This window comes from Pseudophryne corroboree, chromosome 3 (genome assembly GCF_028390025.1).
Source record: "Pseudophryne corroboree isolate aPseCor3 chromosome 3, aPseCor3.hap2, whole genome shotgun sequence".
NCBI classification, from domain to species: domain Eukaryota; kingdom Metazoa; phylum Chordata; class Amphibia; order Anura; family Myobatrachidae; genus Pseudophryne; species Pseudophryne corroboree.
In genome coordinates, this window is record NC_086446.1 from 684,738,270 (window position 1) to 684,810,358 (window position 72,089).

Consider the following 72,089-nt stretch of genomic DNA (forward strand, 5'->3'; position numbering starts at 1 on the left):
GCCGCTTACACATAATGAACCCAGTAGTAGCACAGCTTACAAATAACACCCCAGTACTAGCGCAGCTTACACGTAACGCCCCCAGTAGTAGCACAGCTTACACGTAACGCCCCCAGTAGTAGCACAGCTTACACGTAACGCCCCCAGTAGTAGCACAGCTTACACGTAACGCCCCCAGTAATAGCTCAGCTTACACGTAACGCCCTCAGTAGTAGCGCAGCTTACACGTAACGCCCCCAGTAGTAGCACAGCTTACACGTAACGCCCCCAGTAGTAGCACAGCTTACACATAACGCCCCCAGTAGTACCGCAGCTTACACATAACGCCCCCAGTAGTAGCGCAGCTTACACATAACGCCCCCAGTAGTAGCGCAGCTTACACGTAACACCCTCAGTAGTAGCGCAGCTTACACATAACGCCCCCAGTAGTAGCGCAGCTTAAATGTAATGCCTAAGTAGTAGTGCCGCTTACACATAACACCCACAGAAGTGCAGTTTATTTACATTCCTGCCCCCCCCCCCCCGCACACATACATAAATACACACACACACACACACACACACACACACACATACATATATACATGCATGTATAAATACATACATACATACACACACACACACACAGACTTTCTTTTTCATCCACTAGGGGTCACTGGAGTACTCTTGGGATATGGACGGTTTCCGTAGGAACAAGGCACTGAATATTAAAATTTAGAACTCTCCTCCCCTCCATATCCCAGAGTACCTCAGTGTTTTTTCTGTGCTTCTCGTAGCAACAGGCTTGTGTGGAGCTTAACCACACTACTTTGAATATTTTTATTTTTAATTTTTTTTTTCTACTTTTACATTTTTTGCTCACAGCACATCCCTTCCCAGTTTCTGTAAAAACTTGGGTCCGGGATAGTGCCGCTGCACGGAGCAGCGCATGGCGTGTCGGTCCTCACAAAGAGCACCCTCACAGCCACACGCAGCTCATTCCCTGACTGCTACAGCTGGACGGAGCTTACAGATAGAAGCCCCGTCACAGCCTTCGCTTCTGGAGTCAGGTATGCTGGGGGTACGGGGCGGTCAGCGCACGCTGCCGCCCCGCTGTGTGGGGACACTGTTCACTGACGCCACTCTCACTGCGCCCGCACCCGCCTCTCCTGACAGGCCGCCCCGGCAACCGCTTCGAGCAGCGCCGCCTCCACCGCCGAGTCCCGCCGGCCGCCGCTCACACCCGCCGGCCGCCGCTGTAGGACCGCGCTCCATTACAGCGCTCCCCAGCTCCCTGCACCCTGATTGCGCTGGGAGTGAGATACCCGCGCCCCGGTAATTCCCGCTCAGACAGCGGGCCACGGGGGAGGGAGCAGAAGGGGGGGGGGAGATGACATTAGCGGAGGGCTACATAAGGGGGGTGACATTGATGAAATAGGCTGTTAAGCCTATATTACAGGGTTGGCTGCACTTGTTACATATAACCTGCATTGTGAGGCATGGTGGCCATTTTAATCTTGCTTCCTGTCTTCCAGTTTGTGATTCCAGAACGTTCCTGTACTACATCTCTACTCCACCGGAGGCGCAGGGTTGTTGGTGGGAATTTGGGATCAGTTTCATATAGTACTGGCCACGTGCACTACACTTTGCCAGATATATATATATATATATAGAGAGACACCTTAGTACTATTTACTGAGTCGTGCAGGTTGTCTGTCTTTGTATGCCGTATTGTCTGTCTGCATAATGAGTTAGGTACCGGCAAAACCAAAAAAGCACTGCCATGTCTGTGACAGTGTGTTACCGGATGGTTCTACCACATGTGCAGTATGTTTTGTGGATTCAGCTACGAATACAATCTCTGCTCCGCTGTCTAAGCCGGTTTCATCCCCGGACCCTCCATGGGCTATGCTAGCAGATGTCATGGCTGGATTGCAATCAGAATTGGCCGCCACTCGACAGGAGCGGGAAGCGGCAAGATTTGAGTCTAGGGTGAGACCGCTAGGACTACCGGAGGGGTCTCAGCCTTGCCAACAGTCTAAGTCCATTTTGGGTAGTAGGGATAAATTTACTTTGTCTTATGATTTACCAGTTTCTGCTATGTTACAGTCTGATGATTCTATGCCAGACCTCACTGCGCAAGATGACGGTGAGGAGGGCGAAGTAGACCAGCAGTCCGATAGTGAAGATTTTGACAGCCCAGGCATTGATAATCTCATCAGAGCGGTGCGTCAGTCTCTGAGGTTTACAGAATCTGAGGAGCCTCTGACAAATGATGAAGTCGTCTTTGCTAACGACAGAGGACTCCGATGTGTTTTCCGGTTTCGGAATCTCTTAATAAGATGTTCCTGGAAACATGAAAGAATCTGGATAAACGGTTTTCTATACCTCGCAGATTTAAGTCTAGTTACCCGTTTCCGGAGTCTGTGACAGCTACATGGGAGAATCCGCCATTGGTGGATTCGTCTGTGTCTAAACTTACAAAGAAATTAACCATACCAGTACCAACGGCTACTACGCTTAAAGACCCTTCAGACCGTAAAATTGAAGCTATGCTAAAATCCATGTATATAGCAGCAGGAGTGTTGCTTAGACCTGGGTTGGTTGGCATTTGGGTAACTAAGGCGCTCATGGTATGGATAACAGAACTCAAGTCTGCCCTACATGACGATCACCTTATACTTCTCGCTGATCAAATCTGGGAAGCTGCTGATTATCTATGTACAGCTTCTACTGACGTCTGTCAGCTCACTTCTCGCCTTTCATCGTCGCTAGTTGCAGCACGACGAGCACTCTGGCTGCACTCTTGGCAAGCGGAGGCGGAGGTCAAAAGAGGTATAGAGGCGTTACCTTACGGTGGCGAGAAGTTGTTTGGTCCTGAATTGGACAAATGGATTGCTGAGGCCACGGGTGGTAAGTCTGGTTTCTTACCATTGCCTCCAACGGCGCCTAGGTGAAAATACTCGGGCCCGGCGTTCAAATCATTTTGGCCTCAGCCCTTTCGAGGCCGTGGTAGGGGACCAGCCACGGCCGGTAGACGAGGTCGAGGGCGTGGTTTCCAACAAACCAACGCCAGTCGTCAAGACGCTAAGGTCACCGACAAGCCAGTGGCATGACGAACTCCCAGCCCATCTTGGATCTCCAGTTGTGGGAGCATGCCTTCAGACGTTCCATTTGGCGTGGTTCCAGACGTCCACAGATGGGTGGATCCGCAATTTAGTGCTCAAAGGTTACAAAATAGAGTTCGACTGTCTCCCGCCACTGCGGTTTTTCAAGACAGGACTGCCATTCAGTCTCTGCTGGAGTCAGCAGTTTTGATTCCGGTCCCTGTACACCAACAGGGGCAGGGTTATTATTCCAGTCTGTTTGTGGTACCAAAGCCGGATGGCTCGGTCAGGCCAATATTGAACTTAAAGGGCCTCAATCAGTACGTCACTTACTACAGATTCATGATGGAATCTCTGCAGTCGGTAATTGCAGGTTTAGAGCTACAGGAATTCATGATTGCGCTGGATCTCAAAGATGCGTATTTACACATTCCGATTTGGCCACCTCATCAGAGGTTCTTGCGGTTTGCAATCCGGCAGAACCATTACCAGTTTCAGGCTCTACCGTTTGGCCTCTCGTCAGCGCCTCGGGTATTCACCAAAGTGATGTCTGTGGTGATAGCTCATCTCAGATCCCTGGGAGTGATAATAGTTCCGTACTTGGACGATCTGCTCATCAAAGCTCCGTCTCAACAGATGCTCCTCCAACATGCGTTGCTAACGTACGATGTCCTAGTTCAGCACGGTTGGATTGTCAACTTCAAGAAATCACATCTGATTCCGTCTCAACGACTGCAATTCATAGGTATGATTCTCGATAAGGTAAATCAAAGAATTTACCTACCAGAACAGAAAGTACAGATCATTCGTCATCTGGTTCGATTGGTGCTCAAGCCACGCACAGTCTCGGTACATTTGTGCATTCGCCTCTTAGGCACAATGGTGGCTGCTTTCGAAGCGCTTCAGTTCGGGAGACTTCACTCACGTCCTTTTCAACTGGATGTGCTCGCACAGTGGTCGGGCTCGCATCTGCAGATTCACCACAGAGTGAGGTTGTCGCCACGGGCCAGGGTATCTCTACTCTGGTGGCTCAATGTACACAATCTGACTGCAGGGAAACGGTTCGGCGCCTGGAATTGGATAATTCTAACGACGGACGCGAGTCTCAGAGGTTGGGGAGCTGTAGTTCAAAATTGTCAGCTCCAGGGTCTCTGGGCGGCTCACGAAAGATTGCTGTCTATAAATGTCCTGGAACTCCGGGCAATTTACACTGCGCTACGACATTCAGTGCACATTCTTCGGTCTCAGCCTGCCCAGGGGCAGTCGGACAATGCGACGGCGGTCGCATACATCAACAAACAAGGAGGAACGAGAAGCCGCATGGCAATGCGAGAAGTAGCTCGAATCCTCAATTGGGCCGAGCGTCACCAAGTGATGTTGTCGGCAGTGTTCATTCCGGGAGTGGACAACTGGGAGGCGGATTATCTCAGCCGTCGGGATTTTCATCCAGGAGAATGGGCATTACATCCAGAAGTGTTTCACATGTTGGCCCAGAGGTGGGGTTACCCTCAAGTGGACCTGATGGCATCTCGCCACAATCACCAAACGCCCCAGTATGTGTCCAGAACGCGAGATCCAAAGGCAGTGGCGGTGGATGCTCTCACCGTCGCGTGGCCGTACAGCCTCGTGTACCTGTTTCCACCGTTTCCGCTGCTCCCTCTGTTGCTAAAACGGATCAAAAGAGAGTCCGTCACAGTCATACTAGTGGCGCCTCATTGGCCTCGGAGAGCTTGGTTCTCGGATCTCCGAGAACTACTCGCAGACGAGCCTTGGCCGCTCCCACTTCGTCCAGACCTGTTACAACAGGGTCCGTTCCTTTACCCCGATTTAGCGCGGCTGCGTTTGACGGGGTGGCTGTTGAGACCGCCCTCTTAAGGAGAGAGGGAATTCCAGAATCGGTTATACCAACCATGTTACGTGCTAGGAAGCCAGTTACGGCAGCTCATTATTACAGAATTTGGCGTGCCTATATAGGTTGGTGTGAGGATCGGAAGTTTCCGACATCATCTTTCAAGTTATCCCGTCTTTTGTTATTTCTACAGACGGGGTTAGATGGAGGACTGCGTTTATCTACACTAAAGGTGCAGGTATCTGCTTTGTCAATTTACTTTCAAAGACGATTGGCTCTATTGCCGTCTGTACACACTTTTCTGCAAGGAGTCCTCAGAGTACAGCCTCCGTTCATTTCACCTACAGCGCCATGGGACTTGAATCTGGTTTTAGATTTCTTACAGTCTTCATATTTTGAACCCTTACACCAAGTGGATATTAAGTTTCTCACTTGGAAAACAATTTTCCTACTAGCCTTGGCTTCGGCAAGGCGTGTTTCCGATTTGGGTGCCTTGTCATGCAATCCACCGTATTTGGTGTTTCATGATGACATAGCGGAACTTCGGACGAATCCCGCTTTCCTACCAAAGGTAGTGTAATCCTTTCACATCAATCAACCAATAGTAGTTCCTGTGTTGACAGGAAATTCTGGAACCTTGGATGTGGTACGCGCATTACGCGTTTATGTGTTCCGAACGTCTACAGTTCGTAAGACGGATACGTTGTTTGTTCTGTATGATGCTGCCAAGATGGGTTGGCCAGCTTCTAAGCAGACCTTATCCAGATGGATTAAACTGACCATACGTCAGGCTTACCTTCATGCTAGGTTACAGCCGCCTACATCAGTAACAGCTCATTCCACACGTTCTGTGGGGACTTCATGGGCAGCTGGTCGTGGGGCTTCTACGACGCAGCTTTGCCATGCGGCTACCTGGTCATCAGTGCACACGTTTGTGCGCTTTTACAAGTTTGATACGTTTGCGGCATCAGCATCTAGCTTTGGCCGCCTAGTGTTACAGGTGCCAAACTGCTCTCCCGCCCACGGGGGAAGCTTTGGTACGTCCCAAGAGTACTCCAGTGACCCCTAGTGGATGAAAAAGAAAATAGGATTTTGGTACTTACCAGGTAAATCCTTTTCTTTGAATCCATAGGGGGCACTGGACGCCCACCCAGAGCAGTTTTACCTAGTTTGCGGTAAGTTCAGGGAATCGTATGGTAACACATTCTCACCGACTGGTTCAAGTTTCAAGTTCTATCGGTTATTGTGCCAACTGTTTAGTTGTCAGTCACGTTATGTGTCAACTTTATTGTTGTCCGTTCTGTTATATGTAATTCTCCATTGTCAACCTCTCTATCGCTCCTGTTCGGCTCAGTAAAAAACACTGAGGTACTCTAGGATATGGAGGGGAGGAGAGTTCTAAATTTTAATATTCAGTGCCTTGTTCCTACGGAAACCGTCCATATCCCAAGAGTACTCCAGTGCCCCCTATGGATTCAAAGAAAAGGATTTACCTGGTAAGTACCAAAATACTATTTTCTCACTCACTCTTCCTTCACTTATCACAGTCTGGATGGCAGGATCAGGAGCAGCATGTCCTCCTCTGTGGCACTGCAGTCTGCTGGTCTCATGTTGCACCGCCCCCGTCCATGTAGCTCCACCCCCTTTTTGTCCGATCAGTCACTGCCACTGTCACAGAAGTGGAAGGGGAGGCTTTAAGCTCCCAGCGGCGCTGCCTGTCATACAGGGACCGGCACAGCAGCCGGCAGCAGCAGCAGGGAGACAGGTGCAGCAGTGGGGATGCATCCCTTTGCTGAGCAGGTAGTGCCGGGCCTGATACAAGTTTTCATGTCGACAAAAAATACCACACTCCTAAAATAGTATTATTTTTATAAACCTGTATGAGTTGATATCGGATTCTTGGACTTCAGTGCCTTTATTTTGGTTTAATTATGCATTTGACTTATATAGAGTTATATTACACAGCTGCCTTGTTGATCCACAGAGCATCTTTGTGTTGACGAAGGTCCTCTATGGATGGAAACAGCTGCTGCTGGGCTCCTTTCCATTCCGATTCAAGATTTTGCTACCACTTAAACTGATTGCTGACTACTTCAAGCATTCGGCTATCTTGCACCATTGCAAACTACACTGAAGTTTAATATGTGTGTGCTGCAATTTTTGTTCTTTTCTTCCCCTTAACCCATTCTTTCACTGGGTACAATTATCTACAAGGAGAAGGGGCACCTAATACTGTAATTCAACTGCTTTCTTTAAAAAGTATAATCAATAGGTTAAAACATGCATACCAGAATTAAAATAATTGAAAGCATCTAAACAATAGACCACAGGTGCTTGCTGTAATGCCATGTCCCAATATGTTTTGTCATCAAGTAATTCAAGCATTAGCTTCAGTCATTCAGAGTTTAAATAGAAGTAGGTAGTAAAGTAGCCAATCAGAGGCGATTATATTTTATTTATATGGTTCATAAAGCAATACAGAAAACATTACAATGATACAACCATTACAATACAGCAGTGTTTCCTAACTTCAGCCCTCAGGGAAACCTAACAGTGCATGTTTTCCAGTTCTCCTCACAGAATTACTAGCAGCTAAGGTTGGAGTTCAGAAAGATTGCCTCTTGGGCCACACAATAGGAATGTTAAGTAAAAAAAATCAACCAAATTGTCTAACATGATCTCAGCAAGGAGAACGGTATATAAGTGAATGGAATTCCTGACATTTGGACACTGTGGGCAGTGGTACAACTGTCCGCATACTGTATCAGTGGCGTCACTATGGTTGGTGTCACAAAGTGCAAATTGTGACCCTATGATTTTTTATATCTATTTGTAAATGATTAGACTTATCCACTTGTGTAAGTTTAATTTTTTTATTTTTTTTTACCAATGTATGGTTTTTAGCTAATGTGAATCTATGCTGTCGTTGTGTACTCCTCAGTTCCTATGACTCCAGTCCTGCTGAAGTATGGTCACCACCTTCACCTGTACAACTTCATTATTCACCATTTTTGTGACACTAAAGCTGCATACACACAGGGACTGATTCAGACCTGATCGGTGCTGTGCGTTTTCGCACAGCAGCGATCAGATCTGAACTGCGCATATGATGGCACCGCAGTGCGCCGGCCGCTGGGTCGGAGGGGTGGGCCGGCGGCATTTGGCCGCCGTTTAGGTGGCGCGGTCCGGGCAATGCAGGCGTGCCTGGACCGTTGGGGGTGTGGGCCGTGGCAGCTGCGTGACGTCACACGTAGCTGATGCGACCCGGGCAGCAACAAGTAGCTCCCTGCCAGCACAGGAGCTGCATTGGTGGGGAGATACTCCTGAAGTACAAAAGCATTGCTGCTGTGCGATGCTCTTTTGTACTTCTGCGGGGGAGGGTAGGGGGGACTAGCTCTGTGCTGGGTGTCCCCCTGCATGTTAGGGAAGCTGATCGTAGTTGTGCTAAATTTAACACATCTACGAAACAAAACTGGGTAATAACAGGACCTTGCTCGCCTGCTTACAATACAATCTATAGGGAAATAGGCATGGATACACAAGGATAGGTGCTATCTATTGCATAGTTGTCCACCAGATTGCAAAGGTTCTCGGTGGGCTGAATATTATGGCCACACAGCAATGATGAACTGAGGTCAGGAAAAAGGGAAAGTAAAGGAAGAGAAGATATGTGAGGATATGTGTGGACTGTACCATGGGAATATAATTAGATAGGAAAGCTTATGTAGGTCACAGTATGTGAGTGGTTCTGGGGTTTGATAAGCTTGCCTGAATATGTGAGTATTTAGGGAATGCTTGAAGGTTTGGAGACTAGAGGACAGTCTTATTGTGCGTCAGAAGACCGGCGCCAGAATCCCGACACCACTCAGAATCCTGATGCCGGAATCCCAACAGTCCGCATCCCAAACGTAAGTATGCCGGGGAGGGTTAGGATAATGCTGCTGGGGGTAAGGTTAGGGTTAGGCTGCGGGAAAGCAGGGGACGTTTAGGGTTAGGCTGTGGGTAGGTACAGTAAGAGGCAGAGTTATCCTTCTTACCAAAATGTGTCCACATTCTGAGAGTCAGGACGCCGCTGTAGGTATTCTAACCGCAAGCATCCTGGCTGCCTGTATCCGTACAGCGGGATCCGTTCAATTTGCCAGCTGTCGGGATCCCTGTGGTCAAGATGCCGACACCGGAATCCCGACAGCTGGCAATGCCGCCAGGGAGCTTTCCAAACAAGTCAGGGACAAAGTTGTTGAGAAGTACAAGTCAGAGTTGGGTTATAAAAAAATATCCAAATCTTTGATGATCCACCGGAGCACCATCACATCCATCATCTTCAGATGGAAAGAACATGGTACCACAATGACCCGCAGCATACTGCTAAAGCAACACTCGAGTGGTTTAAGGGGAAACATTTAAATGTGTTGGAATGGCCTAGTCAAATTGAGAATCTGTGGTCAGACTTGAAGATTGCTGTTCACAAGCAGAAACCATTCAACATGAAGGAGCTGGAGCAGTTTTGCCTTGAGGAATGGGCAAAAATCCCAGTGGCAAGATGTGGCAAGCTCATAGAGACTTATCCAAAGCGACTTGCAGCTGTAATTGACGCAAAAGGTGGCTCTACAAAGTACTGACTTTAAGGGAGTTATGCACGCTGAAGTTTTCTGTTATTTTGTTCTATTTGTTGTTTGCTTCACAATAAAAAAAAAAAAAATCTTCAAAGTTGTAGCCATGTTCTGTGAATGAAATGATGCAAACCTTCAAACAATCCATTTTAATTCCAGGTTGTGAGGCAACAAAACATGAAAAATGCAAAGGGAGGTGAATACTTTAGCAAGGCACTGTAGCTACAGTAGATTTGTTATGAAGAAAGATCATTTTGTATCTGCATTTCTGAGTTCTAAACAGACAATTTCAGGCAGAAGTCCTACAGTATTACGAGTATAGATGCTGTCCTGTAAATTTTAGTACTAAAATAATGATTTTCAATAAAGGAACATACTTTTTGATTGGCATTACGAATTTAAGCAGGATGGCTAAAGCATACCTCCAAACTTTTCTTTCTTGGAAGGAGGGACACACGCGCTGCGAAGCGGGTGTGGCCTAAGAAAAGGGGCGTGACTTCACGGGAGGACCCACGATCGCGAGCCACGCTCCTTTTTCGTCACTGAGGGGGCATGCCCAGCGCTCTGTGAGCCGCTGGCATGCCCCCTCTCCCTCTGACTCCAGTGAATAGACGCTGTACGCATGCGCACAGCGCCTATTCACCGCTGCTCTGGTAAGCAGGGCAGCGAGAGACAGAGCCTCCCAACTGTCCCCCCCCCCCACCGCGGGACAGTGTGGCCCGCGGGTGGGACAGTCCCCAAAAAACGGGACTGTCCCGCGAAAATCGGGACAGTTGAGAGGTATGCTAAAGGAATCCTTTCCAGGCAGTGGCATTAGTAAAGAGCATGGATGTTATAATGGTGGAAACTGCAGTTTCCATAGGAACAGCATAACAATTCACTCTCTCCTATTAGGAAAGCATATTAAAGAATAGGTAACATTTCCTGCTCTTTAAATGCTTCTCATCTTATGTAGCTTTTGGCACAAATGGTATTATTTAACTAAAGTTGGCATCATAAACTGGGATCTGTTCTATTCTAAAAATAAAAAAAGAATTAAAATTGTTTTAAAAAAAAAAACTATTTTCATTAACACAGCAATGCCTTTGTGTTTCATACATTTGTGCCGTCTCCACTTTCCAATTATTAAACTCTCTGTGACATGTAGAAGTAATGAATTATTTAATAAGGTGTGACCTGACAATTGGCTTTCGCAAAGTAAAAAAACCATCAACAAAACTTATTTACCCAACAGAAAAGTGTGAATCACGTGGGATATATGATTTACTGAGCAGTTACTGGAACCAAACCGTCAAGATTTTTTAAAAAGCTTAACCACTTAACTAATGATTTTTCTCTTCAAAACCGTTCATAACTATGGGCTCAAATCAATTCAGCGTGAATTGAATAACGCCGGGAAGGAGCCACTTTAGATGGACACAGCACAGCCAATATACAGCAGAGGACAGCGCAGCACACAGCAACATGCCCCATATATACAGTAGTACACTGACTATACACACAGTTTAGGAATTTACAGCAGAGTACAGCGCAGCACACAGCAGCGTGCCCCTCATATACACTGACTATACACACAGCTCAGTAATTTACAGCAGAGTATAGAGCAACACACAGCAGCGTGCCCCTTATATACACTGACTATAGACACAGCTTAGCAATTTACATCAGAGTGCAGCTCAATACATAGCAGCGTGCCTGAGCAGAGTGAAATGGCGATGATCCCCGGCCACAGTGCCCTTATATTGAATCCAAAACCTGCAAGAATCTGATGCTGGGAGGATGACATTTTGCCTCGATGTGGAATACAACACTGTTAATAACCCTGAGCCGCGGCTTGGGCAGACTTGCATCCTGGAAGTTCGGAGCGGTTACGATTTCAGGTAATCTGAACCGCTCATCTGTAGTAAATACTGACTGCTTGTGCATGTAGCCCACAAATAGTAGACGGCTCTATTTTCACACTGCAATTTAGATTTCAGTTTAAACACACCACAGCATGTTTCACATTTCTCTGCACATTACACCTGCCTCATCTGCAGTGCAGCATGGTTCTGCCCAGTTCCTTGATTTTTTGCTTAACTTATGGACATGAATCAGACCCATAATCTCAATACAAATTATATCTTAGACATTAAAGAGGTTAATATGAAACTAATATCACTTTAGGAATAATTTCAATAAACATAATTTTTCTCCCACTTAGCCGCCATCACCATCAGGGCAAACGTTCACCAGCGTTATCCTTAGTGCAAAAATACATCTGGAAACACAGGCTTCCAGAATATTCTTCATATCCCCCGATTACACTAACACGCCCCTGATCCAGGGCTGTTTCTAGCCAATTTGGCTTTCAGTACAAACAGTAAAACAAATGCAAACCCCCCCCCCCCACCACCCCATAGACATTCTAAAATGCCCCAATAGAGGGGACGTGGCCTCACTAAAATGGGCATGAACTTGCAGGAAAAAAAACTACCTTACACCTAAGTTTTTGATCCTGCATCCCAGACCTCGGCCACCACAGGAAAGAAAAAATTCCACCATATTATGCCCCACACAATATTGCCCCCTGCGCCATATTAAGCCATACACAGTAATGCCCTTTGCACCATGTTAAGCCATACATACTAATGCCCCTTGCACCATGTTAAGCCATACACAGGAATGTCCCTTGCACCATATTATGCCCCACACAGTAATACCCCCTGCACCATATTAAGCCACACACCATAATGCCACTTGAACATTATGCAAACACACCATAATGCCCCTAAAACATTACGCCACACACCATAATGCCCTTATAACATTAAGTGCCTCTTACACCTTCCTATGCTCCACGCAAATAGTGCCCCTTATACCATATTATTTATGTCCCCACACAATAGTGCCCCTGACATCATGTTATGTCCACACAGTAATGCCCCTTATAAATTATGCCCCTACCTGCTCATTGTTAGGGGATTATGCAGCATGCCAGCCCAGCATCTTGTTTTTGCGCCCCCTACGCAACTAGTCAGGGATCCTAGCACTTCTGGGGAGCTCTGTTCACACCTGCATTCCTCTCCTTGTAAATATCCCTTCCAAAATGGCCACTGCCTACTCTAGCATCCTTCACAACTGTCTTCTCTAAGGCAGCGGACATTTTGGGAGGGACACTTTCACAGTATTACATGCGGTTGGATTGCATAGAATACTGCACACAATGGCCGCGGGCCGGCGCCCAGTGCGATTACATGGCTGGTCCGCTCCACGAAACGGTCCTGCTCTGATCATTGCCTGAGTGAGAATGTACAGCTGAAATGCATACTACACTACACCACCTGTGCTTGTGTACGCCTGGTTCTTTGAATAAAAACAACTGTATAAAGTCTAGATAATAAGTACAGATGGAACGTATGTAAATTAGAGACAGTTGTCAACTATTTTATATATCTGCATTATACCACCAGTAACATCACTGAGAAACTTTATGACCAATGGGGGTAATTCCAAGTTGATTGCAGCAGGAAATTTTTTAGCAGTTGGGCAAAACCATGTGCACTGCAGGGGGGCAGATATAACATTTGCAGAGAGAGTTAGATTTGGGTGGGTTATTTTGTTTCTGTGCAGGGTAAATAAATACTGGCTGCTATATTTTTACCCTGCAATTTAGATTGCAGATTGAACTCACCACACCCAAATCTATCTCTCTCTGCACATGTTATATCTGCCCCCCTGCAGTGCACATGGTTTTGCCCAACAGCTAACAAATTTGCTGCTGCAATCAACTCTGAATTACCCCCCCCCCCCCCCACCTCGTTATCCTGCTTCCAGAGAGAGTTCCCTCTTTGAAAAAAGATACTTTAATTTATTGATAACTTGCAAACACCAGACCAAGGAAGTCATAATTATGTAAATACTAGTATGAGTAGGTGAAAAGGGTTGACAGGAAGGGCGAAAAACACCCCAGCATGGCAATTATGGGGGGGGGGGGGGGGGGGGGGCAAGAGGGTATCTGCCCCCCTGCAGTGCACATGGTTTTGCCCAACTGCTAACAAAGATCCTGCTGCTATCAACTTGGAATTACCCCCAATGTTTCTAAGGCATGGACAATAGTCACAAGATACAGTCCTGCAGAATTCTAATAATGCATTTTCAGGCCTATAAAATGTGTGCCCCTGCCCACACCTGTGTACCTGACATCAATATTAATACAGGTTGAGTATCCCTTATCCAAAATGCTTGGGACCAGAGGTATTTTGGATATCGGATTTTTCTGTTTTTTGGAATAATTGCATACCATAATGAGATATCATGGTGATGGGACCTAAATCTAAGCACAGAATGCATTTATGTTTCATATACACCTTATACACACAGCCTGAAGGTAATTTTAGACAATATTTTTTATAACATTGTACATTAAACAAAGTGTGTGTACATTCACACAATTCATTTATGTTTCATATACACCTTATACACACAGCCTGAAGGTCATTTAATACAATATTTTTAATAACTTTGTGTATTAAACAAAGTTTGTGTACATTGAGGCATCAGAAAACAAAGGTTTCACTATCTCACTCTCACTCAAAAAATTCCTTATTTCGGAATATTCCGTATTTCGGAATATTTGTATATGGGATACTCAACCTGTAACAGTCTTCAAGATCTCTCTCTTTTATTGGTGCTATTTGTCAAAGCTAGGAGAGAGATAAAATTGTGAGAGATAAAGTACTAACCAATAAATTTCTAATTTACATGTTACAAGCTATGAAAAATGACAGGAGCGGATTGGTTGGTACTTTGGGCGGTATTCAATTCTTTTCACCCCCTTCCACATCCGTTCTGCTTCTGCTGACGGGCGTGGGATAATCATTTCAGCTTGCTATCCCCTGGATAGCGAGGGCTCCCAACCATTTGCACAGCTAATCCTGATTACTATGGGCGCGATATGTGCAATAACGGGGATCACTTTAGAAAGAAGATTGGGCGTGATCTATCATTTGAATACCGCCCTAAATCTCTTACAATTGTATCTCTTCTCTCTTGACACGCTTTTTTATAAATACCCCCCCACAGACTTTCTGGTCCAAGTGTAATATTCTCCAGTTTGTTGTTCCAAGTGTAGCTACATGGAAATACTCATTATATTTAAAACGCCAATTAATTTTAAGGCAAAAACAACCTGGATTTGCCTTTAAACTAATTGTTGATTTAAATTTAGAAGCTATTATATATGTTAAATTTGGACCTCCGACTGCATGCTGAAATAAAAAGATAAGGAATAGTGATGAATGTAAAAATGTCACTCCTGTCTGACTTAGGAATTACTTATTAATATCTATAGATTCTGTTCTATTTACTCCTCATTTAAATTAACTAATTCTTGTGTCTGTTGGAGACACATTCATTACACCGCTATTTAAATTATAACTGACAAATGATGGCAAAATTGCAATATTCTGGATTTGTGGTCTCCCACCAGCACCAATGCCAATAGTGTAATGGTTAGCATTACTGCCTCACAGCACTAGGTCATGGGTTCAGTTCCCACCATGGCCCTAACTGTGTGATGTATATTCTGGGCTTGCATGGGTTTAATCCAGGTACTCCAATTTTCATCCACAATCCAAAAATATACTGGTACTGTAGGTCAATTGGTTCCCCACGAAAAAATTAACCGTAGTGTGTGTATGTACATGTTTATGGGGAAGACTAGATGGACCAAGTGGTTCTTATCTGCCGTCAAATTTTATGTTTCTATATCAAATAGCAATGCAATCATGGAGACCTAGGAGAAAGTTCCACATAATTTCTGTAAGAATCTGAGATAACACAGGCGGGGATATGAGTAATGGAATTTATAGACTATTCTGTCCTAATCTTGAAAGTGTTTTGCTATTAAAAGAACACCCTTATACTCCGGCCTTAGCTACTATTGAAAGCTCTTTGTATTTAGTGATTATACAAAAACCAAAAAATAAGAATTCCGTAATAATTGCTAGCAAACACACCTATTTGTTATATCACTTACTAATTTCATTTTTGGTGATGGTAACCCTAATTTAAAAAGGAGAAATGATACTGGTGTGCAATGAAATATAGAATAGAGGTTGTAATTGTAGCTATAAGAAGTAACATTAGAATTAAAGATTTAATTGGAATTTTGTTTTTTTTAGGCTTAGGTGCAGTAATTGAAGAAAGTATGTAATAAGATAACGTCTATGTGTCATGCTTTCAGGAGATATGGAAACTATTTTACATTATAAGTACAAAAGGATTCCGCACAAGGAAGAATTCCAGAAGAATTCTTTAAGTGGTGAATAATATTACCACATTTAATAAACATAAGGGATATTCTCAAAATTTGAGGTCAGTGGAAAAAGGAGATATAGCTCCAACACTAAAACAGTACACATTAAATTATATTCTTCTATTATTTCTGTAGAGGATATTCTCCAAAGTTAGTGGAGGAGAAACGTAGTGTAAAATAACCTTAAATGTAGGGATAAATAATTTTGGCTTATGCTATTGTGTTTTATGCTATTTTTCTTTTCCTCCACTTTTAAGAATATCCTGTACTGGAAAAACGTTCTACTTTCAGAACATTTTTCTTTGCCTCCCACTAGAATGTCTCCCATAGACTTAGTTTTATGGTAAATGTAGTAATGACACACGTCAATATATATGTGTTGTGGATCTCATTTAATAACATTGGCCCTCATTCCGAGTTGTTCGCTCGGTAAAAATCTTCGCATCGCAGCGATTTTCCGCTTAATGCGCATGCGCAATGTTCGCACTGCGACTGCGCCAAGTAAATTTGCTATGCAGTTAGGAATTTTACTCACGGCTTTTTCATCGTTCTGGCGATCGTAATGTGATTGACAGGAAATGGGTGTTACTGGGCGGAAACAGGCCGTTTTATGGGCGTGTGGGAAAAAACGCTACCGTTTCCGGAAAAAACGCAGGAGTGGCCGGAGAAACGGAGGAGTATCTGGGCGAACGCTGGGTGTGTTTGTGACGTCAAACCAGGAACGACAAGCACTGAACTGATCGCAGATGCCGAGTAAGTCTGAAGCTACTCAGAAACTGCTACGAGGTGTGTAATCGCAATATTGCGAATACATCGTTCGCAATTTTAAGATGCTAAGATTCACTCCCAGTAGGCGGCGGCTTAGCGTGAGCAAATCTGCTAAAATCCGCTTGCGAACGAACAACTCGGAATGACCCCCATTGTTCAAAGTCATATCAGCAGAACAGGCTTTATACCAAACCTAAATAACATCACAAAGGCTGTATATGATGTTATCTAGTCAATTGACCAGCCTACTGAGGTAATACAATTCAAACTGCCTGCTTTCAACATTGCTATTTCTCTCTCTCATATCTACGTTAAAATAAGCTTACCTCTGAAATGTCATATAAGCAGATACAACTGAGAACTGACAGATATATACCAAGCAGTGACTTTCAAACCAAAGCTAAATGACATCACAAAAGTTGTATATGATGTTGTCCAGCCTACAGAGATGAAAAATCTCATCCTGTCTGTATTTCACCAATGATAATGTATGCATGTATCTACGGTATCTATCTATCTATCTATCTATCTATCTATCTATCTATCATTATTTATATATAACAATGAAATTAAAATAACTTAACCTTATATGTGACATGTCATAAAGTCAACAACCGCAGATATAGTTGACAGCCTTATACCAATGCTGAGTGACATCACAAAGGCTGTTTATGATGTAAGGCAATATAAGCCTGCTGCGGTGATAAACTACAAAATACCTCCATTCCACCACTAATATCTGTCCATCTATTTATAAATCTATTAATCTTTCATTCACAATTTCGACATTTGGAATGTCAACATAGACATTGTGTCAACAGTGAAAATGTTCACATTCACTTAATGTCAGTATAGTCATTATGTTGATATTGTGAATGTCAGCAGGGACTTGGTTGACACTACAGATTTAGGGTTAGGCTACAGATAGGTTTAGGCTGCGGTTAGGGTATGGTTAGATTATAATAGTAGAAAAATGTTATGTCGACATGCTCGCTGCTGACATTATGATCATGTCAACAGTGTGCATGTGGACATGTCATATGTCAACATAACATTCATGTCGATATTCCAAAAACCATCATTCAGACCATGTTGACATTTTGTACCAAACTCCCCATTTTCCATACTAATGAACTAAAACAAAGCTACAAATGGAAGCTGTGACCATCTATGGTCTTCAGGCCTGTTTAAAGCTGGGTACATACCTAGCAGACTTGATGGTGGACCTGCTGTTGAGCTGACAAGGTGTCTGATTCTGGTAAGCATATACACTTATCAATTGGCCACTTAACACGTCTGTCCTGACAAATGAATTTGCCCGTCCAGCTGTGACGTCAGTCCCTGCAGCCAGTGTATGGGCGGTTGACTATGCTGCAGGGCCAACGCAATACATATCGGGTGTACACACCCGCCAACTTGCTACCGATATATCGCCTATGTGTACCCAGCTTTATTTACTTACATTGTGTCTCTTAAGTATAAATATTTTGCAGTGACAAAGCTACCCAGATACTGTTTAGTGGAAGAGGAGCAGAGGTATGATTGGGGGGGGGCAATGTCAATACCAGGATCCCAACACAGCTGTAATGCTACTTAGAGCATTTTAACCATCTGGGTGTTAGAGCTTTAGACATGCTGATAAGCAATGGACTTGCATTGCTCGGTATGGAGAATACTATTGGGTTCTACAGTTTGGAGAGAGTCAGAAAGATCTTTTCAATGAAGGAACAGAGGCGGCCCTAACCAATATGATGCCCTAGGCAAGATTTTGGCTGGTGCCCCCTAGCACCACCGCTAGTTCCGCCTCTGACCCCGCACCCCTTTCCCAGCACCATCAACCCCCACCCACCCCCCACAGCAGTCATTTTTTTGTTTTCCTACCCCCTGTAATTTAAATAAGAACAGTGTCCACATTCGGCACACAGCCCAATAAGGTATGTGTTTTTGCTGGCAAGGGGCATGGCCACACAATAGTACCCCCAATTCAAATTATGCCTTACAGTAGTGCAACTTTATTCACAAGTTATCATATGATAGTGTCCCTTATTCACATTACATCACACAGTAGTAACAATTTACCTTATATACGTTACTTCTCACAGTAGTGCCCCTCATTCACATAACATCATACTGAATTGCTCCTTATTCACATTACACCACACCATATTGCTCTTTATTCACAGCAGTGCCCTTTCTATACGTTACGCCACACAGTAGAGCACCTTATACACATAATGCCACACACTGGTAATGCATTTATACACATAATACCACACAGTAATGCCCCTTACACATATGACACACATTATAAATGTCCTTATAAACATAGTGCACCTTACACATTATGCCAACCCTTATTAATGCCCTTATACACATAATTTCCCTTACACATAAGCCGCACATTGTTAATGCCCTTATATACATAATGACACACATAATGTCCCTTACACATATGCCGCACATTATTAGTGCCCTTATACACATAATGACACTTATAGTGCCCCTTACACATATGTTACACATTATTAATGCCCTTATACAAATAATGACACATATAGTTCCTGGCATGAGTCTACTGGCAGCTCTGCTAACGTCGGCTGCCTATTTTTTATGAAAATGCATCTTATTTGCATTGCTATGTGGCTAGGATGCACAAGCAGCTTCTGCTGATTAAAATGATATGCAGCATGCCTATATATTGTGTGCGACTGTGGCTGTATCTGCATACAAAATGCTGCACACAGAATATAGGCATGCCGCATATCATTTTAATCAGCAGAAGCTGATTGTACCCCTAGGCATACCAGATGCCCTAGGCAATTGCCTAGTTTGCCTATGCCTAAGGCCGGCTCTGTGAAGGAACGAGATGGAGCAGGAGGGAGGAGCAGTATAAACATCTATAAGACAACCCCGAAGGTGCCATTCAAAATATCCTTACATCCTGGAGTAGAATCAATGAAATGTTAGTAATATAGCATGTAAAGGTGAAATTGTGAAACTTTTAATTTGGCAGAAGGAAAGACCGACAGCCTCTAAAGGTGTAATGATCCATGTAGCTTATATTGAAACTTAGTGCCATTCATTTCAAAGTTGTAATTTTTTTTCCCCACCCAGAATGTTGATGACACCCAATTCTGCATATCTCAACCAGAAAAATCCAAAAATTCAGCCTAACTGGAAGATATGGACCCAATCAGTGCCTGCACAGTAAATGACCAGATTGTTCAAAATGTTCCATCAACAACTGCTCAATTTTCAATATGGTGCTTAGATCAACAAACCTGTACTGACCTCAGAGCTATTGGAGGCTTCCAGGACGCATCATTCCCCAATCACAAACAATGTATGTGTAGCCCAGCTAAGTAAACGTTATTTTTAGTATATATAATTTGTATATCTATTATAAAATAAATAGTACCGATGAGTATGTATGTAGTGGTCTTAATTTCATTTATATAAGAGGAGTGAGTAAAGGCATGACATAGAAGCTTCTGGAGCCCATCGCGGGAGAGAAGGGAACCATGCGCCGGAAAAAGAGGAAAAGAGGACTAGTGACTAGTGAGCGAGGACAAGCAAGGACAGGGGGATCACGAGCCAGCCGCAGGAGGGAGATATAAGAGGCTCCCGCAGGTGACGCGAGGGGAGAGAGCCGTTGAACGTTGGAGAGGAGGGGGAACGAGGAGAGACGGAGCGGAAAACAGCCGGGACCCGTTTCTTTATCCCCGTGAATCAGCACCGCTTCTCTCCGTCAGTATCCAGAGGATTTGGTGAGCCAGCTAGCGATCAACGAGAGAAGATACTGACATACAGCTCCGTCAGCCGCCAGCCCGACACTACCGTACAGCTCCGCCAGCCCCCAGTTCCGTCGGGACGAAGGAGAGAGGGAGAGTGCCTGCTCTGTCAGCCGTCAGCCCGCCAGTCGCCAGCCCTCCGGGACAAAAGGTTAATGAGAGAGGGAATGCCTGATGCCTTACTTTGAGCCCGCTGGTGAGGGAGAGATAGAGCATTGGAGGACAGACAGACGGTGATTCAGGCAAAGGGACGGTGGCTCCGGTGAAGGTGGAACTGATGACGCATCTCATCTCCTATACAGTGCGGTGGTAAGATATTGATTACTATCGTGACAGCTGACAGCTTGGAAATCCCAGTCAGCAACTAACAAGTAGGGAGATACTACTTGTTATAAATAAAGAATTGCAGAGTAAATGTTTATTACTGTAGTAAAAGAGAACAACTGATACAAAAACCCCTCTAAATATAAAAGGAGGTAAGGAAGAGAGATGTTACGCATCATCTAATTTAATTCCCTATATGCCCAGCATGAGATCAGAAATTCATAACTGACAAGGGGGAGTGGCTTACAAACTATGCTGGAGGGTAGGGGGAGCATATGAAGGACATACAGTTTTATTGTGCATCAATAATTTACCACACATAAATTAAAGCATGAACTCTTCCTTCAGACTTTATCGATACAATTTATGTGTTACATTGAAGAGAGAGACATTAAGTTGCAACTTTTACCAGGCTCATATAAAGCTAGCTTATTCATTAATTGAAAGAAATTCAATGGATACAAGGAGGTGCTGTTGAAAGGAAAGATTACATGTTTACTTTTATTACTATGAGAAGAGAAAACCTTTGTTACATAATGATTTAGTCCTTTCCTTTACTTACACTAAAAGAAGGATCTTAGGATAAAGAAGATATACTATATACTACAGAGGAGCTTTGCATAATATTCTGCATAGACAAAGATAAGCATAATCGTTAAGTTGTCAGATAAAGACTAGGTTCACATTGCAAAGAAGAAAATTAACCTACATTTGCGATTCATAACCAAAAAATATAAAGTATACCATTATTTAACACTTGGATACCGGAATAAAAGACAGAGACTATTTTATCTTTAACGGCAGAAAGACTTTGATTACAAGGAAAAGCTATATAGTATTATAGTGGTAAACTGGACACTTCATACCTTTCTCACTACCTCTATGGATAGGAAACATGAAATATTGTTAATATTAAATTAAATTTATATTAGTTATGTTTTAAAGTCATATTATATATATATATAAATATATTAGTGAGTAATAAGAGTACCCGGGTCACTCGAGCACTTCTGGTGCCATTTTTATTGAAGTAATACAATTTTTTGTATATTGCATGCAACAGAATTGTAAAGTATTGCTTGATGTCAATAAATTATTCACTTTAATGGATATATTTAAAATACTATAAAGTATCGGTTCTATTTATAATACTTACCATCCAGGTTGAGACATATTGAATATAACAGTCCGATGATCCTGAAAGACAGAAGAGATAGAAGATACATGTATTCGATGATTACAGGTATTTAACTAATCCTTGGTATTCAGTAAAACTACAATACTAACTACACACATAGAGGTTAGGCTTACTCAAGCGAGCCTTACCAAAATTCCTATAAATATATAACATTAAAATAAGAGAAGCTTGAGTGGAGGCACGATTATTTCATATTATAGCCCTTTGATACCAAAGGAGACCAAATCCAATTCAGTCCTTATTGAGGAAAGGGTTACAACTGGAGGCACTGCTGAGATTCGAAGGTCTCATTACTCAGGATAAAGCAATGGAGAAATTTACCGAGGAAGACATAAGTGATTGGTGTTGTCGGAAAGGGAAAGATCTCAAGAAATGTTTCAGTGTGGGGGGAAATTTTACAGAGTTTTCTGATGAAGAAATCACAGAGAAATTGACAAAACTATATGGAGTGATTAGGCCCAAGATTATTGACAAATGGATTGGGGGATTGGGAAGAATTGCAGCAATATTGATAGAGACAGATAAAGAATTGGACGCTGAAGTGATACCCTCCGTAGTGATAGCTAGTGAAGAGACTGGAAGGAGATGGAACATCATGTGGCCTAATACACAAGATAAAGAAGCTACTAGTGCCCCTGTATCTGCTGCTATCGGACCTTTACTGAGCAACTCTAATGGAAGGGAAGAGAGTGGTGAAGGAGGAGATGCTCAAAATCCTAATATTAATATTAATGAAAATAATCAGTTCGAATCTGTCATGGATAGAGTAGTAACTCAATTGGAGAGGTGGCATTACGAAGGAAGTTACCGACGGTTGCGGATATTTTCTGGAATTACCCCAGTACCAGTAGGAGAAGAAACATATGAGACTTGGAAAGAAGCTGCGGTACAACAAACAGAGGAGTGGCAGTGCCCGGATCGCATTAATAGACAACGGGTAGTAGAAAGCTTGAGGGGACCTGCGATGGGGATCATACAAGCCGCTAGGCGAAGTAATCTCAATGCTACCTTAGATACTTATTTTGAGTCATTAGACTATGCATATGGAACGCTCGAAGATGTAGGAGATCTTACTTCCCGACTGCATCATACGTTTCAGGAACCAGGAGAGAAGTTGAGTGTATTTTTAATACGATTGGATAAACTATTGTATAAAATAGTAGATAAAGGAGGCATAACTAAGGATGACGTTGACAAAAGCAGGATGAAACAACTACTTCGGGGTGCTTCTACTATGGATCCGGTGGCTCAGAAATTGAGGTGTTCCAGTATAAGAGAACCCTCTCCCACCTTTAATGAATTATTGAAAGAGATAAAACAGGAAGAGGTGTTAATAGACATGAGGGAAAAGGTGGTGAAGAAGGTTAAGGTGGTTTTGCCTGTGGCTGACATTAATACTTTTGAAGATAAAATACTAAAAATGATGGACGAACAAAATAAAAAAAATTGAGCAATTTATTACAACACAAAATGACAGTGCCAGGGTTCCTTCACAAAGGTCTTCTAGCGATAACACTCTAGTGAGGGGTCTAGGTCGAGGGAATAGTAATTATGGGCGAGGATGCTTTAGATGTGGAAGACCTGGACACAGAGCATTTGAATGTAATGCTGCAAGAAGTATGAACCGGAATAATTCTAGAACCTCCAATGAAAATCAAGATCGAGAACAAGAGTCGGGAAACGGTCGGGGGCGGCCTGTGGACCCCGCACAGGCCCCCTAGAAGTCAGTAATTGTGCCATGGGGAATTCCTGGTGGAATGGAAGAATACCTGAAGGGCTAATAGGACCCGCTCCACTATTAATAGCAACAATAAATGGGTGTCCATGCAAGATTTTAATAGATAGCGGTTCCCAAGTCTCTATTATATTCCAAAACTGGTATGATAACAACATCCCTAATATACCCATTCAACCGTTGAGTGGTTTAGTAATATGGGGTTTAAGTGTGGAAAAGTACCCATATTTGGGGTATGTAATGGTTACCTTGGAGATTAATAGAAGTACCCCTGATGGAGTAGGGTTACAAGTGCCTCTTCTTGCTTTGGTGTGTCCGGAGATTCCAGAAGGAAGGGATGAACCCCCTGTGATAATTGGGACCAACACCAGGATTTATCACATTCTCACTGAATGGCACAAGAATGAAGATGAGCATTCAATTATAACTTATTGTGTATCATCAGAAGAGAAAATAGGAAGTTCTATTGGAAAGTTGGACAAATTTGATTCCTGTTTTCAGGGGAGTGATATCAATTCAGAGGAGAAGTCTACATTGATTAAGGAGCTGGAATCCAGAAACCAGGCTTTCTCCAGTGGAGAGTGGGACCTTGGAAAGGCAATAGGAGTGGAACACAGCATTAGATTAACAGATGAATCACCATTCCGTGAGAGATCTCGAAGAATTGCCCCAGCTGACTTCGAAGATGTGAGACAACATCTCAAAGGTCTATTAGAAAACCAAGTGATCATAGAATCTAGAAGTCCATATGCCTCTCCCATAGTGATTGCTCGAAAAAAAAATGGAAATATACGAATGTGCGTCGATTATAGGACGTTAAACTTGAGGACAGTATCGGATCAATACACAGTACCAAAAGTGGATGAGGCGCTTGACTGCTTACAAGGGAGTTCATGGTTTTCAGTATTGGATTTAAGAAGCGGATTCTATCAGATCCCTATGAAGCCAGAAGATCGGGAAAAAACTGCGTTTATATGCCCTCTAGGATTCTTTGAATTCATACAAATGCCACAAGGGGTAAAAGGAGCCCCCGCTACTTTCCAGAGGGCAATGGAAAAAACAGTAGGGGACATGAATTACCGTGAGGTCATCGTATATCTAGATGATATTATTGTTTTTGGTGCCACGTTACAAGAACATAACAAACGACTCCTCAAAGTTTTAGAGAGGCTGATGGAAGCAGGACTAAAATTATCCTTGGAAAAGTGTCATTTATGCCAATCCAAGGTGAAATACCTTGGTCATATAGTCAGTAGAGAAGGGGTGGCAACTGACCCTGATAAGGTGGAAGCTGTTAAAAATTGGCCCCGTCCAGCTAAGCTCAAAGAACTGAGATCTTTCTTGGGATTTTGCGGGTATTACCGTCGATTTGTCCCGAATTACTCTAATATTGCCAAGCCTTTGACGGACCTTACAAAAGGATACCCACCATTTAATAGGAAGAAGACTATAAATAAAAAAACCGGAAGCGACAGGGGTGCTGAAATATAAGATTAACGAACCTTTTGGAGAGCGATGGACACCCGAGTGTGAGATTGCATTTGTGACATTAAAATTGAAATTAACCACTGCTCCTGTTTTAGCTTATGTTAACCCTGAGCTACCTTATATTCTGCATATAGATGCATCGTTAAATGGACTGGGAGGAGTTTTGTATCAGGTGCATCAAAAAGAATTGAAGCCAGTATCTTTTATCAGCCGAGGACTCACTAGTAGCGAAAAAAGATATCCAGTTCACAAATTAGAATTCCTCGCTCTGAAATGGAGTGTAGTCGATAAGTTTCACTACTATTTATATGGGACGACTTTCGAAATTCATACGGACAACAATCCATTGACATATGTACAAACCACGGCCAAATTAGACGCAACTGGTCACTGCTGGTTAGCTGCTTTAGCTTTGTATAATTTTTCTTTAAAATATCGGTCTGGCGTCAATAATGTAGATGCTGACTCTCTTTCCAGGATCCCGAATCAACAACAATCAGAAGAAAGTGAAGGGGAAGATGCATGGATTGAAGTACCAGCGGGAGAAGTTAAAAGTATGTGTCACAATATATTTGTGAATGTAGTTACTGGAAGCAAATGTATCGGGACATTAGGTATGATGCCCACAGCATTACCTCTGTCCTATTGTTGGATTAGCCATGTAGAATTGGAAGGCCTCCCTAGAGTAACACGGAGTCAATTATGGCAAGAACAGCAGTATGATCCAGGAATCAAGTATTTGGTTCAAAAGAATGTGGATCAAACAATTTCACCTGAGTTGAGGGAAGAAGTTGCTTTATTGAAGAGACAAGAAAGGAATTTAATTTTCAAGAAAGGAATCTTGTATCGTTGCATGAAGCAGAAAAATGGACACCAACGATATCAACTGGTATTACCACGAAAATACCGTTCTTCAATACTGTATGCTCTTCACGATGAACATGGACATGTAGGATTCGAAAAGACCCTGAACTTAATAATTGATAGATTTTATTGGCCCAATATGAGAAAAGAGATACGCAAATATTGCCAGAACTGTGGGAATTGCGTTATAAGGAAAACTTTACCTGTTAGAACAGCACCGTTAGTAACATTTAAAAGCAGCGGACCCATGGATCTAGTCTGTATGGATTATCTCACACTAGAGGTGGAACCGGGGAGAAAATGTAACATACTGATAGTAACGGACCACTTTACCAGATACGCCCAAGCGTATGTTACCCCGAATCAGAAGTCATCTACTATAGCAGACACACTATGGGATAAATTTTTCATCCATTACGGTTTACCCAACAGAATACATACCGACCAAGGGAGAGACTTTGAAAGTCGATTGATAAAAGAATTGTGTCGAAGTTGTGGGATTGCTAAATCCAGGACTACTCCCTATCACCCGCAGGGTGATCCGCAGCCTGAACGGTTCAACCGGACTTTATTAGACATGTTGGGAACATTGAATCCAGTGAACAAACAACATTGGAAAAAACACATAAACCGTTTGGTCCATGCATACAATTGCACCCGTAATGAATCAACTGGGTTTTCACCGTATTACCTGATGTTTGGAAGAGAAGCTAAACTCCCTATCGATGTATGTATGGGAACTTCATCTGATGGGTGTCCCTTTAGATCTCATACAAAATATGTAGAAAAGTTAAGAAAGGAATTAGAAGAAGCTTACATCCTAGCTGAACAAGCTGCCAAACAGTCAGGAGCAAAGAATAAAATTTACTATGATCGGAAAGTTCGTGACCAAGTGTTATCCCCGGGAGATAGAGTATTAATGAAGCGACTAGGAACAGCAAAGAAGTTTAAAATTGCTACTCGGTGGAAAGAAGAACCGTATGTAGTGATTGAAAAGTTAAACAATCTACCAGTGTATAGGATACAGCTAGAAGATGGAAAAGGTGCTATTCTGACTCATCATAGACAGAATCTACTCTCTATAGGAAGAGAAGTACGCTTAGAGAGTCAAAATCTAGTAAGGAAAGATATCAATTTAACAGGAAAAGGAACAACAAGTAGTATTAGTAGACAATTAATATCACATACAGTTATGGAAGATGAAGATGACCCAGATACGGAGGATGGAGGGAGTTGTGGTCATTATTATATTGATCAGGATATTGGAGTCGATGGAGTAATGAATGGTGAGGAGAAACCTAGGCCTTTGGAGATTCAGGAAGAACTCGGTCAAGAAATTACCTATGCTTTTGATGCTGATAATAGTATTCCGAGTAATGAAGGCCATAGCTTAAGAGGGGATTTGGATACTCATTCTTATTCCCACAATTATGAGGAAAACACAGAGAGTGAATCTATGAATCGACCTCAAAGACAGAAACGACCCCCATTAATTCTCACATATGATCGCCTGGGTTCGCCTCAAATGGTCTCCAGGGTCATACACCCCAATCCAATACTCACTTGGCCCTATTTTGATAGTTATTATCAGGTGTTCAGTGACACGCCAGAAAATAATATTTATTCATGGTGATCAAGTTCAAATGGGTTTATCATGATCACCAGGGGGAGAGTGTAGCCCAGCTAAGTAAACGTTATTTTTAGTATATATAATTTGTATATCTATTATAAAATAAATAGTACCGATGAGTATGTATGTAGTGGTCTTAATTTCATTTATATAAGAGGAGTGAGTAAAGGCATGACATAGAAGCTTCTGGAGCCCATCGCGGGAGAGAAGGGAACCATGCGCCGGAAAAAGAGGAAAAGAGGACTAGTGACTAGTGAGCGAGGACAAGCAAGGACAGGGGGATCACGAGCCAGCCGCAGGAGGGAGATATAAGAGGCTCCCGCAGGTGACGCGAGGGGAGAGAGCCGTTGAACGTTGGAGAGGAGGGGGAACGAGGAGAGACGGAGCGGAAAACAGCCGGGACCCGTTTCTTTATCCCCGTGAATCAGCACCGCTTCTCTCCGTCAGTATCCAGAGGATTTGGTGAGCCAGCTAGCGATCAACGAGAGAAGATACTGACATACAGCTCCGTCAGCCGCCAGCCCGACACTACCGTACAGCTCCGCCAGCCCCCAGTTCCGTCGGGACGAAGGAGAGAGGGAGAGTGCCTGCTCTGTCAGCCGTCAGCCCGCCAGTCGCCAGCCCTCCGGGACAAAAGGTTAATGAGAGAGGGAATGCCTGATGCCTTACTTTGAGCCCGCTGGTGAGGGAGAGATAGAGCATTGGAGGACAGACAGACGGTGATTCAGGCAAAGGGACGGTGGCTCCGGTGAAGGTGGAACTGATGACGCATCTCATCTCCTATACAGTGCGGTGGTAAGATATTGATTACTATCGTGACAGCTGACAGCTTGGAAATCCCAGTCAGCAACTAACAAGTAGGGAGATACTACTTGTTATAAATAAAGAATTGCAGAGTAAATGTTTATTACTGTAGTAAAAGAGAACAACTGATACAAAAACCCCTCTAAATATAAAAGGAGGTAAGGAAGAGAGATGTTACGCATCATCTAATTTAATTCCCTATATGCCCAGCATGAGATCAGAAATTCATAACTGACAAGGGGGAGTGGCTTACAAACTATGCTGGAGGGTAGGGGGAGCATATGAAGGACATACAGTTTTATTGTGCATCAATAATTTACCACACATAAATTAAAGCATGAACTCTTCCTTCAGACTTTATCGATACAATTTATGTGTTACATTGAAGAGAGAGACATTAAGTTGCAACTTTTACCAGGCTCATATAAAGCTAGCTTATTCATTAATTGAAAGAAATTCAATGGATACAAGGAGGTGCTGTTGAAAGGAAAGATTACATGTTTACTTTTATTACTATGAGAAGAGAAAACCTTTGTTACATAATGATTTAGTCCTTTCCTTTACTTACACTAAAAGAAGGATCTTAGGATAAAGAAGATATACTATATACTACAGAGGAGCTTTGCATAATATTCTGCATAGACAAAGATAAGCATAATCGTTAAGTTGTCAGATAAAGACTAGGTTCACATTGCAAAGAAGAAAATTAACCTACATTTGCGATTCATAACCAAAAAATATAAAGTATACCATTATTTAACACTTGGATACCGGAATAAAAGACAGAGACTATTTTATCTTTAACAGCAGAAAGACTTTGATTACAAGGAAAAGCTATATAGTATTATAGTGGTAAACTGGACACTTCATACCTTTCTCACTACCTCTATGGATAGGAAACATGAAATATTGTTAATATTAAATTAAATTTATATTAGTTATGTTTTAAAGTCATATTATATATATATATAAATATATTAGTGAGTAATAAGAGTACCCGGGTCACTCGAGCACTTCTGGTGCCATTTTTATTGAAGTAATACAATTTTTTGTATATTGCATGCAACAGAATTGTAAAGTATTGCTTGATGTCAATAAATTATTCACTTTAATGGATATATTTAAAATACTATAAAGTATCGGTTCTATTTATAATACTTACCATCCAGGTTGAGACATATTGAATATAACAGTCCGATGATCCTGAAAGACAGAAGAGATAGAAGATACATGTATTCGATGATTACAGGTATTTAACTAATCCTTGGTATTCAGTAAAACTACAATACTAACTACACACATAGAGGTTAGGCTTACTCAAGCGAGCCTTACCAAAATTCCTATAAATATATAACATTAAAATAAGAGAAGCTTGAGTGGAGGCACGATTATTTCATATTATAGCCCTTTGATACCAAAGGAGACCAAATCCAATTCAGTCCTTATTGAGGAAAGGGTTACATATGCATTATCTGATTAATGGTTTTGGCCCAGAGGGAAATTATTGCCATTGCAATATTTTTCATACAGCTGGGCCCACTGAGGACTTTGGGTTCCTAGCTGATCTTCTGTTTGAGTGTGAAGACCAAGGACGTTTTGGGGGGGAATCTACTTTTCTTTGTCTTGCTTGAGATGTTGCATGTGGACTAACATTACAATTGATCAGTTCACTTCATAGAATACTTACCCCACTCATAATATGTAATACACCATGATCAAATGGTGGGAATAAGAGTAAAAAATGCCAGCTATGTAAGTTTCCATGGACTCATAGTGCATGACAGCATTACCATGCATTACACAATTTGATAGCATTTGCTGGTACAGAAGACACCGGTCTGCAGTGCTATCATCCACATCAATTGACCTTTCATTTTATAATAAGACTAATCAGTGGAACCTCCTTCTCTTGGTGTGTGTGGTTGGGAACTAGTCCAGTGCCTCTGTTATTACATTCCATTAAAATATCATTTTGTTAGACAACGCACATGCAGTACATCACATTATTTAGCTCAGGTCCTTGGTCACTAACAAGAAGTTTTACTGCCCATTGACAAAATGTCAGTGAATATTCTATTTCAAATCTGCATTATATTATCTAAATTTAGCCCAAGCTTGAACTACTATTTGCTCACTTCTAGCTAGAATAAGGAAATCCAAAACATTTTCTGCCAGGCCTCTGTACAGGCTGCAACCAAATTTAAACGATTGTTTTTGTATTCACTTTGCCTATTATTTGTATTTTTAAATTCTTCATGTCCTTCTTGCTTCATGCCCAGGGCTGGTGCTGGGATATTTGATGCAATCCTGTTATTTGCAATTTACTGCCCTCCACTTTTATAAATTAACATTTGTTTACCAGCCCTGTAACAGGACGCCGCTGCGCACTGCGCTGCACCCGACCCCGTCTTAACTGAACACCCCAGGGGATGGAAGAGTGGGACACCTTGATCCAACTCACTATCCTGCTGCTCTGAGCATCTTACATAAGCTTCAAGTGGCAGAACAGCTCCCATGGTACTAGGGGAGAAGACATAGAGTCGTGAGATGGTACCAGCAGTACTTACTGGTACCATCCCCAGGGCATTCAGCCCTGTGCAATGGCACCAGTTGCACCCCCTTCCTAAGACATGGCCATATTAACATATAGACACACAGGGAAGCTGCCCAGAGCCCCACAATTCTAGGGCCTTCGAGCAGGATCTGGCTGGGCCAGGGGGCTTCTTGAGAGGCAGGTAGTGAATTATACACAGCACCTCTGATTGAAAATTACACACAATCAGAGGAGCCAGGCAGCATTCTCTACCTGTCTTAAAACCTGCAGCCAGACAGTAAATGGCTGTGAGCATGCTGATTGGTGGATGGCTGGAGCTATCCACCAATCAAAGTGCTAACAGAAATTCAGTGACTGTAGAGAGACAACACGGGTCCGCAGGAGAGATAATTTATTATTCTTTTTAATTTATTCCTGTGAATTTGTGGCTAGACGGGTCAGTACACTGCTTTGCCCATGGCTTATAATGCTATTAAAATGGCCCTGTTGTTCACACCTGCAACCAGGTGGGCATTGTGCATGCCCAGCTCACCACATTGTCAACCACAGGGACAGATTTATCTTCTCTGGGGTGTAGAAATCTGTATCCAGGTCCCAAAGTAAATACAGTTGGTTACCATGTAGCCAGAATCACTTATCCAAGTATCCCCCGCTCACACATCCCTTATCCCAATATTTGTGAACCTCTATCTGAGAGATGATGGGAGAGGGGCATGTGCACGTAGCACAGGGGTGTGGCCTAGTCACATTTGGAGCATGCAACTCCCTCATTGACACGTCCAGCACTTCCGGAGCACTGGGATGTCCCAGCCCTTTTACCTCCATTAAAAACACCCTCTCAGTGCTGCACGCCACTATGAAGGAGCTCGATATAGTGGAATTTGCTTCCCAACATGAAAATAGGCCAAAAATCCTTTTATGTTGGAGCAACGTGACATTCCACTAAAATCAGGGCAGTATCCATATCTCAGCTTAGTAGCACTGACCACTTTGATGTTTGCATTCCCCAACTATTGACTAATGTAGGAACTCACCTCAGTGGTTTGTACAGTTTGATAACTGGGTTAGTCAGTTCTCAGACATCATACACATTAATAAACTACAATACAAAGCACACCGGGAAAATTCCCTGTTTGGCTATGACTGAATAACAGTAGCTAGACCTTTGAAAGATGCTTTGGGTTTGGCCCAGAGATGTATTTACAGACAAGTATTATTACTTTACCTAAAGTATCCAAGTCTTCTACATAATAACATATATACTGTATATATCAAGTGTTAAGCATGTCAAGCAAACATGACCTCATGTGAATACAATACTTCTGTGATATGACATTCTGCTTTCACCGGCAAATAGGTAAGTCACTGTGGAGCCCGATTTCCCCATCAAAGCCAGAATTAGGAAGAAAACATAAATGATGGTGTGTCACTGTCACTCATATCAAAATAAAACCCAACAAAAATCAGAAATAATCAGCAAAATACAATGCCCATAAGTAGGCATGGTAAACAATATTATAAACATGTAGCCAAGTAGGAGTACTGATAATATAGACAGGTATAGTGAGACCCACATAAGATGTAAGATCAATTATTAGCTCACAACCGATCTGATATATGGTAAGAAAACAAGAGAGAGCCCACTGCTCCAGAGAAGACCTAAAAGGAAAAGGGAGAAGATAAAATTGTAAAAGTCAAATCCAGGGTTGTAGAGAGCAATGGTGGTGGGGGCAAATCCTGGGGGCGTGGCAAGAGCAGTTTGGTAAAATCTTAAAACAACCTTGCACAGCAGCATATTGCGGATCAGATGGCAAGTGTCATTAACTTGGGATGAGAGAGTACAAATATATAGGGCAACCAGGTATTACATAATTTTTCTGCCAAACCCTTTATATTTGTTAAGTTCTACATCCAATCCATCATGAAGAGGAGAGAAATCCTAAGGAACAGCAAGGCAGTGTCAGGAGAGCCAGGGGCTATGCACTGAGACTGCGTCCTTTTCTTTGTCGCAGCTGCCAATTTGCTGATAATTAACCATATAAGCCTGCCTGGAGGAGAGGGTTGGTATAAATGTCCATGAAGACCCATTCCTTGGATATACATGAAAGGTATGTGTAGGGTGTGAGTTACATAAGGTTGCAGATGAGCCCTGAAGAAGTCGGTATCCGTTGGGCAAGTCGACAGTCACTAGATCGACCACTATTGACATGGTCGACATGGACAAATTGTCAACCCATTCAAATGGTCGACACATGACAGGTCAATGCATGAAAAGGTCGACATGGCTTTTTAAAAGAAAAATAGGATTTTAATTACCTACTGGTACATCCTTTTCTCATAGTCCGTAGGGGATACTGAGAATCCATTTAGTACCATGGGGTATACACGGGTCCACTAGGAGCCATGGGCATTATAGAAGTTTGATTAGGTGTGCTGGCTCCTCCCTCTATGCCCCTCCTACCAGACTCAGTCTAGGAAACTGTGCCCGAGGAGACGGACATACTTTGAGAGAAGGCTATATAAGGATAGTGGGGAGATTCTGAACCAGCACACACAAACAAGAGGAAAGCCATGCTAACCAAAACTTGTAAACATGAACAGCAACAGCTGAACCAAACAACATTACTTAACCAAGTAACAGAAGAACGAAGCACCTGGCGGGCGCCCAGTATCCCCTACGGACTATGAGAAAAGGATTTACCAGTAGGTAATTAAAATCCCATTTTCTCTTACATCCTAGGGGATACTGGGAATCCATTTAGTACCATGGGGAAATACCAAAGCTCCCAAACCGGGTGGGAGAGTGCTGAGGTTCCTGCAGAACTGATTGACCAAACTGAAGGTCCTCAAAGGCCAAAGTATCGAACTTGTAAAACTTAGCAAACGTGTTCAAATCAGACCAAGTAGCTGCTCTGCAGAGCTGTAAAGTCAAGGCACCCCGTGCAGCCACCCAAGAAGAACCTGGTTAGCGAACCTGGATAGTGAGCCTGATCCAGTGTGCAATTGACTGCTTTGAAGCAGGACACCCAATCTTATTGGGATCATTGAGAATGAACAGTGAGTCCGACTTCCTGTGACGAACTGTTCTCTTTACAAACACCTTCAAAGCCCTCACAACACCCAAAGAGTTTGAAGCAGCAGAGGTGTCCGATACAACCGGAACCACAATAGGTTGGTTGATGTAAAACGCGGACACCACCTTAGGAAGAAATAGCTGATGAGTCCTGAGTTCAGCTCTGTCCTCATGGAAAATCAAGTAGGGGCTCTTGTAAGACAACGCCCCCAGTTCCGACACACATCTTGCTGAAGCCAAGGCCAATAGTGTGACGGTCTTCCACGTAAGGTACTTGACATCTACCTCCTGTAATGGTTCAAACCAGTCTGATTGGAGGTACTGCAGCATCAATTTGAGATCCCATGGTGCCATGGGAGACACAAAGGGCGGTTGGATGTGCAGCACCTTTTAAGAACATCTGAACCTCAGGGAGAGAAGCCAGTTGTTTCTGAAAGAAAATAGATAAGGCCAAAATCTGGACGTTTAAGGAGCCCAGACGCAGGCCCACATCCACATCCACTCCCGACTACAGAAAAAGCGCTTGAACTTCTTTTTGAGTCAAGAGGCCACCATGTTGATTTGTGGATACCCACACCAACGTGTCAACCACCGTAACACCTCCGGGTGAAGGCCCCATTCCCCTGGGTGCAGGTCATGTCTGCTGAGGAAGTCTGCTTCCCAGTTGTCTACTCCCGGAATGAAGACTGGCAACAATGCCACAGCGGGGTTTTTTTTCACCCAGAGGAGAATTCTTGACACCGCTGACATTACGGCTCTGCTTTTTTTCCCACCCTGTCGGTTTATGTACGTCACCGCCATCACATTGTCCGACTGGACCTGAATGGCCTGGTTCTGAAGAAGAAATGAGGCCTGCAGAAGGGCATTGTAGATAGCCCTGAGTTCCAGGATGTTTATTGGAAGGACGACTTCCTGACTTGACCATCTTCCCTGAAACTGTACCCCCTGGGTGACTGCGCCCCAACCTCTGAGACTTGCATCTGTGGTTTGCAGAATCCAATTCTGAATCTCGAACCTTTGACCCTCGACTAGGTGAGAAGTTTGTAGCCACCACAGGAGGGAAATCCTGGCTTTTGGGGACAGACAAATTCTTTGGTGCATGTGAAGATGCGATCCTGACCATTTGTCCAACTGATCCAGCTGGAAGGGCCTCACATGAAACCTTCCATACTGAATCGCCTCGTAAGAGGCCACCATTTTCCCCAGAAGGCATATGCAGAGATGCACTGAGATCCGGGTTGACTCCAGGACAGCCCGAACCATTGACTGGATTACCATTGCCTTTTCCAAGGGAAGGAATACTCTCTGAGACTCTGTGTCCAGTATCACCACCAGGAAATGAAGCCTTTGCATTGGTTCTAGGTGAGCTTTTAGTAGGTTCAGAATCCACCCACGATTCAGGAGAAGTCTGGTTGAGAGACCAATGTTCTCCAACAACTGCTCCCTGTATGGTGCTTTTATTAGAAGATTGTCCAAGTACGGAATTATGTTTACTCCTTGTTTGCAGAGTCGTACCATACTTTCTCTGCCATCACCTTGGTGAACACCCTTGGTGCCGTGGAGAGACCAAATGGCAGGGCCTGGAACTGGTAGTGACAGTCCTCCAGTGCAAACCGTAGATAAGCCTGATGAGGCGGCCAGATCGGAATTTGAAAGTACGCATCCTTGATATCCAGAGACACTAGGAATTCCCCTTCCTCCAGACCTGAGATCATCGCTCTCAGAGACTTCATCTTGAATTTGAACACTCGTAAGTACGGGTTCAACGACTTGTGGTTCAGAATCAGTCTTACCGAACCGTCCGGTTTCGGTACTACAAACAAGCTGGAGTAGTAACTCTTGTTTTGTAGATGAATTGGAACAGTGACCTGGGTCTGTAACAGTTTTCGAATGGCATCTTGTAAGGTTATTTTGCCTCCTGTGAAACTGGTAAGCCTGATTTGAAGAAGCTGTGAGGTGGGAGTTCCTGGAACTCCAGTCTGTAGCTCTGGGAAATAAGGTCTATGACCCAGGGATCCTGGCAAGATCTTGTCCAGATGTGACTGAATAATTGTAGTCAGGCTCCCACCGGCATGTCTCCCAGGCATCACAGTCTCCCAGGCATCAGGCTGAAGGCTTTGAGGAGGCGGACCCTGAGCTCTGTTCCTGTGAACCAGCAGGTGCTAGTTTGCGTGGTTTCCGTCTATCACCTCTGGCGGCAGTAGAGGAACCTCTGGCCTTGCCCTTAAACTTGGCAGTACGAAAGGACTGTAAATTGGGACCTGAGTAGGCCTTTCTAGCTGGAGGAGCTGCAGAAGGTAGGTATGTAGACTTACCCGCAATTGACAAATTGGAGATCCATTTGTCAATTTCATCTCCAAATAAGGCCTCACCTGTGAATGGCAGGCCTTCCACTCCTTTCCTGGAGTACGCGTCTGCAGTCCACTGACGTAGCCATAAACCCTTGTATGTGCTGCAGGAGCAAAATAATTCCCTCTTTAGGTAAGGTGTCTAGCCCCTCAAGCAAATTACCCAAACATTTTGCAATAGCTTGTGTATTCCACCCACAGGCTATAGTGGGTCTCTGGGCTACCCCAGCATTTGTATACAGAGATTTGAGTGTAGTCTCAATTTTGCAATCAGCCGCCTCCCTCAGTTAGGCTGCAACAGGGACAGGTAAAACAATTTTACATGATAGCCTGGAAACTGACGCATCCACTATCGGTGGAGTTTTTTTTTTATTTTTTACTGTCCTCAGGAGGAAAAGGAAAAGATAACAACCGCCCAGGAATTTGAAATTTCTTATCAGGATTTACCCATGGTTCTTCAAACAGGGTATTTAGTTCCTTTGACACAGGAAAAGTGGCCGAGGATTTTTTCTGTATACAGTATCAAAGTAAGATTCTTCAGTCTCCTCTGTCACCTTATCAGGTATATTTAGACCTTCTCTGATAGCATCTATCAGAACCTCTACACCAGGCCTGGCCAACCTGTGGCTCTCCAGCTGTTGTGAAACTACAAGTCCCAGCATGCCCTGCCACAGTTTTATTATTAGGGGATGCTAAAACTGTGGCGGGGCATGCTGGGATATGTAGTTTCACTACATATGGAAAGCCACAGGTTGGCCAGGCCTGCTCTACCTCCTGCGACAGAGTACCCTCCCTCACCTCTATGTCCACCTCACCTTCCTCCATTTCTGACCCTTCATCATCAGAGTCAGACTGCAGGCTATGGGCCAAAGTACGTTTTTGCAGACAGATGGTAGAGGACTGAGATGCTGGTCTGGGTACTGAGCCCTTTTTCATAAACTCAGCCATAGACTGTCTTAAGTATTGCATCTCCTCTTTACGAGATAATTTAGTAGAAATAGTGGAAATCATTCCCCTAATGGAGTCCAGCCAAGCTGGTTCTTTCCCACTAGCCTGGGAAGGGATACTACACTGTGCACACACTAGTGAACCCCCAGGAGAAGAGGAACACTGTGCCTTACATAAAATACACTATTTGCCTGACATACTGCAGTAGTGACATCATACACACATGAAAAGGTTAAAAGCACAATTGACCCACAAAGACATAGGGGTCTATTTACCTAAGCCTTGGATGGAGATAAAATCGCTGGACATAAAGTACCAGACAATTGGTTCCTAACTGTCATTTTTCAAACACAGCCTGTGGCATATTTTAGCAGTTGGGAGCCGATTGGTTGGTACTTTATCTCCAGCGACTTTCTCTCCATCCAAGGCTTAGTAAGTAGACCACGTAGAGAGTATGGAACCAGCAAACAGCGCCCTTATCGCTAATGCCAAGCTTAGCCAGGTCGCAGACTAAGTACCTAGATTAGGGATCTAGTACACTAGTAATCGCCCCCCCCCCCCCCCCCCCCCCGGTACCGCTGAGGTAAACTGGAGGCTGACCGGAGGAGCTGCGCGTTCCTGTCAGTCAGCATCTGTGTCAGCCGCAGTAGAGAAAATGGCGCTTGTGAGTTGCTGGATCTGCTCATAGTGATGCCCCGCCCCTTCAATGGCGCATGTGTCTGTGTGCATAAAATGGAGACAGACTTCTTTTGTGGCTTTGTTGTCAGTCTGGGTACTGTGTACACAACAGTGTACTTAGTCAGGAGACACAGTCCGCCCCGCGTAGAAGCATCTCCGCACCCTCATGCCGCCATAATGGCCAGCGACCATCTAACCGGGACGCCGACTTAGTACTCACCACTCTTCATTCTTCTGGCTGTTAGGGGTGGCGGCAGGGCCGGACTGGCCATCTGGCACTTCTGGCAAATGCCAGAAGGGCCGATGGCCACTTGGGCCGGTCCAGCGGTCACTGAGACACGCTGCCGCTCAGTCCGGCGGCAGCATGTCTCAGCTGTCAGGAGAGGAGAGCAGAGCGCCCGCCAGCGCGGCTGTGTCTGGTGCTGCGGCGGCTTCGTTCAAACCAGCCGCCAGTTCGTAAGCCAATCAGAGCTCGCGGACCGGCTGCCAATCAGAAGCCGCCGGTCCGCGAGCTCTGATTGGCTCACGAACCGGCGGCTGGTTTGAACGAAGCCGCCGCAGCACCAGACACAGCCGCTCTGCTCTCCTGATTCACCCCCGTCCCTCACAGCCCGGAGGAGCAGCAGCAGCAGTAGCAGTGCAGCAGCGGTAAGTAGCTGCAGCACTGGCTGCTGTGGGGACAATTGTATATCTGGCACTGTGGGGGCAATTGGCTGGCACTGTGGGGCATTTGTATACCTGGCACTGTGGGGGTAATTGTTTACCTGGCACTGTGGGGGCATTTGTATACCTGGCACTGTGGGGCATTTGTATACCTGGCACTGTGGGGGTAATTGTTTACCTGGCACTGTGGGGGCATTTGTATACCTGGCACTGTGGGGGCATTTGTATACCTGGCACTGTGGGGGCATTTGTATACCTGGCACTGTGGGGGCAATTGTTTACCTGGCACTGTGGGGGCATTTGTATACCTGGCACTGTGGGGGCATTTGTATACCTGGCACTGTGGGGGCATTTGTATACCTGGCACTGTGGGGGCATTTGTATACCTGGCACTGTGGGGGCATTTGTATACCTGGCACTGTGGGGGCATTTGTTTACCTGGCACTGTGGGGGCATTTGTATACCTGGCACTGTGGGGGCATTTGTATACCTGGCACTGTGGGGGCATTTGTATACCTGGCACTGTGGGGGCAATTGTTTACCTGGCACTGTGGGGGCATTTGTATACCTGGCACTGTGGGGGCATTTGTATACCTGGCACTCTGGGGGCAATTGTTTACCTGGCACTGTGGGGGCAATTGTGGATCTGGCACTGCACTATTGGGGGCATATAATGTAAATTTCGGCTCATACCGGGTGCTATAATGTAAATTTCGGCTCATACTGGGTGCTATAATGTGAATTTCGGCTCATACTGTGTGGTATAATGTGAAAGAGGTACCAGTACTAGATAGTATAAGGGGTCCTACTATTGTGGTGCATAATACGTATAAGGGGTGTATGGTGTGATAAACTACACTGAAGGACACGCCCCCTTTTGAGTGGCCACGCCCCTTCTCCGGAGCGCGTGCGCCTTTGGCGCGCGCTTATTTACAAACTTCACATTTACATACCCCCACTTAAAAATTTCCACTTCAACCACAGGTTGTGTGTATTTTAATAGAAAATGATGTACGCTTGTATGTTGTTAGAATATTAATTATATTTGTAAGAGCATAGACTAATAAGTGGGAGGAGTCAGGAATAGTAAGGGGAGGAGTCACAGAGGTGGGCCTGTGTGCTTCAAAAATGCCAGGGCCTATTTTTAGTCCCAGTCCGGCCCTGGGTGGCGGCATGCTGCGGGATTGTACGCTGGCCGTGGTGGGGCTTGCGACTAGTTCGCTCAGGAGCTAGTGTCCTGTCAGCGGAGAATGGGACCATAATCCCTTAGTGGTCCCACGAACTTAAAAAACAAATGCAGGAAACTCTTCAGGAGCTTCCAGAGACGTGACCGGCTTCTCCAGGCACATTTTCTAAACTGAGTCTGGTAGGAGGGGCATAGAGGGAGGAGCCAGCATACCTAATCAAACTTCTATAGTGCCCATGGCTCCTAGTGGACCCGTCTATACCCCATGCAGTGGCAAACGCAGGATTTGCATGGGGTTTTTTCCAGAACTGGGCGGAGCCATTCACGGGGGTGGGGACTGAGGTGACCCAGTATATGCTGGGTCCGTAAAACTAGTGTGTCTGTGTGTATATATATATATATATATATATATATATATATATATATATACATACACACATATCTACACATATATATATATATATATATATATATATATATAGTTATCACAGAAAAGGAATCCGGGAAGCCGCAGTGACACTCTCAGAAATAAGGTCCAGGTGTCCGGTCAATAAAGTTAATGTAACATCTCATATCCACGTAGCAACATAGACAGGACCAGCACACTGTAATTTTGTCAAAATGCCGTATTTACTCCATATAAGTGAATAAAGATACAAGGCTCGTCATATACTCATCGTTTGGCAAGCACAGGAAAACACAGTAGACCTCCCAAACAGCCGTTTTTGGACTTAATCCATCATCAGGGGAACAGTCATCAACGTGCCATAGTGCGTTGTGCAAAGAATGCCTGTATAAAGTGCCAAAACCATGTTCACTTGTATGCTCTATTTAAGCACACCTAATGACGCTTACCTGCCACACCTGAAGTCACCGTCATCACTCCCCGCCGCTCAGAACTATCTCCCCGCCCGGCCGGGACCCACCGCCGCCGGAGCGCACGCCAATGACCCACATGGCCGGAAGTCCGGGTGCGCGACACGCACGCGTCGCCCAACCGGAAGTCCGGACCCGTGGAACGCATCAGAATCAGAATCAGAATCAGCTTTATTGGCCAGGTGTACTCACGTACACTAGGAATTCTTTGTGGTACAATGCATCGCCAAGCAGCAACATGAAGGGGGAATACATAGCATACGAAGGGGGAAGAACATAGCATACATTACACACATTACACGTATGAGTTGATACTGCACATTGCAACTGTACAATAGACTCAACATATTAGACATATTATACATGTAGGACTAAACACAAAGGCTGCTTGGCAGAGCAGCACCGAGGCAGCCATCCGCGGCGCCAACTAGAACTCAAACAATGCACATAATACAGAAGATTTAAGTATTACATCAAAAGATAAACCACACAGACAATAAAGACAGAAAGCATAATGCAGGGTTGGTGTAAGCATTTTGGGTAATAACCTCCAGGGGTTGTGTATTCCACCCTCACAAGGTACCAGGTGCGGCAGCCATCTTAGGCGCTCTGCGTAGGATTACCCAGGGTGGAATAGTCCACCCCTAGAAGAGAACACAAAACGGGGAGATTGCAGAGTCCTTAGGTTCAGAGTAGGGTTCCAGTAAAACCATCAGGTCCATGTATCATGCGCTCCACCGAGTTTAATGTTGGTTTCTTTTGGAGTGCACTTGATTAGTTTTTCACTCGGTATATGATGGAGAATGATATTGGTAATCTTACAGGAACCAAGAGATTTCTTGAGAAAGATGTCAGTCGTATTTTATTTAGCACAACTGATCAGCTTGCTTTTGATGTAGATTACCAGCCGAAGTAAATAGTGATTTGCTTAAATTACGCAAGCGGTTGATTGAATTAGAATTGCATGGTTTAACGCTTTCCCAGTATCATAAGGAGAACCTCATCCCGAGAGGGTTGAGGATTAGGAACCAACCGACTATTGGGCGCAATAGTAAAGAATTTTGCAGGCAGTGGTGCCAGATACTAAATCAGTGCAGCTTTGATTTAATGGTGCTAATTGTACAACAAGTAAATTCTGACATAGACAATGTAAAACGGGAAATAACTTTGTGTGAAGCCCAGGGTCTTGCTATTTTAAAAGCTGACAGCACAGTGGACTGGTTGGCACAACTTGACGAGAGTTTGGTCTCATTCAAAAATGAATTGTTAGCCTTTAAGAAGACCAAGTATAAAAAGGTTAAGGATGATTACAAGGAGCTTAGGGTGTATCCCTGGGTTTTTTCTCCATTGAATCGTAGACCTTGGAGAACGGGACAGGGATATAGGAGGAGGAATGATATGCACTTTACTGATTTAGAATCTCAGACGTCACATAGTGACTCAGACACTTCTGCCCAGGGTAAGAGCTCGACGTCTTTTTTAGGCGAAAGAGCAAATACCAGGAGTTATGTGAGGGGCAGCAGAAATCCAAAAAACCTTGCAGACGGGGAGGGCAGAGGCACAAAAGCCACAGGAAAAGGTCAGAGGGGAGGCAGGAGGTAGCAGTGTTGAACTTATCGACCTATTCCCCTACTGATTTAGAGATATCTGTCTTATCCAAGGGATTAACTCATGTACAGACATATCGTCAAAATAAATTTAATTGTGAAGTTGAATTGTACAAATTTCAAAGACAGTTAAGGCTTAAAAATCATTTTTTCAAGAAAGGGGAACAAGAGGGAAAGCTCACACTGTTTAGGGGTAAGAGTACCTTTGAGCCACCGGCAACAAATGCCTCTATAGAAACGTTTATGAGGCTTGTACGGAGTGAAACTTTATCCTCCATACAAAACACTAGGCTACGGTTCTCTAATATGTCTAGACAGGAAACGGAGGCTGTTAAGAGCCTACGTGACAATCCAGGAATAGTCATACGCCCCGCCGATAAGGGCGGGGCGATTGTCTTAATGGACAGACTGGATTATATTGATGAGATATCACGCCAACTCTCTGACGTCACATGCTATAAACTTCTGCCCGGTGATCCGATTGAGCGTTTTAAGAGAGAGATTGATTCCATCATTCTCTTGGGTAGGTCTAATAACTGGGTTGATGAAATGACGGTTGACTTTTTGACACAAGAATTTCCTATAATCCCATTAATTTATGTGCTACCTAAAGTGCACAAAACGCTAGATAAACCTCCGGGTAGGCCCATAATATCCTCGAGGGGATCTTTGGGTCAACCTATATCCCAGTATATTGACCACCATTTGCAACCGGTGGTCCAGACCACACCTTATTACATCAGGGACACTACAGACTTTTTGTGTAAATTAAGAGCCACCGGTCCACTGGTACCTGGATGTATACTGGTGACACTAGATGTCACCAGTTTATACACGAATATTGGTCATGAGGAAGGCATTGCTGCTGTCAGAAATGTTGTTGGCCACAGTCCACAGTATGAAGGTCCACCATTGGAATTTTTAATGTTATTGATTGAAGTAGTTCTTCATAAGAACTACTTCTTATTTAATAATTAATTTTTTTTGCAGCTCAAGGGTACGGCGATGGGGTCTAATATGGCCCCATCCTACGCCAATATTTTTATGTACCAGTATGAGTTATTACATATCATGGGCGATCCCATATTTTCACGGCATATAAAGTTTTATGTACGTTTTATTGACGACTTATTCATGCTGTGGACTGGTGGACAGAAACTATTAGATGATTTTGAAGATAAGCTTAACAAATTACCGGGATCTATCAAATTCACCAGTGCCAGTAGTGATGTTGAGATTAATTATTTGGATGTTTTGGTGCGCATACAACATGGGACATTGACGACTGGCATGTATAGGAAGCCCACTGACAAAAACTCTCTCCTGCTTGCGTCAAACTTTCATCCGGTAGCGTTAAAGAAAGGACTACCGTACTCGCAACTGATTCGGGTCGCAAGAATTGTCTCTGATAGAGCTGCATTACCTGAGGCCCTACAATCTATGGGTGACAAATTTGTTGATAGGGGTTATGATGCAAGGGAAGTGAAAGAGGTGATAACATGTTGTTTGCAACTATCCCGGGAAGAATTATTGAAACCCCAACAGAGACCAAAGAGTAACAGAATGGTGTATGCCAGCACATATTCGATTTCCTCAAGTAAGGCTCGTCAATCTATCTTGAAACACTGGCATATATTGCAGACCGATCCAGTGATGAAACACTTCTGCGAAGAGACACCTTTATTTGGCTACCGTCGTAGCCATAATCTGAAAGAGGAGGTGACCTTTTCCGACATCAGCCCCAGAGTGGGTAGGGGTAACAGATGGCTGCAGTTACAAAAGGGTGCCTTTAAGTGCCATGGCTGTGTGAATTGCAGCTTTATGATGACAGGAAAGACATGCAGTCATCCTACTAAAGGAACAGTGTACCCGTTACGATTCCGGATGTCGTGTGACACTAAATTTGTGACATATATGATCCTTTGTCCCTGTGGGAAAATCTATATAGGGAAAACGATACGGATGTTGAAGGAGAGGATAGCCATGCATAGATCCTCTATAAAAAAGGCGTATCAGAAAATGGATGGAAGCACGCCACCGGTGGCTAGACACTTTGTGGCCATGGGACACAAATTAAGTGAATTTAAATGTATGCCTATAGACCATGTACCACCTTTGAGAAGAGGAGGAGATAGGCATAGACTGCTATTACAACAGGAATGCCGGTGGATTTACATGCTGGATGCGATGGTCCCTAATGGACTAAATGAGGAATGCTCATTTGCCTCTTTTTTGTAGGACTGGCGCTGGTGATAGATTGAAGATCCCATTAGCGATATATGGTTATGTATAATGAACAAATGTGTTGATTCTGGGCTTAATTAATAGGTTGTTTCGTTATCATTCTCCATGTTTTAGGTAGTACATGATGTTAGCTCCGTTAATACTAGAGATGAGCGCCGGAGATTTTTCGGGTTTTGTGTTTTGGTTTTGGGTTCGGTTCCGCGGCCGTGTTTTGGGTTCGACCGCGTTTTGGCAAAACCTCACCGAATTTTTTTTGTCGGATTCGGGTGTGTTTTGGATTCGGGTGTTTTTTTTAAAAAACACTAAAAAACAGCTTAAATCATAGAATTTGGGGGTCATTTTGATCCCAAAGTATTATTAACCTCAAAAACCATAATTTACACTCATTTTCAGTCTATTCTGAATACCTCACACCTCACAATATTATTTTTAGTCCTAAAATTTGCACCTAGGTCGCTGGATGACTAAGCTAAGCGACCCTAGTGGCCGACACAAACACCGGGCCCATCTAGGAGTGGCACTGCAGTGTCACGCAGGATGTCCCTTCCAAAAAACCCTCCCCAAACAGCACATGACGCAAAGAAAAAAAGAGGCGCAATGAGGTAGCTGTGTGAGTAAGATAAGCGACCCTAGTGGCCGACACAAACACCGGGCCCATCTAGGAGTGGCACTGCAGTGTCACGCAGGATGTCCCTTCCAAAAAACCCTCCCCAAACAGCACATGACGCAAAGAAAAAAAGAGGCGCAATGAGGTAGCTGTGTGAGTAAGATTAGCGACCCTAGTGGCCGACACAAACACCGGGCCCATCTAGGAGTGGCACTGCAGTGTCACGCAGGATGTCCCTTCCAAAAAACCCTCCCCAAACAGCACATGACGCAAAGAAAAAAAGAGGCGCAATGAGGTAGCTGTGTGAGTAAGATAAGCGACCCTAGTGGCCGACACAAACACCGGGCCCATCTAGGAGTGGCACTGCAGTGTCACGCAGGATGTCCCTTCCAAAAAACCCTCCCCAAACAGCACATGACGCAAAGAAAAAAAGAAGCGCAATGAGGTAGCTGTGTGAGTAAGATAAGCGACCCTAGTGGCCGACACAAACACCGAGCCCATCTAGGAGTGGCACTGCAGTGTCACGCAGGATGTCCCTTCCAAAAAACCCTCCCCAAACAGCACATGACGCAAAGAAAAAAAGAGGCGCAATGAGGTAGCTGTGTGAGTAAGATAAGCGACCCTAGTGGCCGACACAAACACCGGGCCCATCTAGGAGTGGCACTGCAGTGTCACGCAGGATGGCCCTTCCAAAAAACATTCCACAAACAGCACATGACGCAAAGAAAACTTAAAGAAAAAAGAGGTGCAAGATGGAATTGTCCTTGGGCCCTCCCACCCACCCTTATGTTGTATAAACAGGACATGCACACTTTAACCAACCCATCATTTCAGTGACAGGGTCTGCCACACGACTGTGACTGAAATGACGGGTTGGTTTGGACCCCCACCAAAAAAGAAGCAATTAATCTCTCCTTGCACAAACTGGCTCTACAGAGGCAAGATGTCCACCTCACCATCATCCTCCGATATATCACCGTGTACATCCCCCTCCTCACAGATTATCAATTCGTCCCCACTGGAATCCACCATCTCAGCTCCCTGTGTACTTTGTGGAGGCAATTGCTGCTGGTCAATGTCTCCACGGAGGAATTGATTATAATTCATTTTAATGAACATCATCTTCTCCACATTTTCTGGATGTAACCTCGTACGCCGATTGCTGACAAGGTGAGCGGCGGCACTAAACACTCTTTCGGAGTACACACTTGTGGGAGGGCAACTTAGGTAGAATAAAGCCAGTTTGTGCAAGGGCCTCCAAATTGCCTCTTTTTCCTGCCAGTAGAAGTACGGACTGTGTGACGTGCCTACTTGGATGCGGTCACTCATATAATCCTCCACCATTCTTTCAATGGTGAGAGAATCATATGCAGTGACAGTAGACGACATGTCCGTAATCGTTGTCAGGTCCTTCAGTCCGGACCAGATGTCAGCATCAGCAGTCGCTCCAGACTGCCCTGCATCACCGCCAGCGGGTGGGCTCGGAATTCTGAGCCTTTTCCTCGCACCCCCAGTTGCGGGAGAATGTGAAGGAGGAGATGTTGACAGGTCGCGTTCCGCTTGACTTGACAATTTTCTCACCAGCAGGTCTTTCAACCCCAGCAGACTTGTGTCTGCCGGAAAGAGAGATCCAAGGTAGGCTTTAAATCTAGGATCGAGCACGGTGGCCAAAATGTAGTGCTCTGATTTCAACAGATTGACCACCCGTGAATCCTTGTTAAGCGAATTAAGGGCTCCATCCACAAGTCCCACATGCCTAGCGGAATCGCTCCGTGTTAGCTCCTCCTTCAATGTCTCCAGCTTCTTCTGCAAAAGCCTGATGAGGGGAATGACCTGACTCAGGCTGGCAGTGTCTGAACTGACTTCACGTGTGGCAAGTTCAAAGGGCATCAGAACCTTGCACAACGTTGAAATCATTCTCCACTGCACTTGAGACAGGTGCATTCCACCTCCTATATCGTGCTCAATTGTATAGGCTTGAATGGCCTTTTGCTGCTCCTCCAACCTCTGAAGCATATAGAGGGTTGAATTCCACCTCGTTACCACTTCTTGCTTCAGATGATGGCAGGGCAGGTTCAGTAGTTTTTGGTGGTGCTCCAGTCTTCTGTACGTGGTGCCTGTACGCCGAAAGTGTCCCGCAATTCTTCTGGCCACCGACAGCATCTCTTGCACGCCCCTGTCGTTTTTTTAAAAATTCTGCACCACCAAATTCAAGGTATGTGCAAAACATGGGACGTGCTGGAATTTGCCCATATTTAATGCACACACAATATTGCTGGCGTTGTCCGATGCCACAAATCCACAGGAGAGTCCAATTGGGGTAAGCCATTCCGCGATGATCTTCCTCAGTTGCCGTAAGAGGTTTTCAGCTGTGTGCGTATTCTGGAAAGCGGTGATACAAAGCGTAGCCTGCCTAGGAAAGAGTTGGCGTTTGCGAGATGCTGCTACTGGTGCCGCCGCTGCTGTTCTTGCGGCGGGAGTCCATACATCTACCCAGTGGGCTGTCACAGTCATATAGTCCTGACCCTGCCCTGCTCCACTTGTCCACATGTCCGTGGTTAAGTGGACATTGGGTACAGCTGCATTTTTTAGGACACTGGTGAATCTTTTCTGAGGTCTGTGTACATTTTCGGTATCGCCTGCCTAGAGAAGTGGAACCTAGATGGTATTTGGTAACGGGGGCACACTACCTCAATAAATTGTCTAGTTCCCTGTGAACTAACGGCGGATACCGGACGCACGTCTAACACCAACATAGTTGTCAAGGCCTCAGTTATCCGCTTTGCAGCAGGATGACTGCTGTGATATTTCATCTTCCTCGCAAAGGACTGTTGGACAGTCAATTGCTTACTGGAAGTAGTACAAGTGGTCTTCCGACTTCCCCTCTGGGATGACCATCGACTCCCAGCAGCAACAACAGCAGCGCCAGCAGCAGTAGGCGTTACACGCAAGGATGCATCGGAGGAATCCCAGGCAGGAGAGGACTCGTCAGAATTGCCAGTGACATGGCCTGCAGGACTATTGGCATTCCTGGGGAAGGAGGAAATTGACACTGAGGGAGTTGGTGGGGTGGTTTGCGTGAGCTTGGTTACAAGAGGAAGGGATTTACTGGTCAGTGGACTGCTTCCGCTGTCACCCAAAGTTTTTGAACTTGTCACTGACTTATTATGAATGCGCTGCAGGTGACGTATAAGGGAGGATGTTCCGAGGTGGTTAACGTCCTTACCCCTACTTATTACAGCTTGACAAAGGCAACACACGGCTTGACACCTGTTGTCCGCATTTCTGTTGAAATACCTCCACACTGAAGAGCTGATTTTTTTGGTATTTTCACCAGGCATGTCAACGGCCATATTCCTCCCACGGACAACAGGTGTCTCCCCGGGTGCCTGACTTAAACAAACCACCTCACCATCAGAATCCTCCTGGTCAATTTCCTCCCCAGCGCCAGCAACACCCATATCCTCCTCATCCTGGTGTACTTCAACACTGACATCTTCAATCTGACTATCAGGAACTGGACTGCGGGTGCTCCTTCCAGCACTTGCAGGGGGCGTGCAAATGGTGGAAGGCGCATGCTCTTCACGTCCAGTGTTGGGAAGGTCAGGCATCGCAACCGACACAATTGGACTCTCCTTGTGGATTTGGGATTTCGAAGAACGCACAGTTCTTTGCGGTGCTTTTGCCAGCTTGAGTCTTTTCAGTTTTCTAGCGAGAGGCTGAGTGCTTCCATCCTCATGTGAAGCTGAACCACTAGCCATGAACATAGGCCAGGGCCTCAGCCGTTCCTTGCCACTCCGTGTGGTAAATGGCATATTGGCAAGTTTACGCTTCTCCTCCGACAATTTTATTTTAGGTTTTGGAGTCCTTTTTTTACTGATATTTGGTGTTTTGGATTTGACATGCTCTCTACTATGACATTGGGCATCGGCCTTGGCAGACGACGTTGCTGGCATTTCATCGTCTCTGCCATGACTAGTGGCAGCAGCTTCAGCACGAGGTGGAAGTGGATCTTGATCTTTCCCTAATTTTGGAACCTCAACATTTTTGTCCTCCATATTTTAATAGGCACAACTAAAAGGCACCTCAGGTAAACAATGGAGATGGATGGATACTAGTATACTTATGGATGGACTGCCGAGTGCCGACACAGAGGTAGCTACAGCCGTGGACTAACGTACTGTGTCTGCTGCTAATATAGACTGGATGATTGATAATGAGATGAAATCAATATATATATGTATGTATATATAATATCACTAGTACTGCAGCCGGACAGGTAGATAATATATTTATTAGGTAATGATGACTGATGACGGACCTGCTGGACACTGTCAGCTCAGCAGCACCGCAGACTGCTACAGTAAGCTACTATACTATAGTAGTATGTACAAAGAAGAAAGAAAAAAACCACGGGTAGGTGGTATACAATTATGGATGGACTGCCGAGTGCCGACACAGAGGTAGCTACAGCCGTGGACTAACGTACTGTGTCTGCTGCTAATATAGACTGGATGATTGATAATGAGATGAAATCAATATATATATGTATGTATATATAATATCACTAGTACTGCAGCCGGACAGGTAGATAATATATTTATTAGGTAATGATGACTGATGACGGACCTGCTGGACACTGTCAGCTCAGCAGCACCGCAGACTGCTACAGTAAGCTACTATACTATAGTAGTATGTACAAAGAAGAAAGAAAAAAAAAAAACCACGGGTAGGTGGTATACAATTATGGATGGACTGCCGAGTGCCGACACAGAGGTAGCTACAGCCGTGGACTAACGTACTGTGTCTGCTGCTAATATAGACTGGATGATTGATAATGAGATGAAATCAATATATATATGTATGTATATATAATATCACTAGTACTGCAGCCGGACAGGTAGATAATATATTTATTAGGTAATGATGACTGATGACGGACCTGCTGGACACTGTCAGCTCAGCAGCACCGCAGACTGCTACAGTAAGCTACTATACTATAGTAGTATGTACAAAGAAGAAAAAAAAGAAAAAAACCACGGGTAGGTGGTATACAATTATGGATGGACTGCCGAGTGCCGACACAGAGGTAGCTACAGCCGCGGACTAACGTACTGTGTCTGCTGCTAATATAGACTGGATGATTGATAATGAGATGAAATCAATATATATATGTATGTATATATAATATCACTAGTACTGCAGCCGGACAGGTAGATAATATATTTATTAGGTAATGATGACTGATGACGGACCTGCTGGACACTGTCAGCTCAGCAGCACCGCAGACTGCTACAGTAAGCTACTATACTATAGTAGTATGTACAAAGAAGAAAGAAAAAAAAAACCACGGGTAGGTGGTATACAATTATGGATGGACTGCCGAGTGCCGACACAGAGGTAGCTACAGCCGTGGACTAACGTACTGTGTCTGCTGCTAATATAGACTGGATGATTGATAATGAGATGAAATCAATATATATATGTATGTATATATAATATCACTAGTACTGCAGCCGGACAGGTAGATAATATATTTATTAGGTAATGATGACTGATGACGGACCTGCTGGACACTGTCAGCTCAGCAGCACCGCAGACTGCTACAGTAAGCTACTATACTATAGTAGTATGTACAAAGAAGAAAGAAAAAAAAAAACCACGGGTAGGTGGTATACAATTATGGATGGACTGCCGAGTGCCGACACAGAGGTAGCTACAGCCGTGGACTAACGTACTGTGTCTGCTGCTAATATAGACTGGATGATTGATAATGAGATGAAATCAATATATATATGTATGTATATATAATATCACTAGTACTGCAGCCGGACAGGTAGATAATATATTTATTAGGTAATGATGACTGATGACGGACCTGCTGGACACTGTCAGCTCAGCAGCACCGCAGACTGCTACAGTAAGCTACTATACTATAGTAGTATGTACAAAGAAGAAAGAAGAAAAAAAAACCACGGGTAGGTGGTATACAATTATGGATGGACTGCCGAGTGCCGACACAGAGGTAGCTACAGCCGTGGACTAACGTACTGTGTCTGCTGCTAATATAGAGTCTAGACTGGATGATAAATTATTGATAATGAGATGAAATCAATATAATATCACTAGTACTGCAGCCGGACAGGTACTATATATATTTATTATGTAATGACTGATGACGGACCTGCTGGACACTGTCAGGTCAGCAGCACCGCAGACTGCTACAGTAAGCTACTATAGTAGTATGTATAAAGAAGAATGAAAAAAAAAAAAAACCACGGGTAGGTGGTATACAATATTATATATATATATATATTATATACAATTATATATATATATATATATATATATATATATTAAACTGGTGGTGATTGATTATTAAACTGGTGGTCAGGTCACTCACGTTGCAACTTGCAACTAGTACTCCGAGTCCTAAGCAGACAATCACAAAATATATTATTATACTGGTGGTCAGTGTGGTCACAACAATGGCAGTGTGGCACTGACTCTGGCAGCAAAAGTGTGCACTGTACGTTATATGTACTCCTGAGTCCTGCTCTCAGACTCTAACTGCTCCCCACTGTCAGTGTCTCCCCCACAAGTCAGATAATACAATACACTTACAGTCACACTATCTAATCTATATCACTTCAGCAAGTAGTATAGTAGTATAGTAGTACTCCTCCTAATAATGCTCCCCAAAATTACTACTACTGTGTCTCTCTCGTCTCTACTGTGTCTCTCTCTTCTCTAAACGGAGAGGACGCCAGCCACGTCCTCTCCCTATGACTCTCAATGCACGTGTGAAAATGGCGGCGACGCGCGGCTCCTTATATAGAATCCGAGTCTCGCGATAGAATCCGAGCCTCGCGAGAATCCGACAGCGGGATGATGACGTTCGGGCGCGCTCGGGTTAACCGAGCAAGGCGGGAAGATCCGAGTCGCTCGGACCCGTGAAAAAAAACATGAAGTTCGGGCGGGTTCGGATTCAGAGGAACCGAACCCGCTCATCTCTAGTTAATACTGTCCTGCATCGAGGTATCTTATGGTTTTTTTCCCCCCTTTTTTCCCCCGATATTGAATGGTGACATCTTATTAACCTATGGACCTGATGCAGGATAGTATTGAGGGGTCTTCACTTAGTTAGTTAGGTGGTGAATACGGTTATGGTATTTGATATGTTATTCATATACTGTTATTGACGCAATCTGTGGCACCGGGTCCCGGGCATGCACCCTGGTTGCTCGGAATGTGGTTTCCTTGCGGGGCTGGTGGCTGCGCCGTCGGTGGAGCGCATGATGCGTTCCACGGGTCCGGACTTCCGGTTGGGCGACGCGTGCGTGTCATGTGGGTCATTGGCGTGCGCTCCGGCGGCGGTGGGTCCCGGCCGGGCGGGGAGATAGTTCTGAGCGGCGGGGAGTGATGATGGTGACTTCAGGTGTGGCAGGTAAGCGTCATTAGGTGTGCTTAAATAGAGCACACAAGTGAACATGGTTTTGGCACTTTATACAGGCATTCTTTGCACAACGCACTATGGCACTTTGATGACTGTTCCCCTGATGATGGATTAAGTCCGAAAACGGCTGTTTGGGAGGTCTACTGTGCTTTCCTGTGCTTGCCAAACGATGAGTATATGACGAGCCTTGTATCTTTATTCACTTATATGGAGTAAATACGGCATTTTGACAAAATTACAATGTGCTGGTCCTGTCTACAGTATGTTGCTACGTGGATATGAGATGTTATATATATATACATATATATATATATATATATACCGTATATACACCTATATATATATATATACACACATATACATAGCATACTAAACATGCATATATATATATATATATATATATATATACACACAGTACATGTATATATACACATGTATATATAGTGTGTGTGTGTGTGTGTGTGTGTGTGTGTGTGTGTGTGTGTGTGTGTTTATATGTATGTATATACATACATGTGTATATATATATATGCATGCACATGGATATATACTGTATGTACTATAATTAATATAAAGTAAACTTTTATTAAGCACTCACAAGTGCCACCAGGAAGACAGCAGGCTGCAGAGGACGCTAGACAGCCATTAATAATACTCATGCAGCAAAAAAAAAAATATTTTTTTTTGGGTAGAGGGGGGTTTCTGGGTGCTCGGAAACCCCCCCTGGGTGCGCCACTGCCATGGTACTAAATGGATTCTCAGTATCCCCTAGGACGTAAGAGAAATTAGATTTTTAACTTTTTCATACTTTACCATCCACGTAGACTACGATTGGGAATTGTAACTTGTGCAGTGCAGCGGTATAGGAGCGAGGCACCTTGCGCGCAGCATGGCAAGCGAAGTGAGCCATGCAAGGGGACGCAGTACACTAATTTGGGTTCCTGGTCATGTTACAGAAAAAATTACACCAAAAACAGTTCAAAAATCATGTCGACCTTTTCATGTCAACCTGCCCATGTCGACCATGCCCATGTGTCGACTATTTGTTCATGTCGACAGTATCAGTGTCGACCAATAGTGGTCAACCTAATGACTGTCGACCTTAACATGGTCGACCATTCATACCAGAACCGAAGTAGTCTACATTATGGCAAGACAATGTCTCATCAAGGGATATAGCAGCAAATTAAATAATAGGAGAGACAGGGGATCAACCCTGTCTCTCTTTTGTATTGCAGGGGATCAGCCCTGTCTGATACCCCTGTAAAGCTTAAATGGGCCTGTGATCAGGGACTAAATGGTCAGAAAGGCAGTGGTGTCACAGTGCAAAGGGGTATATTCATGTAACAATGAAGAGTGTGGAGAAGTAAGCCAGTGGAGAAGTTGCTCATGGCAACCAATCAGCTGCTACGTATCATTTTACCAAAAGCATTTGATAAATGTTACTTAAAAGCTGATTGGTTGCTATGGACAACTTCTTCACTGGCTCACTTCTCCACTCTTTTTCACTGCTTCATGAACAAACCCCAAAGTATTAAGCACATGTATAAAATAAAATCTGACACAAACCTCTGGTGATGAATAATACAGAGAAGATGGGTCCAGGACACCAGTCAAAGAGTTTGGCTGCATAACAGCTTACTAATATTATTTTCCACCTTTCTTCATCTGGATGTGCTTAAATCTGCGCAACAAGTAGTATACGATTATTGTGCACAGAATGCCGACCTTTAACAAAGCCTGTTTGGCAGGGTGCACCATTTTGGGAAGTAGAGACTGAAGCTAAGCAGCCATCATTTTAGAGAAGATTTTCAGGTCCTGATTTTAAAGAGATATATGTGATACTTCACAGTCACAAGGTCTCACTCTCTTTTGTCTGTGGGATGCACTGCTGCAGAGGAGTAGTGCCACCAAATCCACTAGGTGCAATAAAGTGACAGTTGGAGAGAGGAGAGATGAGTGGCAGTTGCCTGAAATGGCAGTTAGAAACCTGAGACACATTATAACCTTGAGGAAGGGCAACACCATGGTCGGGCTGAGCTAGAGGCAGGGTGCCATGTGCCCCAGATAGATACAATTTTAGTATTCCAGGGCCGCCTGGCTGCGGAAGGTGGGCAGAAAATAAATGTGCACCCAGGCTGCTGCTAAACTAGAGATATGTAATTGGGAAGTATGGGTTAACATAAAATGGCTGTCGCCAAAGTAGGCTACAAAAAACATGACTGTCATTGACCAATGGGGAAATAGGTTTCCTTTCCCAGGAACCAAAGGGACTGGAGAATGGGGAAAGGGGTGGTGCTTATCAGGGGTGTCTGTCAGGGGAAGAGAGATTTTATGGCACCAAGGGGGTAATTCTGAGTTGATCGCAGCAGCAAGTTTGTTAGCAATTGAGCAAAACCATGTGCACAGCAGAGAGGACGGGGGGGGGGGGGGGGGCAGATATAAAATATGCAGAGAGAGTTGGATTTGGGTGGGTTATTTTGTTTCTGTGCAGGATAAATACTGGCTGCTTTATTTTTACACTGCAATTTAGATTTCAGTTTGAATACACCCCACCCAAATCTAACTCTCTCTGCACATGTTATATCTGTCCCCCCTGCAGTGCACATGGTTTTGCCCAACTGCTAACAAATTTGATGCTGCAATCAACTCAGAATTAGGCCCCAAAGGAGGAGAGAGACAGAGAGGGCAGAGGTGAAGAGTGCTCCAGCATGGAGGAACGCCTGTGCACAGCGGTGGTCATTCCGAGTTGTTCGCTCGGTAATTTTCTTCGTATCGCAGCGATTTTCCGCTAATTGCGCAATGTTCGCACTGCGACTGCGCCAAGTAAATTTGCTATGCAGTTAGGAATTTTACTCACGGCATTACGAGGTTTTTTCTTCGTTCTGGTGATTGTAATGTGATTGACAGGAAGTGGGTGTTTCTGGGCGGAAACTGGACGTTTTATGGGTGTGTGTGAAAAAACGCTGCCGTTTCTGGGAAAAACGCGGGAGTGTCTGAAGAAACAGGGGAGTGTCTGGGCGAACGCTGGGAGTGTTTGTGACGTCAAACCAGGAACGAAACTGACTGAACTGATCGCAGATGCCGAGTAAGTCTGGAGCTACTCAGAAACTGCTAAGAAGTGTCTATTCGCAATTCTGCTAATCTTTCGTTCGCAATTTTACTATGCTAAGATTCACTCCCAGTAGGCGGTGGCTTAGCGTGTGCAAAGCTGCTAAAAGCAGCTTGCGAGCGAACAACTCGGAATGAGGGCCCATGTGCACTGCAGGGGGGGCAGATATAACATGTGCAGAGAGAGTTAGATTTGGGTGGGTTATTTTGTTTCTGTGCAGGGTAAATACTTACTGCTTTATTTTTACACTGCAAATTAGATTGCAGATTGAACTCACCACAGCCAAATCTAACTCTCTCATCAAATGTTATATCTGCCCCCCACTGCGGTGCACATGGTTTTGCCCAACTGCTAACAAAGTTCCTGCTGCGATCAACTTGGAATTACCCTCCTTGTTGTTTCAGATACTGTAGAGAGTGTATCAGAGAAACCATGTGCTGAAGGGAGAAAGAGTAGCTTCTGATTGAGGAACAACAGGTCCCAGCTAACCTGTAACACCTGAAAGTGTATTTGCTGAGCTTGCCTGTGTGGAACTCATGCTCGGTACATGCTATGCTAATGTGTCAGCTGTCTGGCCTATCTGCCGATCTATCTGATGTTCGGTACGTGCATATATACTCACTGATTGTTGGCCCAATGTGTTGTGCCTGACGTCACAACTGTGTGGGCATTTACATGTGCCCACCCAATAGTGATGTCAGTCACCGGCGGTCCCTGCAGCATAATGAGCCAATATATCTGCTTTACTGGTGCTGCCGGAGACCCCTTCTGTTGGGGAAATGCATCTGGCCGATGGGATTGTGGGAAAAGAATACAAACAAGATCCTGTCCGGTCTGACCACACGTGATCCCCCTCGCACTGTTGATTATAGTGTATATTGTGTGTTTGCTACTCCTGACACTGACTGTAAATGTAGTCTCTAATACAGTGACCAATCAAACAGGCTGTAGGTCTAGTTTTCCAGATGTTTCTTATATCATAGAAAAAAATTGTATTTCCATTACAATAACTGATCTGTATCTGCCAGACTAATGTGCTTACTAATCAACTAGTTCTGAAACTCATTGTGAATGATAAAACTCGTAGCACATGATAAATGGCGGTCCAGCCAATCAGCTCCTGTCCAGTGGCGGATTTAGCGGGGGGCGATTAGGGCGAACGCCCCCCCCGTACACATACCGGCACCGGGATGGAGGCCGGGTCCCGCCGTGGTGTTGGGAACGGGGTGGAAAGCGGTGCAGCGCGGCGGGGGAAGGGGAGAGAGAGAGAGCGTCCTGATGAGCGTACAGGGAGGAGGGGGCGTGGTCAGAACAGAGGCCGGCGGGGACAGGCTACAGTGATTGTGTACACTGCTGCCTCTGCCGTCCCTTCTCTGTCTCCTCATGCTGCTGCGGACTCCAAAATACGAGTAGGTGTCAGTGTATGCCATGTCTCCTTCCCCCCTCCCCTCCAAGCGAAAGTGCGTGTGTGTGTGTGTGTGTGTGTGTGTGTGTGTGTGTGTGTGTGCCATATCTTCCACCCCCCTTCTCCTAGCTAAAGTGTGTGTGCCATGTCTCCCCTCCTAGCTAAAGCGTCTGTGTTCCATGTCTCCCCCCTCCTCTCCTAGCTAAAGTGTCTGTGTGCCATTTCTCCCCCCTCTTCTCCTAACTAAAGTGTATGATATATCCCCCCTCCTAGCTAAAGTGTTGTTACGTTCCTGGTGCTCAGAACAAGAGAGATGTTGCGTAGTGAGTAGAGATGAGCGGGTTCGGTTTCTCTGAATCCGAACCCGCCCGAACTTCATGTTTTTTTTCACGGGTCCGAGCGACTCGGATCTTCCCGCCTTGCTCGGTTAACCCGAGCGCGCCCGAACGTCATCATGACGCTGTCGGATTCTCGCGAGGCTCGGATTCTATCGCGAGACTCGGATTCTATATAAGGAGCCGCGCGTCGCCGCCATTTTCACACGTGCATTGAGATTGATAGGGAGAGGACGTGGCTGGCGTCCTCTCCATTTAGATTATAAGAGAGAGAGATTTACTGGAGCTTAGGACTAGGAGGAGTACTGTAGAAGTGTAGAGAGTGCAGAGAGTTTACTAGTGAGTGACCACCAGACAGTGCAGTTTATTTAATATATCCGTTCTCTGCCTGAAAAAAGCGATACACACAGTGACTCAGTCACATACCATATCTGTGTGCACTGCTCAGGCTCAGCCCAGTGTGCTGCATCATCTATATATATTATATATCTGTCTGACTGCTCAGCTCACACAGCTTATAATTGTGGGGGAGACTGGGGAGCACTGCAGTGCCAGTTATAGGTTATAGCAGGAGCCAGGAGTACATAATATTATATAGTGAGTGACCACCAGACAGTGCAGTTTATTTAATATATCCGTTCTCTGCCTGAAAAAAGCGATACACACAGTGACTCAGTCACATACCATATCTGTGTGCACTGCTCAGGCTCAGCCCAGTGTGCTGCATCATCTATATATATTATATATCTGTCTGACTGCTCAGCTCACACAGCTTATAATTGTGGGGGAGACTGGGGAGCACTGCAGTGCCAGTTATAGGTTATAGCAGGAGCCAGGAGTACATAATATTATATTAAAATTAAACAGTGCACACTTTTGCTGCAGGAGTGCCACTGCCAGTGTGACTGACCAGTGACCTGACCACACTGACCACCAGTATAGTTAGTAGTATACTTATATTGTGATTGCCTGAAAAAGTTAAACACTCGTCGTGTGACTTCACTTGTGTGTTTTTTTTTTTTTTATTCTATAAAAATAAAACTCATTCTGCTGACAGACAGTGTCCAGCAGGTCCGTCATTATATAATATATAATATATACCTGTCCGGCTGCAGTAGTGATATATATATATTTTTTATATCATTTATCATCCAGTCGCAGCAGACACAGTACGGTAGTTCACGGCTGTGGCTACCTCTGTGTCTGCACTCGGCAGGCAGTCCGTCCATAATTGTATACCACCTAACCGTGGTTTTTTTTTCTTCTTTATACATACATACTACTACGACATCTCTTTATCAACCAGTCTATATTAGCAGCAGACACAGTACAGTACGGTAGTTCACGGCTGTGGCTACCTCTGTGTCTGCACTCGGCAGGCAGTCCGTCCATAATTGTATACCACCTAACCGTGGTTTTTTTTTTCTTTCTTCTTTATACATACATAGTTACATAGACATCTCTTTATCAACCAGTCTATATTAGCAGCAGACACAGTACAGTACGGTAGTTCACGGCTGTGGCTACCTCTGTGTCTGCACTCGGCAGGCAGTCCGTCCATAATTGTATACCACCTAACCGTGGTTTTTTTTTCTTTCTTCTTTATACATACATAGTTACATAGACATCTCTTTATCAACCAGTCTATATTAGCAGCAGACACAGTACAGTACGGTAGTTCACGGCTGTGGCTACCTCTGTGTCTGCACTCGGCAGGCAGTCCGTCCATAATTGTATACCACCTAACCGTGGTTTTTTTTTTCTTTCTTCTTTATACATACATAGTTACATAGACATCTCTTTATCAACCAGTCTATATTAGCAGCAGACACAGTACAGTACGGTAGTTCACGGCTGTGGCTACCTCTGTGTCTGCACTCGGCAGGCAGTCCGTCCATAATTGTATACCACCTAACCGTGGTTTTTTTTTCTTTCTTCTTTATACATACATAGTTACATAGACATCTCTTTATCAACCAGTCTATATTAGCAGCAGACACAGTACAGTACGGTAGTTCACGGCTGTGGCTACCTCTGTGTCTGCACTCGGCAGGCAGTCCATAATTGTATACTAGTATCCATCTCCATTGTTTACCTGAGGTGCCTTTTAGTTGTGCCTATTAAAATATGGAGAACAAAAATGTTGAGGTTCCAAAATTAGGGAAAGATCAAGATCCACTTCCACCTCGTGCTGAAGCTGCTGCCACTAGTCATGGCCGAGACGATGAAATGCCAGCAACGTCGTCTGCCAAGGCCGATGCCCAATGTCATAGTACAGAGCATGTCAAATCCAAAACACCAAATATCAGTAAAAAAAGGACTCCAAAACCTAAAATAAAATTGTCGGAGGAGAAGCGTAAACTTGCCAATATGCCATTTACCACACGGAGTGGCAAGGAACGGCTGAGGCCCTGGCCTATGTTCATGGCTAGTGGTTCAGCTTCACATGAGGATGGAAGCACTCAGCCTCTCGCTAGAAAACTGAAAAGACTCAAGCTGGCAAAAGCACCGCAAAGAACTGTGCGTTCTTCGAAATCCCAAATCCACAAGGAGAGTCCAATTGTGTCGGTTGCGATGCCTGACCTTCCCAACACTGGACGTGAAGAGCATGCGCCTTCCACCATTTGCACGCCCCCTGCAAGTGCTGGAAGGAGCACCCGCAGTCCAGTTCCTGATAGTCAGATTGAAGATGAAGATGTTGAAGTACACCAGGATGAGGAGGATATGGGTGTTGCTGGCGCTGGGGAGGAAATTGACCAGGAGGATTCTGATGGTGAGGTGGTTTGTTTAAGTCAGGCACCCGGGGAGACACCTGTTGTCCGTGGGAGGAATATGGCCGTTGACATGCCTGGTGAAAATACCAAAAAAATCAGCTCTTCAGTGTGGAGGTATTTCAACAGAAAAGCGGACAACAGGTGTCAAGCCGTGTGTTGCCTTTGTCAAGCTGTAATAAGTAGGGGTAAGGACGTTAACCACCTCGGAACATCCTCCCTTATACGTCACCTGCAGCGCATTCATAATAAGTCAGTGACAAGTTCAAAAACTTTGGGCGACAGCGGAAGCAGTCCACTGACCAGTAAATCCCTTCCTCTTGTAACCAAGCTCACGCAAACCACCCCACCAACTCCCTCAGTGTCAATTTCCTCCTTCCCCAGGAATGCCAATAGTCCTGCAGGCCATGTCACTGGCAATTCTGACGAGTCCTCTCCTGCCTGGGATTCCTCCGATGCATCCTTGCGTGTAACGCCTACTGCTGCTGGCGCTGCTGTTGTTGCTGCTGGGAGTCGATGGTCATCCCAGAGGGGAAGTCGTAAGCCCACTTGTACTACTTCCAGTAAGCAATTGACTGTCCAACAGTCCTTTGCGAGGAAGATGAAATATCACAGCAGTCATCCTGCTGCAAAGCGGATAACTGAGGCCTTGACAACTATGTTGGTGTTAGACGTGCGTCCGGTATCCGCCGTTAGTTCACAGGGAACTAGACAATTTATTGAGGCAGTGTGCCCCCGTTACCAAATACCATCTAGGTTCCACTTCTCTAGGCAGGCGATACCGAGAATGTACACGGACGTCAGAAAAAGACTCACCAGTGTCCTAAAAAATGCAGTTGTACCCAATGTCCACTTAACCACGGACATGTGGACAAGTGGAGCAGGGCAGGGTCAGGACTATATGACTGTGACAGCCCACTGGGTAGATGTATGGACTCCCGCCGCAAGAACAGCAGCGGCGGCACCAGTAGCTGCATCTCGCAAACGCCAACTCTTTCCTAGGCAGGCTACGCTTTGTATCACCGCTTTCCAGAATACGCACACAGCTGAAAACCTCTTACGGCAACTGAGGAAGATCATCGCGGAATGGCTTACCCCAATTGGACTCTCCTGTGGATTTGTGGCATCGGACAATGCCAGCAATATTGTGTGTGCATTAAATATGGGCAAATTCCAGCACGTCCCATGTTTTGCACATACCTTGAATTTGGTGGTGCAGAATTTTTTAAAAAACGACAGGGGCGTGCAAGAGATGCTGTCGGTGGCCAGAAGAATTGCGGGACACTTTCGGCGTACAGGCACCACGTACAGAAGACTGGAGCACCACCAAAAACTACTGAACCTGCCCTGCCATCATCTGAAGCAAGAAGTGGTAACGAGGTGGAATTCAACCCTCTATATGCTTCAGAGGTTGGAGGAGCAGCAAAAGGCCATTCAAGCCTATACAATTGAGCACGATATAGTAGGTGGAATGCACCTGTCTCAAGCGCAGTGGAGAATGATTTCAACGTTGTGCAAGGTTCTGATGCCCTTTGAACTTGCCACACGTGAAGTCAGTTCAGACACTGCCAGCCTGAGTCAGGTCATTCCCCTCATCAGGCTTTTGCAGAAGAAGCTGGAGACATTGAAGGAGGAGCTAACACGGAGCGATTCCGCTAGGCATGTGGGACTTGTGGATGGAGCCCTTAATTCGCTTAACAAGGATTCACGGGTGGTCAATCTGTTGAAATCAGAGCACTACATTTTGGCCACCGTGCTCGATCCTAGATTTAAAGCCTACCTTGGATCTCTCTTTCCGGCAGACACAAGTCTGCTGGGGTTGAAAGACCTGCTGGTGACAAAATTGTCAAGTCAAGCGGAACGCGACCTGTCAACATCTCCTCCTTCACATTCTCCCGCAACTGGGGGTGCGAGGAAAAGGCTCAGAATTCCGAGCCCACCCGCTGGCGGTGATGCAGGGCAGTCTGGAGCGACTGCTGATGCTGACATCTGGTCCGGACTGAAGGACCTGACAACGATTACGGACATGTCGTCTACTGTCACTGCATATGATTCTCTCAACATTGATAGAATGGTGGAGGATTATATGAGTGACCGCATCCAAGTAGGCACATCACACAGTCCGTACTTATACTGGCAGGAAAAAGAGGCAATTTGGAGGCCCTTGCACAAACTGGCTTTATTCTACCTAAGTTGCCCTCCCACAAGTGTGTACTCCGAAAGAGTGTTTAGTGCCGCCGCTCACCTTGTCAGCAATCGGCGTACGAGGTTACATCCAGAAAATGTGGAGAAGATGATGTTCATTAAAATGAATTATAATCAATTCCTCCGCGGAGACATTGACCAGCAGCAATTGCCTCCACAAAGTACACAGGGAGCTGAGATGGTGGATTCCAGTGGGGACGAATTGATAATCTGTGAGGAGGGGGATGTACACGGTGATATATCGGAGGGTGATGATGAGGTGGACATCTTGCCTCTGTAGAGCCAGTTTGTGCAAGGAGAGATTAATTGCTTCTTTTTTGGGGGGGGTCCAAACCAACCCGTCATATCAGTCACAGTCGTGTGGCAGACCCTGTCACTGAAATGATGGGTTGGTTAAATTGTGCATGTCCTGTTTTGTTTATACAACATAAGGGTGGGTGGGAGGGCCCAAGGACAATTCCATCTTGCACCTCTTTTTTCTTTTCTTTTTCTTTGCATCATGTGCTGATTGGGGAGGGTTTTTTGGAAGGGACATCCTGCGTGACACTGCAGTGCCACTCCTAAATGGGCCCGGTGTTTGTGTCGGCCACTAGGGTCGCTAATCTTACTCACACAGTCTGCTACCTCATTGCGCCTCTTTTTTTCTTTGCGTCATGTGCTGTTTGGGGAGGGTTTTTTGGAAGGGACATCCTGCGTGACACTGCAGTGCCACTCCTAGATGGGCCCGGTGTTTGTGTCGGCCACTAGGGTCGCTAATCTTACTCACACAGCTACCTCATTGCGCCTCTTTTTTTCTTTGCGTCATGTGCTGTTTGGGGAGGGTTTTTTGGAGGGGCCATCCTGCGTGACACTGCAGTGCCACTCCTAGATGGGCCCGGTGTTTGTGTCGGCCACTAGGGTCGCTAATCTTACTCACACAGCTACCTCATTGCGCCTCTTTTTTTCTTTGCGTCATGTGCTGTTTGGGGAGGGTTTTTTGGAAGGGACATCCTGCGTGACACTGCAGTGCCACTCCTAGATGGGCCCGGTGTTTGTGTCGGCCACTAGGGTCGCTTATCTTACTCACACAGCGACCTCGGTGCAAATTTTAGGACTAAAAATAATATTGTGAGGTGTGAGGTATTCAGAATAGACTGAAAATGAGTGTAAATTATGGTTTTTGAGGTTAATAATACTTTGGGATCAAAATGACCCCCAAATTCTATGATTTAAGCTGTTTTTTAGTGTTTTTTGAAAAAAACACCCGAATCCAAAACACACCCGAATCCGACAAAAAAAAATCGGTGAGGTTTTGCCAAAACGCGTTCGAACCCAAAACACGGCCGCGGAACCGAACCCAAAACCAAAACACAAAACCCGAAAAATTTCAGGCGCTCATCTCTAGTAGTGAGTCCAGAACACCAGAACGTGACGCTGAAATAATGTGTGGTATGGAAATAGCCCCTAGCAACCTACCTCCATTGTTTCACCCGTGTGGTCCGTTCACGCCTGCGTGACTATGGTTTCTTGGGCCCACGGCAGCCGCATTTGAAGGGCGGATTAGGTCTGCCCAACTCCGATGCCCCCAGGTCTTAGAGTGAGACAAGGCGTGAACCGAGACAGGATAATAACAAGGGGACCTCTAACTAAAGCAAACAGAAGGCTAGGGGCTACTAACAACCCTAAAACTAAATATATGTGCGGCACGCCGCCAAAGGAAAAGGACAACAAAAGATACCACTGTCCACACCCCACACGGCACCGTCGTGTACCGGGAAGGACAGTGAAAAGCGGAAACCTCCGCAAAAACACCAGTATAAAAAAAACGCAAGGACTAAGCGGCCTAGGCCGCAACACGCGGCAGAAGCCGCTACTCACGAAACCGGGAGAGAACCCCAATAAGCGAGAACCCCCAGATGACTGCAACAGATTCACTTGGACTGGAAGGATTCCCAGGACCGGCTTCAGAACTCCAGGACTCAGGAGCGCAGGGAGCAGGATCGACCAGATTCAGCAGACTAGGAACAAACTTTGCAAGGCAGGAACAGCATACAGGAAGCTATCACCGGCGAGGCTGCAATGTGCTGGCTCCCATAAAAAGGCCCTGCTGGCCAATGACAGGAGGGCCAGCAAGACCAGCCCCCAGACCCTAATTAATAGTTGCAGTGCATCTGCCCTGCTGCACGAACAACTAATCCAGTTTATCTGGCGACGGGGAACGCGGTCCGCCAATGGCGTCCCCATTGCCATGGACCTGGCGGCTGTGGACGCCCGGCGTCCTAGCGTTGCCAGGGACCCGGCGGCTACAGTACGCACGGCGTCCTGGCGTTGCTAGGCGCTCGGCGGGCAGCGAGGGAGGTGCGGCGGCCATGAGCGTCGCTCGGAAGCAGACCGAGCAGCGCCGCGGACCGCGGCACCTAACAAGTGTGTGTTCCACGTCTCCCCCCCACCTCCTAGCTAAAGTGTGTGTGTGCCACGTCTCCCCCCCTCCCCTCCTAGCTAAAGTATCTGTGTGCCATGTCTCCCCCCTCTTCTCCTAGCTAAAGTGTGTGTCTGCTCTTGTACTGTCCCAGGCCCCAGTGTGTATGTCACCATGCCCCTCCTCCCCCAGTATGTTTGTCACCAAATCCCTCTCCTGGCCCCCGTATTTGTCACTATGTCCCTCAAAGCCCCAGTGTGTATGTCACCATGTCCTTCCAAGACAGGGACAGCTCAACGGCCATTTGAGTGGAGTGGCGGGACACATGACTGATCTGGCAGAGGACCTCTAGTCCAGAAGCGGACCTCGGACAGTGAGACATGGGACAAAGATCCGCAGGCCCACAGCTTGGGGTGAGATACTGTTTAAGCCATTACGCTGCAATATTCGGAGTAAAGAGGGGGGCAGGCTCCCCTGTGTTTTTTTTCCTCGCTGCCCCTGTGTAAGTTAATAAGGGGGTAGGATTCCCCTTGCTCCCAGTGCCTGCATTATTTTGGCTCATTCAGTGTACTGTAATGTGAATTTCGGCTCATTCTGCGTGGTATAATGTGAATTTCGGCTCATACAGTGTGCTATAATGTGAATTTCTGCTCATACAGTGTGCTATAATGTGAATTTCGGCTCATTCTGCGTGCTATAATGTGAATTTCGACACATACAGTGTGCTATAATGTGAATTTCGGCTCATTCAGTGTGCTATAATGTGAATTTTGGCTCATTCTGCGTGCTATAATGTGAATTTCGGCTCATACAGTGTGCCATAATGTGAATTTCAGCTCATTCAGTGTGCTATAATGTGAATTTCGGCTCATTCTGCGTGCTATAATGTGAATTTCGACACATACAGTGTGCTATAATGTGAATTTTGGCTCATTCAGTGTGCTATAATGTGAATTTCGGCTCATTCTGCGTGCTACAATGTGAATTTCAGCTCATACAGTGTGCTATAATGTGAATTTCGGCTCATTCAGTGTGCTATAATATGAATTTTGGCTCATTCTGTGTGCTATAATGTGAATTTCGGCTCATTCAGTGTGCTATAATGTGAATTTCGGCTCATTCTGTGTGCTATAGAAACATAGAATTTGTCGGCAGATAAGAACCACTTGGCCCATCTAGTCTGCCCTTTTTTTTTTACATTATTTTTATCTCTAACCTTATTTGATCCTTATTTCTTTGTAAGGAGATCCTTATGTCTATCCCATGCATGTTTAAATTGCCCTACTGTCTTAGCCTCTACCACCCCTGATGGAAGGAATGGCGATTCGCCAGTCTGTATCACCAGTGCGCAGGGTTCTCTCCACTAACTGGCAACATTTTATTAGTTATGGCAACAATAGGAAATTTTAGAAGCGAACGGGAAGGTCATTACTAAGTGGGAGGGGCTATGATTATGGGAGGAGTCATAATTCTTAAACCGCCCCCCCTAAAAGTTAAGTCTAGATCCGCCACTGCTCCTGTCATGTGTTCTGTTCAGGTCCTGTCATGTGTTTGAAAAATGACAGTTGGGAGCTGATTGGCTGAAGCACAATTTATCATATGCAACCAGTTTTATAATTCACAACAAGTTTTATCACTCGTTATAAATGGGCTCTGAAGTTATTACACATCTGACATACCTAGGGCCTGATTCAGAGTTGCACGCTATGTCTATGATAATAACTGAGCTATTATCAGCAATATGCACATGCGTCAAAGTACATTACTGTATTCACTCACTGCGACTATTTTCACGAACTGTGGTCGACAGGGAGCGGTAGCAAAAAAGCAGGGTGTTGCGACCATTTTCGGGGTATGTAACAAGTTGTATCTACGATCCAGTGTGCAGATATTGTGGCTCTGGGGTCTCACTTCAGGCGGTCACTCTGTGCGGCTGCAGGGTTACTTAGAAATCCAGTTATTGAATGATCTACAATCGCAGCTGCTTCTTTGTATGCAGATGCTTGGATTTGTAAGCCGCAGGTGAGTATCTCAATACATATCCCGATGGCTGCAACATTTGCATAATTGCGCACAGGCACTGTGTGCACAGCCACAGCTGCGGTGGCATAACCGTACATCTCAGATCCAGGCCCCTAGACATGTGTGGCATCCTTGTGCAGGAGCTTATAGTCCAGCTGCCAGAAATAAATGACTCCTTCTTCCCTGACCTTTCTGGTATAAAAGCTGTATAGTTCAGGAAGAAACCTTAACTGGTTAATTCAATTAACCATGGTTGCCGTGCTCAGATGCACAAACATTTGCCAGGTACTGTAGCCACTACATTACCAGTGGTGCAAGCAGAAAAAAAGTCTTATATGTACACCGAACGTGAGCGCGCCAAAAAAACGAGTGGGGCGTGGCCAATGAAAATGGGGGCATGATACATACATGGGGGGAGGGGCATATACACATATGACCCCAATAGTGCCAGATACACGTTGCCCCACAGTGCCAAATATGCATTGCCCCACAGTGCCAGTCTCCAGCGGCGGTGCGGATCACGGTGTCTACCTTCAATTAGGCGCCGATCCATGAGCCAATCAAAGCTTGCGGTCCGGCAGCCAATCAGGAGCTTTGGCTGCCGGTCTGCGAGCTCTGATTGGCTCATGAGCTGGTGCTGAATTGAAGGTAGACACTGAGGGGCAGGAGAGGCACACGCTGCGCTCTCCTCCCCTTGCATCAGTGCAGTGTGAGCAGCAGCAGAGGGAGGGATGGAGCGGCGGCCCGGCGGCGGTGGGTACGGCGTACCCATGGCTAAATTCTTACGGGCACGCCGTAACCACCCGCTGTACATCACTAACTTTCCTGCGCACCTCTGTTGGTGCAAGGCAAGGCACGGTACATTGCCCCCTATATGTCCACCAGTACAGGTAGTCCCAGACAAGGGAGGTTGGTATCTGCCTACAGTAATTTTCTGCAATGAAGTGACATTGCTGAGAAGTACTCTGTGAGTTTATTGGAGATGGAGGTGAGTGATTTGATGTAGACATTGAAGAAACTTGGGGGGTGCCGTGAAGTGGTTATTAAAGGTATGGGAGTGCTGTGGCGGGTGGTTATTGAAGGAGGTGGGAGTTCTGTGAGAGAAGGACAGAAAGGGCTGGGGTAGGTGATGTGAGGTGGTTATTGTATGTTGTGGCACCCCAGAAAATTGTGTGTTTCCCTTTAAGCATGGAAATCACAGTGTTTGCAACCTGGAAAGTGTTTTGCTGGTACAGCATGGGTTTAAGGACGGACTGGAGTCAGGTCACGTGTCCTGTACTGGTGAGGTGTTGATAGCCGATTGGAAAGAGAAAGTAAGAGCAAGCAGAGCCCTATGGAAAGAAGAAGGAGGAGTGGGAGAGAAGCCATTGAAGAAGCTAGACGTGTTATGAGGAGCGTAGCGGGAGCAGCTGAAATGGAGCCAACTGGGTTGTCATGCAGGCAGTGGAGAGCAGCAGGATGCTTCCCTGAGTGCAGATTACTGGGAGAGTGGATGTGAGAATAACCTGTAAGGTTCAGAGTGAGTAAGCAAAGACTATGTTGCCTACCTGCAAACGGGTGAGTGTTAGACCTAATTGTCCATCTATCACACACTTACTGCTCACGTCCGCATGGAGACCAGGCTTACAGGCCCTTAAGAGAACATCACACAGAGTAGTCCCTGCTTGAAAACAGTTATCAGGACAGAGACATTACTTGTGAGAGGCACTTGAGAGACATTGAGTTGCTTTAAAGGGTAAAGACTGAGTTATTTGTTAAAGAAATAATTACCACTATGAAAGTTGCTTTGCCAGAGATTCTGAGATACCTTCGCTATTTAAATTCTTTTTGCAATACTAAAGGACAGTGACATTTCTGCTAATAAAACCCAGGATTAATATTGCTTCACAAGTGCCGTTACCCCCATGCAGTACTGTGGCACTATAGGATCGCCGTCCCTTGTGCAACAAGAACGGTTGGATCTAGGCACTCCAATGTAAACTTGCCGGTGAAGATTGGGACATTCTTATTAGGGATAGTTACAAAAGTAGTAATTGCCATTAAAACAGTATTCTTAATCATCTTCTTCATTGTCCTCATTTTTGTCTTATTTTCCTTGGAATATTCATGTATCTGTGATTAGATTGATTGAACGACTGAATTATTGAATGTTCCAGTGTATTGTGGGCTGAAATCAAATGTGATTTTTTTTTTTGTCTTCTTTCATTCATCATTATTATTATGAGTGTCCAATTTTGCCAAATAACTAATCACCATCTTTAATCCAGAGTTCTTTGCAGCTCAATAAAATAAACGTCCTGTTGGAATTGCTGTCAGTACTTTACTGTTGAGTATCAATCTATCCCTGTACCTCTCTGAGCAAGGTACAACAAAGGGGCAGTACGGATGGTGTAATTAACCCTAGCATGAATGTGTCTGTGTGTACATGTGGTAGGGTATATAGAGTGTAAGCTCCACTGGGGCAGGGACTGATGTGAATGGGCAAATATTCTCTGTAAATCGCTGAGGAATAAGTGTGCGCTATATAGATAACTGGTAATAAATAAATAAAGAAGGTACTGGGTAAAACATCTTAGGGCATAGGTTCTCAAACTCGGTCCTCATGACCCCACACAGTGCATGTTTTGCAGGTAACCCAGCAGGTGCACAGGTGTATTAATTACTCACTGACACATTTTAAAAGGTCCACAGGTGGAGCTAATTATTTCACTTGTGATTCTGTGAGGAGACCTGCAAAACATGCACCGTGTGGGGTCCTGAGGACCGAGTTTGAGAACCTGTGTCTTAGGGAAAGGGTCTGGCACATAGCCACCAAAACACCTGTGATACTGTTCCTCTTCCAACCACTTAGACACACCTGCCAACCCCCGGGGTGTTACATATATTGCTTCCTATATTTTATATTAGTTACTAGACTAGTCTCTGTTTGTCAGTCAGGGCTGCTAGGTGATGTATTTGATAATAGTTCTTATACATAATGATTTTTCATATATTTCATTACACATTTACACCGCATATTAGATAAAGCACACCTGTTTTTTGCCATATCCATTTTGCCATTGCCCTGAGCTGGTAGAAAAGTCATGGCCACTTGATTGCATTTGCCTCCAAGGCTAAAATTTGCCTGCCAGCCATCCCCTGGATGGCGCCATCTTGGATAGAGCTGTGGTGGACAGAAAAGCTGCTCCAGAGAGAGTGTGACATTTTGAGAACAGCAGCAGAGAATACATAAACTGTATTATTGTTTTGCATCATATCTGAGTCCCAATCTCTGTTGACCTGGAGAGAAACCATGCCTTTCTGCCAGAGCAGTGTACAGTAGTAATATATTTTCACAGGGGTACCATACATTAAGGTATCTCCACTCATAGGGCAATTCAGTTGTTTTTCAGGCACCGGCCACTAGATGGCGCCTGACAGCAGCAATTTCATTGTTCTGCCATTTGGGCACGATCACTGTAAATTTCTGCTGGTAGCCTACTGAGGTGGTGAGCAGAAATGTCCGAAAAGTATTCCAAACACCCAACCTGGCCTTTGCAAGGCTAAACCAGGTGCTTTTGGGGTGCTTTTAATGGCCGCCCATTCGGAGCAACTTTTGAATTGCTCTGATGGGTGTCCGTTACTTTTAGCGACTAAAACAACATTTGAATTGCCCCTTTTGGATGCATTGCACACACTCACTCCCCCCCACAAGCCATTGGTATCACATATAGGGGATAATTCAGACACATGCAGGGGGTAATGCAGTGCACATGGTTTTGCCCAACTGCTAACAAATTTGCTGCTATGATCAGGTCCGAATTACCCTCATAGGGCGATACAATGAAACTAGCTTGGGATCTTTGTCAGGCTTGGGGAGGTCAATTGTATGGTCTGCATTAAAGTCTGGAGTAGCTGAATTGTCAGTCAGTATGGAATAAATAATACCATACAGAGGTGAGGAGAAACATGCAGGGAAAGACATCTGTAGTAAGGTATCCCGGGATTGACCATTTTTGCAATTCCAATACCCAGGATTGAAAAAATGGCCCAGGATTGCCCACCCTAATCTGTAATATGCAGCATTAACCCAATCTGGCCCCTGTGTCTTGCCAGAAGATACATGAGTGCACTGTAAGGGTATCAAGGAGTGACAGAAGATTGTGGGACATGCTGCTCATTTCCGTATTTCCTGTAAGCATGTGACTAAAGGGAGTGTCCCTACTTAAATGTTTCCATGTGAGTCTATGGGGGGAATTCATATGTTTAAAAAGTCGGTTGGGTGTCTGTTCTTTCCTATCAGGAAAAAACAAAGGCCCTCATTCCGAGTTGATCGGTCGCAAGGCGAATTTAGCAGAGTTACACACACTAAGCCTACGCCTACTGGGAGTGTATCTTAGCTTCTTAAAATTGCGACCGATGTATTCGCAATATTGCGATTACAAACTACTGAGCAGTTTCTGAGTAACTTCAACCTTACTCTGCCTGTGCGATCAGTTCAGTGCTTGTCGTTCCTGGTTTGACGTCACAAACACACCCAGCGTTCGCCCAGACACTCCTCCGTTTCTCCAGCCACTCCTGCGTTTTTTCCGGAAACGGTAGCGTTTTCAACCACACGCCCATAAAACGCCGTGTTTCCGCCCAGTAACACCCATTTCCTGTCAATCACATTACGATCGCCGGAGCGACGAAAAAGCCGTGAGTAAAAATACTATCTTCATTGTTAAATTACTTGGCGCAGTCGCAGTGCGAATATTGCGCATGCGTACTAAGCGGATTTTCATTGCGATGCGATGAAAAATACCGAGCGAACAACTCGGAATGAGGGCCAAAGAACGGTCACCCAACTGACTTTTCAAACAAATGAATACCCCCCTATATGTATAAGTGGTGGTTTGGATACTATTCCTCTTGGTGGAATGACACTTCCCAATTTCCCTGATATCTACCTGGGTTCATATCACATAATCACTAGATATTATGCTATGATCTTCTCATGCTATATTCTACATGTGAGAGCTGACTGAAGACTATCATAAGAATTTAAGATTTCTGTGTTTGTTTGGGACTGGACAGTGGAACATAAGGAGTGCCAGAGACCTACCTACATTTGTCTATTATTAGACATTAATTTAATAACATTATGTTTTAATAACAAAAGGGTGTCTCTGTTTGTA

The 72,089-nt window shown here is 44.9% G+C and overlaps 1 long non-coding RNA gene across 1 annotated transcript; it reads right to left on the reverse strand.

The window, feature by feature from the left end:
* Positions 1-21,878: 21,878 nt before the first annotated feature.
* On the reverse strand, positions 21,879-54,590 carry LOC135058171 (uncharacterized). The gene is made up of 3 exons (XR_010244654.1): positions 54,255-54,590; positions 29,608-29,648; positions 21,879-21,923 (listed from the first exon to the last, which is right to left on the reverse strand). It is a non-coding gene; the product is annotated as an uncharacterized LOC135058171 (long non-coding RNA).
* Positions 54,591-72,089: the final 17,499 nt, after the last annotated feature.